This window comes from Malaclemys terrapin, chromosome 23 (genome assembly GCF_027887155.1).
Source record: "Malaclemys terrapin pileata isolate rMalTer1 chromosome 23, rMalTer1.hap1, whole genome shotgun sequence".
Taxonomy (NCBI): Eukaryota; Metazoa; Chordata; order Testudines; family Emydidae; genus Malaclemys; species Malaclemys terrapin.
Window position 1 is genome coordinate 11742174 of NC_071527.1, and position 68523 is coordinate 11810696.

Consider the following 68523-nt stretch of genomic DNA (forward strand, 5'->3'; position numbering starts at 1 on the left):
ACATACCCCGTACACGCCCCTTTATCCCCATCTCCCTGCCCTTGTACCTACCCCTCTAACCAACCATCCCTACCTACCCCTGTACACGCCCCTTTATCCCCATCTCCCTGTCCCTGTACCTACCCCTCTAACCAACCATCCCTACCTACCCCGTACACGCCCCTTTATCCCCATCTCCCTGCCCTTGTACCTACCCCTCTAACCAACCATCCCTACATACCCCTGTACACGCCCCTTTATCCCCATCTCCCTGCCCCTGTACCTACCCCTCTAACCAACCATCCCTACATACCCCGTACACGCCCCTTTATCCCCATCTCCCTGCCCTTGTACCTACCCCTCTAACCAACCATCCCTGCATACCCCGTACACGCCCCTTTATCCCCATCTCCCTGCCCTTGTACCTACCCCTCTAACCAACCATCCCTACATACCCCGTACACGCCCCTTTATCCCCATCTCCCTGCCCCTGTACCTACCCCTCTAACCAACCATCCCTACATACCCCGTACACGCCCCTTTATCCCCATCTCCCTGCCCCTGTACCTACCCCTCTAACCAACCATCCCTACATACCCCGTACACGCCCCTTTATCCCCATCTCCCTGCCCCTGTACCTACCCCTCTAACCAACCATCCCTATATACCCCATACACGCCCCTTTATCCCCATCTCCCTGCCCCTGTACCTACCCCTCTAACCAACCATCCCTACATACCCCGTACACGCCCCTTTATCCCCATCTCCCTGCCCCTGTACCTACCCCTCTAACCAACCATCCCTACATACCCCGTACACGCCCCTTTATCCCCATCTCCCTGCCCCTGTACCTACCCCTCTAACCAACCATCCCTACATACCCCGTACACGCCCCTTTATCCCCATCTCCCTGCCCTTGTACCTACCCCTCTAACCAACCATCCCTACCTACACCTGTACACGCCCCTTTATCCCCATCTCCCTGCCCCTGTACCCACCCCTCTAACCAACCATCCCTACCTACCCCTGTACACGCCCCTTTATCCCCATCTCCCTGCCCTTGTACCTACCCCTCTAACCAACCATCCCTACCTACCCCGTACACGCCCCTTTATCCCCATATCCCTGCCCCTGTACCTACCCCTCTAACCAACCATCCCTACCTACCCCTGTACCTACCCCTCTAACCAACCATCCCTACCTACCCCTGTACACGCCCCTTTATCCCCATCTCCCTGCCCCTGTACCTACCCCTCTAACCAACCATCCCTACCTACCCCGTACACGCCCCTTTATCCCCATCTCCCTGCCCCTGTACCTACCCCTCTAACCAACCATCCCTACCTACCCCTGTACACGCCCCTTTATCCCCATCTCCCTGCCCCTGTACCTACCCCTCTAACCAACCATCCCTACCTACCCCGTACACGCCCCTTTATCCCCATCTCCCTGCTACCTACCCCTCTAACCAACCATTCCTACCTACCCCTGTACACGCCCCTTTATCCCCATCTCCCTGCCCTTGTACCTACCCCTCTAACCAACCATCGCTACATACCCCGTACACGCCCCTTTATCCCCATCTCCCTGCCCCTGTACCTACCCCTCTAACCAACCATCCCTACCTACCCCGTACACGCCCCTTTATCCCCATCTCCCTGCTACCTACCCCTCTAACCAACCATTCCTACCTACCCCTGTACACGCCCCTTTATCCCCATCTCCCTGCCCTTGTACCCACCCCTCTAACCAACCATCCCTACCTACCCCTGTACACGCCCCTTTATCCCCATCTCCCTGCCCTTGTACCTACCCCTCTAACCAACCATCCCTACATACCCCGTACACGCCCCTTTATCCCCATATCCCTGTCCCTGTACCCACCCCTCTAACCAACCATCCCTACATACCCCTGTACACGCCCCTTTATCCCCATCTCCCTGCCCCTGTACCTACCCCTCTAACCAACCATCCCTATATACCCCATACACGCCCCTTTATCCCCATCTCCCTGCCCTTGTACCTACCCCTCTAACCAACCATCCCTGCATACCCCGTACACGCCCCTTTATCCCCATCTCCCTGCCCTTGTACCTACCCCTCTAACCAACCATCCCTACATACCCCGTACACGCCCCTTTATCCCCATCTCCCTGCCCCTGTACCTACCCCTCTAACCAACCATCCCTACATACCCCTGTACACGCCCCTTTATCCCCATCTCCCTGCCCCTGTACCTACCCCTCTAACCAACCATCCCTACATACCCCGTACACGCCCCTTTATCCCCATCTCCCTGCCCTTGTACCTACCCCTCTAACCAACCATCCCTACCTACCCCTGTACACGCCCCTTTATCCCCATCTCCCTGCCCCTGTACCTACCCCTCTAACCAACCATCCCTACCTACCCCTGTACCTACCCCTCTAACCAACCATTCCTACCCGCCCCTGTACACGCCCCTTTATCCCCATATCCCTGCCCTTGTACCCACCCCTCTAACCAACCATCCCTACCTGCCCCTGTACACGCCCCTTTATCCCCATCTCCCTGCCCTTGTACCTACCCCTCTAACCAACCATCCCTACCTACCCCCGTACACGCCCCTTTATCCCCATCTCCCTGCCCTTGTACCTACCCCTCTAACCAACCATCCCTACCTATCCCTGTACACGCCCCTTTATCCCCATCTCCCTGCCCCTGTACCTACCCCTCTAAGCAACCATCCCTACCTACCCCTGTACCTACCCCTCTAACCAACCATCCCTACCTACCCCTGTACACGCCCCTTTATCCCCATCTCCCTGCCCCTGTACCTACCCCTCTAACCAACCATCCCTACCTACCCCGTACACGCCCCTTTATCCCCATCTCCCTGCCCCTGTACCTACCCCTCTAACCAACCATCCCTACCTACCCCTGTACACGCCCCTTTATCCCCATCTCCCTGCCCCTGTACCTACCCCTCTAACCAACCATCCCTACCTACCCCGTACACGCCCCTTTATCCCCATCTCCCTGCTACCTACCCCTCTAACCAACCATTCCTACCTACCCCTGTACACGCCCCTTTATCCCCATCTCCCTGCCCTTGTACCTACCCCTCTAACCAACCATCGCTACATACCCCGTACACGCCCCTTTATCCCCATCTCCCTGCCCCTGTACCTACCCCTCTAACCAACCATCCCTACCTACCCCGTACACGCCCCTTTATCCCCATCTCCCTGCTACCTACCCCTCTAACCAACCATTCCTACCTACCCCTGTACACGCCCCTTTATCCCCATCTCCCTGCCCTTGTACCCACCCCTCTAACCAACCATCCCTACCTACCCCTGTACACGCCCCTTTATCCCCATCTCCCTGCCCTTGTACCTACCCCTCTAACCAACCATCCCTACATACCCCTGTACACGCCCCTTTATCCCCATCTCCCTGCCCCTGTACCTACCCCTCTAACCAACCATCCCTATATACCCCATACACGCCCCTTTATCCCCATCTCCCTGCCCTTGTACCTACCCCTCTAACCAACCATCCCTGCATACCCCGTACACGCCCCTTTATCCCCATCTCCCTGCCCTTGTACCTACCCCTCTAACCAACCATCCCTACATACCCCGTACACGCCCCTTTATCCCCATCTCCCTGCCCCTGTACCTACCCCTCTAACCAACCATCCCTACCTACCCCGTACACGCCCCTTTATCCCCATCTCCCTGCTACCTACCCCTCTAACCAACCATTCCTACCTACCCCTGTACACGCCCCTTTATCCCCATCTCCCTGCCCTTGTACCCACCCCTCTAACCAACCATCCCTACCTACCCCTGTACACGCCCCTTTATCCCCATCTCCCTGCCCTTGTACCTACCCCTCTAACCAACCATCCCTACATACCCCTGTACACGCCCCTTTATCCCCATCTCCCTGCCCCTGTACCTACCCCTCTAACCAACCATCCCTATATACCCCATACACGCCCCTTTATCCCCATCTCCCTGCCCTTGTACCTACCCCTCTAACCAACCATCCCTGCATACCCCGTACACGCCCCTTTATCCCCATCTCCCTGCCCTTGTACCTACCCCTCTAACCAACCATCCCTACATACCCCGTACACGCCCCTTTATCCCCATCTCCCTGCCCCTGTACCTACCCCTCTAACCAACCATCCCTACATACCCCTGTACACGCCCCTTTATCCCCATCTCCCTGCCCCTGTACCTACCCCTCTAACCAACCATCCCTACATACCCCGTACACGCCCCTTTATCCCCATCTCCCTGCCCTTGTACCTACCCCTCTAACCAACCATCCCTACCTACCCCTGTACACGCCCCTTTATCCCCATCTCCCTGCCCCTGTACCTACCCCTCTAACCAACCATCCCTACCTACCCCTGTACCTACCCCTCTAACCAACCATTCCTACCTGCCCCTGTACACGCCCCTTTATCCCCATATCCCTGCCCTTGTACCCACCCCTCTAACCAACCATCCCTACCTGCCCCTGTACACGCCCCTTTATCCCCATCTCCCTGCCCTTGTACCTACCCCTCTAACCAACCATCCCTACCTACCCCCGTACACGCCCCTTTATCCCCATCTCCCTGCCCTTGTACCTACCCCTCTAACCAACCATCCCTACCTATCCCTGTACACGCCCCTTTATCCCCATCTCCCTGCCCCTGTACCTACCCCTCTAACCAACCATCCCTACCTACCCCTGTACCTACCCCTCTAACCAACCATCCCTACCTACCCCTGTACACGCCCCTTTATCCCCATCTCCCTGCCCCTGTACCTACCCCTCTAACCAACCATCCCTACCTACCCCGTACACGCCCCTTTATCCCCATCTCCCTGCCCCTGTACCTACCCCTCTAACCAACCATCCCTACCTACCCCTGTACACGCCCCTTTATCCCCATCTCCCTGCCCCTGTACCTACCCCTCTAACCAACCATCCCTACCTACCCCGTACACGCCCCTTTATCCCCATCTCCCTGCTACCTACCCCTCTAACCAACCATTCCTACCTACCCCTGTACACGCCCCTTTATCCCCATCTCCCTGCCCTTGTACCCACCCCTCTAACCAACCATCCCTACCTACCCCTGTACACGCCCCTTTATCCCCATCTCCCTGCCCTTGTACCTACCCCTCTAACCAACCATCCCTACATACCCCGTACACGCCCCTTTATCCCCATATCCCTGTCCCTGTACCCACCCCTCTAACCAACCATCCCTACATACCCCTGTACACGCCCCTTTATCCCCATCTCCCTGCCCTTGTACCTACCCCTCTAACCAACCATCCCTACATACCCCTGTACACGCCCCTTTATCCCCATCTCCCTGCCCCTGTACCTACCCCTCTAACCAACCATCCCTATATACCCCATACACGCCCCTTTATCCCCATCTCCCTGCCCTTGTACCTACCCCTCTAACCAACCATCCCTGCATACCCCGTACACGCCCCTTTATCCCCATCTCCCTGCCCTTGTACCTACCCCTCTAACCAACCATCCCTACATACCCCGTACACGCCCCTTTATCCCCATCTCCCTGCCCCTGTACCTACCCCTCTAACCAACCATCCCTACATACCCCTGTACACGCCCCTTTATCCCCATCTCCCTGCCCCTGTACCTACCCCTCTAACCAACCATCCCTACATACCCCGTACACGCCCCTTTATCCCCATCTCCCTGCCCTTGTACCTACCCCTCTAACCAACCATCCCTACCTACCCCTGTACACGCCCCTTTATCCCCATCTCCCTGTCCCTGTACCTACCCCTCTAACCAACCATCCCTACCTACCCCGTACACGCCCCTTTATCCCCATCTCCCTGCCCTTGTACCTACCCCTCTAACCAACCATCCCTGCATACCCCGTACACGCCCCTTTATCCCCATCTCCCTGCCCTTGTACCTACCCCTCTAACCAACCATCCCTACATACCCCGCACACGCCCCTTTATCCCCATCTCCCTGCCCCTGTACCTACCCCTCTAACCAACCATCCCTACATACCCCGTACACGCCCCTTTATCCCCATCTCCCTGCCCTTGTACCTACCCCTCTAACCAACCATCCCTACATACCCCGTACACGCCCCTTTATCCCCATCTCCCTGCCCTTGTACCTACCCCTCTAACCAACCATCCCTACCTGCCCCTGTACACGCCCCTTTATCCCCATCTCCCTGCTACCTACCCCTCTAACCAACCATCCCTACCTACCCCTGTACCTACCCCTCTAACCAACCATCCCTACCTACCCCTGTACACGCCCCTTTATCCCCATCTCCCTGCCCCTGTACCTACCCCTCTAACCAACCATCCCTACCTACCCCGTACACGCCCCTTTATCCCCATCTCCCTGCCCCTGTACCTACCCCTCTAACCAACCATCCCTACCTACCCCTGTACACGCCCCTTTATCCCCATCTCCCTGCCCCTGTACCTACCCCTCTAACCAACCATCCCTACCTACCCCGTACACGCCCCTTTATCCCCATCTCCCTGCTACCTACCCCTCTAACCAACCATTCCTACCTACCCCTGTACACGCCCCTTTATCCCCATCTCCCTGCCCTTGTACCTACCCCTCTAACCAACCATCGCTACATACCCCGTACACGCCCCTTTATCCCCATCTCCCTGCCCCTGTACCTACCCCTCTAACCAACCATCCCTACCTACCCCGTACACGCCCCTTTATCCCCATCTCCCTGCTACCTACCCCTCTAACCAACCATTCCTACCTACCCCTGTACACGCCCCTTTATCCCCATCTCCCTGCCCTTGTACCCACCCCTCTAACCAACCATCCCTACCTACCCCTGTACACGCCCCTTTATCCCCATCTCCCTGCCCTTGTACCTACCCCTCTAACCAACCATCCCTACATACCCCGTACACGCCCCTTTATCCCCATATCCCTGTCCCTGTACCCACCCCTCTAACCAACCATCCCTACATACCCCTGTACACGCCCCTTTATCCCCATCTCCCTGCCCTTGTACCTACCCCTCTAACCAACCATCCCTACATACCCCTGTACACGCCCCTTTATCCCCATCTCCCTGCCCCTGTACCTACCCCTCTAACCAACCATCCCTATATACCCCATACACGCCCCTTTATCCCCATCTCCCTGCCCTTGTACCTACCCCTCTAACCAACCATCCCTGCATACCCCGTACACGCCCCTTTATCCCCATCTCCCTGCCCTTGTACCTACCCCTCTAACCAACCATCCCTACATACCCCGTACACGCCCCTTTATCCCCATCTCCCTGCCCCTGTACCTACCCCTCTAACCAACCATCCCTACCTATCCCTGTACACGCCCCTTTATCCCCATCTCCCTGCCCCTGTACCTACCCCTCTAACCAACCATCCCTACCTACCCCTGTACACGCCCCTTTATCGCCATGTCCCTGCCCCTGTACCTACCCCTCTAACCAACCATCCCTATATACCCCGTACACGCCCCTTTATCCCCATCTCCCTGCCCCTGTACCTACCCCTCTAACCAACCATCCCTACATATCCCGTACACGCCCCTTTATCCCCATCTCCCTGCCCCTGTACCTACCCCTCTAACCAACCATCCCTATATACCCCGTACACGCCCCTTTATCCCCATCTCCCTGCCCCTGTACCTACCCCTCTAACCAACCATCCCTACATACCCCGTACACGCCCCTTTATCCCCATCTCCCTGCCCTTGTACCTACCCCTCTAACCAACCATCCCTACATATCCCGTACACGCCCCTTTATCCCCATCTCCCTGCCCCTGTACCTACCCCTCTAACCAACCATCCCTACCTATCCCTGTACACGCCCCTTTATCCCCATCTCCCTGCCCCTGTACCTACCCCTCTAACCAACCATCCCTACCTACCCCTGTACACGCCCCTTTATCCCCATCTCCCTGTCCCTGTACCTACCCCTCTAACCAACCATCCCTACCTACCCCGTACACGCCCCTTTATCCCCATCTCCCTGCCCTTGTACCTACCCCTCTAACCAACCATCCCTGCATACCCCGTACACGCCCCTTTATCCCCATCTCCCTGCCCTTGTACCTACCCCTCTAACCAACCATCCCTACATACCCCGTACACGCCCCTTTATCCCCATCTCCCTGCCCTTGTACCTACCCCTCTAACCAACCATCCCTACATACCCCGTACACGCCCCTTTATCCCCATCTCCCTGCCCTTGTACCTACCCCTCTAACCAACCATCCCTACATACCCCGTACACGCCCCTTTATCCCCATCTCCCTGCCCCTGTACCCACCCCTCTAACCAACCATCCCTACATACCCCTGTACACGCCCCTTTATCCCCATCTCCCTGCCCTTGTACCTACCCCTCTAACCAACCATCCCTATATACCCCTGTACACGCCCCTTTATCCCCATCTCCCTGCCCCTGTACCTACCCCTCTAACCAACCATCCCTACCTACCCCTGTACCTACCCCTCTAACCAACCATCCCTACATACCCCCGTACACGCCCCTTTATCCCCATCTCCCTGCCCCTGTACCTACCCCTCTAACCAACCATCCCTACATACCCCTGTACACGCCCCTTTATCCCCATCTCCCTGCTACCTACCCCTCTAACCAACCATCCCTACATACCCCGTACACGCCCCTTTATCCCCATCTCCCTGCCCTTGTACCTACCCCTCTAACCAACCATCGCTACATACCCCGTACACGCCCCTTTATCCCCATCTCCCTGCCCCTGTACCTACCCCTCTAACCAACCATCCCTACCTACCCCGTACACGCCCCTTTATCCCCATCTCCCTGCTACCTACCCCTCTAACCAACCATTCCTACCTACCCCTGTACACGCCCCTTTATCCCCATCTCCCTGCCCTTGTACCCACCCCTCTAACCAACCATCCCTACCTACCCCTGTACACGCCCCTTTATCCCCATCTCCCTGCCCCTGTACCTACCCCTCTAACCAACCATCCCTACATACCCCGTACACGCCCCTTTATCCCCATCTCCCTGCCCTTGTACCTACCCCTCTAACCAACCATCCCTACATACCCCGTACACGCCCCTTTATCCCCATCTCCCTGCCCTTGTACCTACCCCTCTAACCAACCATCCCTACCTGCCCCTGTACACGCCCCTTTATCCCCATCTCCCTGCTACCTACCCCTCTAACCAACCATCCCTACCTACCCCTGTACCTACCCCTCTAACCAACCATCCCTACCTACCCCGTACACGCCCCTTTATCCCCATCTCCCTGCCCCTGTACCTACCCCTCTAACCAACCATCCCTACCTACCCCTGTACACGCCCCTTTATCCCCATCTCCCTGCCCCTGTACCTACCCCTCTAACCAACCATCCCTACCTACCCCGTACACGCCCCTTTATCCCCATCTCCCTGCTACCTACCCCTCTAACCAACCATTCCTACCTACCCCTGTACACGCCCCTTTATCCCCATCTCCCTGCCCTTGTACCTACCCCTCTAACCAACCATCGCTACATACCCCGTACACGCCCCTTTATCCCCATCTCCCTGCCCCTGTACCTACCCCTCTAACCAACCATCCCTACCTACCCCGTACACGCCCCTTTATCCCCATCTCCCTGCTACCTACCCCTCTAACCAACCATTCCTACCTACCCCTGTACACGCCCCTTTATCCCCATCTCCCTGCCCTTGTACCCACCCCTCTAACCAACCATCCCTACCTACCCCTGTACACGCCCCTTTATCCCCATCTCCCTGCCCTTGTACCTACCCCTCTAACCAACCATCCCTACATACCCCGTACACGCCCCTTTATCCCCATATCCCTGTCCCTGTACCCACCCCTCTAACCAACCATCCCTACATACCCCTGTACACGCCCCTTTATCCCCATCTCCCTGCCCTTGTACCTACCCCTCTAACCAACCATCCCTACATACCCCTGTACACGCCCCTTTATCCCCATCTCCCTGCCCCTGTACCTACCCCTCTAACCAACCATCCCTATATACCCCATACACGCCCCTTTATCCCCATCTCCCTGCCCTTGTACCTACCCCTCTAACCAACCATCCCTGCATACCCCGTACACGCCCCTTTATCCCCATCTCCCTGCCCTTGTACCTACCCCTCTAACCAACCATCCCTACATACCCCGTACACGCCCCTTTATCCCCATCTCCCTGCCCCTGTACCTACCCCTCTAACCAACCATCCCTACATACCCCTGTACACGCCCCTTTATCCCCATCTCCCTGCCCCTGTACCTACCCCTCTAACCAACCATCCCTACCTACCCCTGTACACGCCCCTTTATCGCCATGTCCCTGCCCCTGTACCTACCCCTCTAACCAACCATCCCTATATACCCCGTACACGCCCCTTTATCCCCATCTCCCTGCCCCTGTACCTACCCCTCTAACCAACCATCCCTACATATCCCGTACACGCCCCTTTATCCCCATCTCCCTGCCCCTGTACCTACCCCTCTAACCAACCATCCCTATATACCCCGTACACGCCCCTTTATCCCCATCTCCCTGCCCCTGTACCTACCCCTCTAACCAACCATCCCTACATACCCCGTACACGCCCCTTTATCCCCATCTCCCTGCCCTTGTACCTACCCCTCTAACCAACCATCCCTACATATCCCGTACACGCCCCTTTATCCCCATCTCCCTGCCCCTGTACCTACCCCTCTAACCAACCATCCCTACCTATCCCTGTACACGCCCCTTTATCCCCATCTCCCTGCCCCTGTACCTACCCCTCTAACCAACCATCCCTACCTACCCCTGTACACGCCCCTTTATCCCCATCTCCCTGTCCCTGTACCTACCCCTCTAACCAACCATCCCTACCTACCCCGTACACGCCCCTTTATCCCCATCTCCCTGCCCTTGTACCTACCCCTCTAACCAACCATCCCTGCATACCCCGTACACGCCCCTTTATCCCCATCTCCCTGCCCTTGTACCTACCCCTCTAACCAACCATCCCTACATACCCCGTACACGCCCCTTTATCCCCATCTCCCTGCCCTTGTACCTACCCCTCTAACCAACCATCCCTACATACCCCGTACACGCCCCTTTATCCCCATCTCCCTGCCCTTGTACCTACCCCTCTAACCAACCATCCCTACATACCCCGTACACGCCCCTTTATCCCCATCTCCCTGCCCCTGTACCCACCCCTCTAACCAACCATCCCTACATACCCCTGTACACGCCCCTTTATCCCCATCTCCCTGCCCTTGTACCTACCCCTCTAACCAACCATCCCTATATACCCCTGTACACGCCCTTTTATCCCCATCTCCCTGCCCCTGTACCTACCCCTCTAACCAACCATCCCTACCTACCCCTGTACCTACCCCTCTAACCAACCATCCCTACATACCCCCGTACACGCCCCTTTATCCCCATCTCCCTGCCCCTGTACCTACCCCTCTAACCAACCATCCCTACATACCCCTGTACACGCCCCTTTATCCCCATCTCCCTGCTACCTACCCCTCTAACCAACCATCCCTACATACCCCGTACACGCCCCTTTATCCCCATCTCCCTGCCCTTGTACCTACCCCTCTAACCAACCATCGCTACATACCCCGTACACGCCCCTTTATCCCCATCTCCCTGCCCCTGTACCTACCCCTCTAACCAACCATCCCTACCTACCCCGTACACGCCCCTTTATCCCCATCTCCCTGCTACCTACCCCTCTAACCAACCATTCCTACCTACCCCTGTACACGCCCCTTTATCCCCATCTCCCTGCCCTTGTACCCACCCCTCTAACCAACCATCCCTACCTACCCCTGTACACGCCCCTTTATCCCCATCTCCCTGCCCTTGTACCTACCCCTCTAACCAACCATCCCTACATACCCCGTACACGCCCCTTTATCCCCATATCCCTGTCCCTGTACCCACCCCTCTAACCAACCATCCCTACATACCCCTGTACACGCCCCTTTATCCCCATCTCCCTGCCCTTGTACCTACCCCTCTAACCAACCATCCCTACATACCCCTGTACACGCCCCTTTATCCCCATCTCCCTGCCCCTGTACCTACCCCTCTAACCAACCATCCCTATATACCCCATACACGCCCCTTTATCCCCATCTCCCTGCCCTTGTACCTACCCCTCTAACCAACCATCCCTGCATACCCCGTACACGCCCCTTTATCCCCATCTCCCTGCCCTTGTACCTACCCCTCTAACCAACCATCCCTACATACCCCGTACACGCCCCTTTATCCCCATCTCCCTGCCCCTGTACCTACCCCTCTAACCAACCATCCCTACATACCCCTGTACACGCCCCTTTATCCCCATCTCCCTGCCCCTGTACCTACCCCTCTAACCAACCATCCCTACCTACCCCTGTACACGGCCCTTTATCGCCATGTCCCTGCCCCTGTACCTACCCCTCTAACCAACCATCCCTATATACCCCGTACACGCCCCTTTATCCCCATCTCCCTGCCCCTGTACCTACCCCTCTAACCAACCATCCCTACATATCCCGTACACGCCCCTTTATCCCCATCTCCCTGCCCCTGTACCTACCCCTCTAACCAACCATCCCTATATACCCCGTACACGCCCCTTTATCCCCATCTCCCTGCCCCTGTACCTACCCCTCTAACCAACCATCCCTACATACCCCGTACACGCCCCTTTATCCCCATCTCCCTGCCCTTGTACCTACCCCTCTAACCAACCATCCCTACATATCCCGTACACGCCCCTTTATCCCCATCTCCCTGCCCCTGTACCTACCCCTCTAACCAACCATCCCTACCTATCCCTGTACACGCCCCTTTATCCCCATCTCCCTGCCCCTGTACCTACCCCTCTAACCAACCATCCCTACCTACCCCTGTACACGCCCCTTTATCCCCATCTCCCTGTCCCTGTACCTACCCCTCTAACCAACCATCCCTACATACCCCGTACACGCCCCTTTATCCCCATCTCCCTGCCCCTGTACCTACCCCTCTAACCAACCATCCCTACATACCCCGTACACGCCCCTTTATCCCCATCTCCCTGCCCCTGTACCTACCCCTCTAACCAACCATCCCTACATACCCCGTACACGCCCCTTTATCCCCATCTCCCTGCCCCTGTACCTACCCCTCTAACCAACCATCCCTACATACCCCGTACACGCCCCTTTATCCCCATCTCCCTGCCCTTGTACCTACCCCTCTAACCAACCATCCCTGCATACCCCGTACACGCCCCTTTATCCCCATCTCCCTGCCCTTGTACCTACCCCTCTAACCAACCATCCCTACATACCCCGTACACGCCCCTTTATCCCCATCTCCCTGCCCTTGTACCTACCCCTCTAACCAACCATCCCTACATACCCCGTACACGCCCCTTTATCCCCATCTCCCTGCCCTTGTACCTACCCCTCTAACCAACCATCCCTACATACCCCGTACACGCCCCTTTATCCCCATCTCCCTGCCCCTGTACCCACCCCTCTAACCAACCATCCCTACATACCCCTGTACACGCCCCTTTATCCCCATCTCCCTGCCCCTGTACCTACCCCTCTAACCAACCATCCCTGCATACCCCGTACACGCCCCTTTATCCCCATCTCCCTGCCCCTGTACCTACCCCTCTAACCAACCATCCCTGCATACCCCGTACACGCCCCTTTATCCCCATCTCCCTGCCCTTGTACCTACCCCTCTAACCAACCATCCCTACATACCCCGTACACGCCCCTTTATCCCCATCTCCCTGCCCTTGTACCTACCCCTCTAACCAACCATCCCTACATACCCCTGTACACGCCCCTTTATCCCCATATCCCTGCCCCTGTACCTACCCCTCTAACCAACCATCCCTACATACCCCGTACACGCCCCTTTATCCCCATCTCCCTGCCCCTGTACCTACCCCTCTAACCAACCATCCCTACATACCCCTGTACCTACCCCTCTAACCAACCATCCCTACATACCCCGTACACGCCCCTTTATCCCCATCTCCCTGCCCCTGTACCCACCCCTCTAACCAACCATCCCTACATACCCCTGTACACGCCCCTTTATCCCCATCTCCCTGCCCCTGTACCCACCCCTCTAACCAACCATCCCTACATACCCCCGTACACGCCCCTTTATCCCCATCTCCCTGCCCTTGTACCTACCCCTCTAACCAACCATCCCTACCTGCCCCTGTACACGCCCCTTTATCCCCATCTCCCTGCCCCTGTACCTACCCCTCTAACCAACCATTCCTACCTACCCCTGTACACGCCCCTTTATCCCCATCTCCCTGCCCCTGTACCTACCCCTCTAACCAACCATCCCTACCTACCCCGTACACGCCCCTTTATCCCCATATCCCTGCCCCTGTACCTACCCCTCTAACCAACCATCCCTACCTACCCCGTACACGCCCCTTTATCCCCATCTCCCTGCCCCTGTACCTACCCCTCTAACCAACCATCCCTACATACCCCTGTACACGCCCCTTTATCCCCATCTCCCTGCCCCTGTACCTACCCCTCTAACCAACCATCCCTACCTACCCCTGTACACGCCCCTTTATCCCCATCTCCCTGCCCCTGTACCTACCCCTCTAACCAACCATCCCTACCTGCCCCTGTACACGCCCCTTTATCCCCATCTCCCTGCCCCTGTACCTACCCCTCTAACCAACCATCCCTACCTACCCCTGTACCTACCCCTCTAACCAACCATCCCTACCTGCCCCTGTACACGCCCCTTTATCCCCATCTCCCTGCCCCTGTACCTACCCCTCTAACCAACCATCCCTACCTACCCCGTACACGCCCCTTTATCCCCATCTCCCTGCCCCTGTACCCACCCCTCTAACCAACCATCCCTACCTACCCCTGTACACGCCCCTTTATCCCCATCTCCCTGCCCTTGTACCTACCCCTCTAACCAACCATCCCTACCTACCCCTGTACACGCCCCTTTATCCCCATCTCCCTGCCCCTGTACCTACCCCTCTAACCAACCATCCCTACATACCCCTGTACCTACCCCTCTAACCAACCATCCCTACCTACCCCTGTACACGCCCCTTTATCCCCATCTCCCTGCCCCTGCACCTACCCCTCTAACCAACCATCCCTACATACCCCTGTACACGCCCCTTTATCCCCATCTCCCTGCCCCTGTACCTACCTCTCTAACCAACCATCCCTACATACCCCTGTACACGCCCCTTTATCCCCATCTCCCTGCCCTTGTACCTACCCCTCTAACCAACCATCCCTACATACCCCGTACACGCCCCTTTATCCCCATCTCCCTGCCCCTGTACCTACCCCTCTAACCAACCATCCCTACCTACCCCTGTACCTACCCCTCTAACCAACCATCCCTACATACCCCGTACACGCCCCTTTATCCCCATCTCCCTGCCCCTGTACCTACCCCTCTAACCAACCATCCCTACATACCCCTGTACACGCCCCTTTATCCCCATCTCCCTGCCCTTGTACCTACCCCTCTAACCAACCATCCCTACCTACCCCCGTACACGCCCCTTTATCCCCATCTCCCTGCCCCTGTACCTACCCCTCTAACCAACCATCCCTACATACCCCTGTACACGCCCCTTTATCCCCATCTCCCTGCCCCTGTACCTACCCCTCTAACCAACCATCCCTACCTACCCCCGTACACGCCCCTTTATCCCCATCTCCCTGCCCCTGTACCTACCCCTCTAACCAACCATCCCTACATACCCCGTACACGCCCCTTTATCCCCATCTCCCTGCTACCTACCCCTCTAACCAACCATCCCTACCTACCCCTGTACCTACCCCTCTAACCAACCATCCCTACATACCCCGTACACGCCCCTTTATCCCCATCTCCCTGCCCCTGTACCCACCCCTCTAACCAACCATCCCTACCTACCCCGTACACGCCCCTTTATCCCCATCTCCCTGCCCCTGTACCTACCCCTCTAACCAACCATCCCTACATACCCCGTACACGCCCCTTTATCCCCATCTCCCTGCTACCTACCCCTCTAACCAACCATCCCTACCTACCCCTGTACCTACCCCTCTAACCAACCATCCCTACATACCCCGTACACGCCCCTTTATCCCCATCTCCCTGCCCCTGTACCCACCCCTCTAACCAACCATCCCTACCTACCCCTGTACCTACCCCTCTAACCAACCATTCCTACCTGCCCCTGTACACGCCCCTTTATCCCCATCTCCCTGCCCTTGTACCTACCCCTCTAACCAACCATCCCTACATACCCCGTACACGCCCCTTTATCCCCATCTCCCTGCCCTTGTACCTACCCCTCTAACCAACCATTCCTACCTGCCCCTGTACACGCCCCTTTATCCCCATCTCCCTGCCCCTGCACCTACCCCTCTAACCAACCATCCCTACCTACCCCGTACACGCCCCTTTATCCCCATCTCCCTGCCCCTGTACCTACCCCTCTAACCAACCATCCCTATATACCCCATACACGCCCCTTTATCCCCATCTCCCTGCCCTTGTACCTACCCCTCTAACCAACCATCCCTACATACCCCGTACACGCCCCTTTATCCCCATCTCCCTGCCCCTGTACCTACCCCTCTAACCAACCATCCCTACATACCCCGTACACGCCCCTTTATCCCCATATCCCTGTCCCTGTACCCACCCCTCTAACCAACCATCCCTACATACCCCGTACACGCCCCTTTATCCCCATCTCCCTGCCCTTGTACCTACCCCTCTAACCAACCATCCCTACCTACCCCGTACACGCCTCTTTATCCCCATCTCCCTGCCCCTGTACCTACCCCTCTAACCAACCATCCCTACATACCCCGTACACGCCCCTTTATCCCCATCTCCCTGCCCCTGTACCTACCCCTCTAACCAACCATCCCTACATACCCCTGTACACGCCCCTTTATCCCCATCTCCCTGCCCCTGTACCTACCCCTCTAACCAACCATCCCTACCTATCCCTGTACACGCCCCTTTATCCCCATCTCCCTGCCCCTGTACCTACCCCTCTAACCAACCATCCCTACATACCCCGTACACGCCCCTTTATCCCCATCTCCCTGCCCTTGTACCTACCCCTCTAACCAACCATCCCTGCATACCCCGTACACGCCCCTTTATCCCCATCTCCCTGCCCTTGTACCTACCCCCCTAACCAACCATCCCTACCTACCCCTGTACACGCCCCTTTATCCCCATCTCCCTGCCCCTGTACCTACCCCTCTAACCAACCATCCCTACATACCCCGTACACGCCCCTTTATCCCCATCTCCCTGCCCTTGTACCTACCCCTCTAACCAACCATCCCTGCATACCCCGTACACGCCCCTTTATCCCCATCTCCCTGCCCTTGTACCTACCCCTCTAACCAACCATTCCTACCTGCCCCTGTACACGCCCCTTTATCCCCATCTCCCTGCCCCTGTACCTACCCCTCTAACCAACCATCCCTACATACCCCGTACACGCCCCTTTATCCCCATCTCCCTGCCCCTGTACCTACCCCTCTAACCAACCATCCCTACCTACCCCTGTACACGCCCCTTTATCCCCATCTCCCTGCCCCTGTACCTACCCCTCTAACCAACCATCCCTACATACCCCGTACACGCCCCTTTATCCCCATCTCCCTGCCCTTGTACCTACCCCTCTAACCAACCATCCCTACATACCCCGTACACGCCCCTTTATCCCCATCTCCCTGCCCCTGTACCTACCCCTCTAACCAACCATCCCTACATACCCCGTACACGCCCCTTTATCCCCATCTCCCTGCCCCTGCACCTACCCCTCTAACCAACCATCCCTACCTACCCCGTACACGCCCCTTTATCCCCATCTCCCTGCCCCTGTACCTACCCCTCTAACCAACCATCCCTATATACCCCATACACGCCCCTTTATCCCCATCTCCCTGCCCTTGTACCTACCCCTCTAACCAACCATCCCTACATACCCCGTACACGCCCCTTTATCCCCATCTCCCTGCCCCTGTACCTACCCCTCTAACCAACCATCCCTACATACCCCGTACACGCCCCTTTATCCCCATATCCCTGTCCCTGTACCCACCCCTCTAACCAACCATCCCTACATACCCCGTACACGCCCCTTTATCCCCATCTCCCTGCCCTTGTACCTACCCCTCTAACCAACCATCCCTACCTACCCCGTACACGCCTCTTTATCCCCATCTCCCTGCCCCTGTACCTACCCCTCTAACCAACCATCCCTACATACCCCGTACACGCCCCTTTATCCCCATCTCCCTGCCCCTGTACCTACCCCTCTAACCAACCATCCCTACCTACCCCTGTTCACGCCCCTTTATCCCCATCTCCCTGCCCCTGTACCTACCCCTCTAACCAACCATCCCTACATACCCCTGTACACGCCCCTTTATCCCCATCTCCCTGCCCCTGTACCTACCCCTCTAACCAACCATCCCTACCTATCCCTGTACACGCCCCTTTATCCCCATCTCCCTGCCCCTGTACCTACCCCTCTAACCAACCATCCCTACATACCCCGTACACGCCCCTTTATCCCCATCTCCCTGCCCTTGTACCTACCCCTCTAACCAACCATCCCTGCATACCCCGTACACGCCCCTTTATCCCCATCTCCCTGCCCTTGTACCTACCCCTCTAACCAACCATCCCTACCTACCCCTGTACACGCCCCTTTATCCCCATCTCCCTGCCCCTGTACCTACCCCTCTAACCAACCATCCCTACATACCCCGTACACGCCCCTTTATCCCCATCTCCCTGCCCCTGTACCTACCCCTCTAACCAACCATCCCTACATACCCCTGTACACGCCCCTTTATCCCCATCTCCCTGCCCCTGTACCTACCCCTCTAACCAACCATCCCTACCTATCCCTGTACACGCCCCTTTATCCCCATCTCCCTGCCCCTGTACCTACCCCTCTAACCAACCATCCCTACATACCCCGTACACGCCCCTTTATCCCCATCTCCCTGCCCTTGTACCTACCCCTCTAACCAACCATCCCTGCATACCCCGTACACGCCCCTTTATCCCCATCTCCCTGCCCTTGTACCTACCCCCCTAACCAACCATCCCTACCTACCCCTGTACACGCCCCTTTATCCCCATCTCCCTGCCCCTGTACCTACCCCTCTAACCAACCATCCCTACATACCCCGTACACGCCCCTTTATCCCCATCTCCCTGCCCTTGTACCTACCCCTCTAACCAACCATCCCTGCATACCCCGTACACGCCCCTTTATCCCCATCTCCCTGCCCTTGTACCTACCCCTCTAACCAACCATTCCTACCTGCCCCTGTACACGCCCCTTTATCCCCATCTCCCTGCCCCTGTACCTACCCCTCTAACCAACCATCCCTACATACCCCGTACACGCCCCTTTATCCCCATCTCCCTGCCCCTGTACCTACCCCTCTAACCAACCATCCCTACCTACCCCTGTACACGCCCCTTTATCCCCATCTCCCTGCCCCTGTACCTACCCCTCTAACCAACCATCCCTACATACCCCGTACACGCCCCTTTATCCCCATCTCCCTGCCCTTGTACCTACCCCTCTAACCAACCATCCCTACATACCCCGTACACGCCCCTTTATCCCCATCTCCCTGCCCTTGTACCTACCCCTCTAACCAACCATCCCTACCTACCCCTGTACACGCCCCTTTATCCCCATCTCCCTGCCCTTGTACCTACCCCTCTAACCAGCCATCCCTACATACCCCGTACACGCCCCTTTATCCCCATCTCCCTGCCCCTGCACCTACCCCTCTAACCAACCATCCCTACATACCCCGTACACGCCCCTTTATCCCCATCTCCCTGCCCTTGTACCTACCCCTCTAACCAACCATCCCTACCTACCCCGTACACGCCTCTTTATCCCCATCTCCCTGCCCCTGTACCTACCCCTCTAACCAACCATCCCTACATACCCCGTACACGCCCCTTTATCCCCATCTCCCTGCCCCTGTACCTACCCCTCTAACCAACCATCCCTACCTACCCCTGTACACGCCCCTTTATCCCCATCTCCCTGCCCCTGTACCTACCCCTCTAACCAACCATCCCTACCTACCCCTGTTCACGCCCCTTTATCCCCATCTCCCTGCCCCTGTACCTACCCCTCTAACCAACCATCCCTACATACCCCGTACACGCCCCTTTATCCCCATCTCCCTGCCCTTGTACCTACCCCTCTAACCAACCATCCCTGCATACCGCGTACACGCCCCTTTATCCCCATCTCCCTGCCCCTGTACCTACCCCTCTAACCAACCATCCCTATATACCCCTGTACACGCCCCTTTATCCCCATCTCCCTGCCCCTGTACCTACCCCTCTAACCAACCATCCCTACATACCCCGTACACGCCCCTTTATCCCCATCTCCCTGCCCTTGTACCTACCCCTCTAACCAACCATCCCTACATACCCCGTACACGCCCCTTTATCCCCATCTCCCTGCCCTTGTACCTACCCCTCTAACCAACCATCCCTACCTACCCCTGTACACGCCCCTTTATCCCCATCTCCCTGCCCTTGTACCTACCCCTCTAACCAGCCATCCCTACATACCCCGTACACGCCCCTTTATCCCCATCTCCCTGCCCCTGCACCTACCCCTCTAACCAACCATCCCTACATACCCCGTACACGCCCCTTTATCCCCATCTCCCTGCCCTTGTACCTACCCCTCTAACCAACCATCCCTACCTACCCCGTACACGCCTCTTTATCCCCATCTCCCTGCCCCTGTACCTACCCCTCTAACCAACCATCCCTACATACCCCGTACACGCCCCTTTATCCCCATCTCCCTGCCCCTGTACCTACCCCTCTAACCAACCATCCCTACCTACCCCTGTACACGCCCCTTTATCCCCATCTCCCTGCCCCTGTACCTACCCCTCTAACCAACCATCCCTACCTACCCCTGTTCACGCCCCTTTATCCCCATCTCCCTGCCCCTGTACCTACCCCTCTAACCAACCATCCCTACATACCCCGTACACGCCCCTTTATCCCCATCTCCCTGCCCTTGTACCTACCCCTCTAACCAACCATCCCTGCATACCGCGTACACGCCCCTTTATCCCCATCTCCCTGCCCCTGTACCTACCCCTCTAACCAACCATTCCTACCTGCCCCTGTACACGCCCCTTTATCCCCATCTCCCTGCCCCTGTACCTACCCCTCTAACCAACCATTCCTACCTGCCCCTGTACACGCCCCTTTATCCCCATCTCCCTGCCCCTGTACCTACCCCTCTAACCAACCATTCCTACCTGCCCCTGTACACACCCCCATGCACCTATCCTCATATACCCCCAGCGATCCCAGTGCACGCTCCTCGAGCCACCTATCCCAATACACCCCGTACCTATCTCTGTACACGCCCCTCTATTCATCCATCCACAGACAGCCCCTATCACTGTATGTGCCCCTGTATCCAACCGTGCCCATATACCCCTATCCCTATCCCTATTCATCCATCCCCAGACTTCCCGCCTACCTATCTCTACCCCTGTACACTCCCCTCTGTGTACCTATCCCGATACAGCCCACCTCTCTATCCAGCCATCCCCACACGTCACCCCTCTACCTATGCTCTGTCGCCCCATTCACATAGTATCTGAGCACCGCACAACCATTACTAGATCGATCCTCCCACTACACCTGGGAGAGGCAAGTGCTGTTATTTCTTAGGTTCTGTTGTGGGTTTGTACAGGGCCTGGCATGATGGGGCCCTGGGCTGTGATTGGGGCACCTGGGGGCTATCACAACACAAACCAGAGACTCACACAGGGAGTCTGGCGGGAGCTGACCCCGGATCTCGAGCCTCTAACCACTGGGCCCCATTTCCTCCCTGGTGCCCTTCTCCCCATGTGCTATGAGCAACTCACCACTGGCCCTTCTCTGTGTTCCAGGCCAATGCTCTGAGAGTCAAGGGAGAGCTGCAATCAGAGAGTGTGTGCATGGGTACATATATGTGCTCCCGTGTATGTGGGCATGTTTGCATGCATGTTCCTGTGTGTGTGCATGGCCATGCATGGGGCTGGGTGCATCTGTGTTCACCTGTTGGTGTGTGCATGCGTGTTCCCACGTTCATGCATGTTTACATACGTGTGCAGGGTCTCCTGCATTCTGCGCATGCACGTCTGAATATGTGTGTGCAGTTGTGTGCATTGCCCTCTTGTGGCACAGGCCACAGACAGATAAAGTATCAACAGCTAGTGCAAAGCAGCAGAGTTGCTCTTTGGCGCGGGTGCTGGGGCGGGGGTTGGGCCATGCTGCTACTCAAAGATGGGGGCTCTAGCCCCAGCTGTGTGATCTGACCCCGTTCCTGTCCCACTCTGGCTGATCACACACTCCCCTCTGAGACTCACAGGTTCAGTCGGGAGCCACGGCCCAGGCTGGGGGTGATGAGGTGGGATGAATGGAGGCTCCTGGCGGGAGGAGGAGAAACACATTGTTAAAGATGGGGTGAAGGTGGGTTAGCTGGTTTCTATCCCTCCTGGGCGCACAGGGGATGGGAGTGGGCTGTCCACAGTCTGAGGCAGTCGGGCCGAAATGGAGAAGGAGGCAATCAGCTTAAAACAAACAAAAAAAGCCACATCAGGAAGGTTTTTAAGGCCCCAGAACCACGGGATCCTTGCTGGACCTGTGAGGAAAAAAGCATGTTTAGCCTCCCAGCAAAAATAAATATAGATCTGCCCCCGCCCTCCCCACCCCAGTGCATTTGGAAATACAACATAACCCGAGAGAAAGAGAGAAAAACATGGATTGGAAAGAATCAAGCCTGGCTTTTTTGTTGTTGTTGCTGTTGTCTCTTGAGCAATTATCAATTTGTTAATTTACTGGCTTCCTACTGCTGCCGCTGACAGCCCCAATGCTCGTTAGAAAAATCTCGTTTTCTCCCTGCCGTTCCTGGTACTTACGTTAAACTAGAAACCTCCACAAAGGGCCAAGATGGTCAAATTAAAAATATATATATATATAATCAGTTGCATCCCTGCCCCTTCTGGCAATAACAGATCGAGTTAAAGACCATGAGTGCAGCTTTTGCTTAATTTAATATATTTTAACAGGCAGGAAAAAAATACAAATAATCCCAAACCCTGGATTTATCGGAAAAAAAGAAATAAAGGGAAAAAAAAAGAATAAAAAGATAAAATATAAAATTCCCTATTAAAGTGGTTAGTAAAAACAAACAAAAACCGAACAAATGTACCCAACAGATTACTATTGCTAGTTTATAAATATATATATGTGTGTGTGTGTAGACAGAAATAGGGTTACCATATTTCAACAAGCAAAAAAGAGGACGGGAGGAGCCCCGCCCCTGCCCCTCCCACTTCCCGCCCCCCCAGAACCCTCAACCCTCCCCCCGTTCCTTGTCCCCTGACTGCCCCCTCCTGGGACCCCTGCCCCTAACTGCCCCCCGGGACTCCACTCCCTATCTAAGCCTCCTTGCCTCTTGTCCCCTGACTGCCCCAACCCTTATCCACACCCCCACCCCCAGACAGACCCCTGGGACTCCCACGCCCCATCCAACCACTCCCCACCCCCTGACAGCCCCCCCCAGAACTCCCAACCCATCTAAACCCCTCTGCTCCCTGTCCCCTGACTGCTCCGATCCCTCTCCACACTCCTGCCCCCTGACAGCCCCCCCAGAACTCCCAACCCATCTAAACCCCTCTGCTCCCTGTCCCCTGACTGCTCCGATCCCTCTCCCCACTCCTGCCCCCTGACAGCTCCCCCCCAGAACTCCCAGCCCCCTACCCCCCGCTCCTTGTCCCCTGACTGCCCCCTCCTGGGACCCCTGCTCCTAACTGCCCTCCAGAACCCCACCCCCTACCTAAGGGTATGTCTACACTACGGGATTAATCCAAATTTAGATAATTCGGATTTGAGAAACAGGTTGTATAAAGTCGAAATGAGTGCGGCCACACTAGCACAGTAATTCGGTGGTGTGCGTCCAAGTACCGGGGCTAGCGTCGATTTCTGCACTGTTGCACTGTGGGTAGCAATTCCATAGCTATCCCATAGTTCCCGCAGTCTCCCGCGCCCATTGGGATTGTGGGTTAAGATCCCAGTGCCTGATGGGACAAAAAACATCGTCACAGGTGGTTCTGGGTACAGCCTCACTTCCTCCCTCCCTCCCTCCCTGCATGAAAGCAACGGACGGCAGACAACCATTTTCGCGCCTTTTTTCCTGGGTGGGTGAACACTGCAGACTCCATACCACGGCAAGCATGGAGCCCGCTGAGGTCAAGACAGCACTCATGAATATTGCAAACACCTCGCGCGTTCTCGTGGAGTTTATGCTCAGCCAGGACCAGAAAAACGAGGCGAGGAGGCAGTGGCGGCGGCAGCGCAGCGACAAGCATGATGAGGACATGGACACGGACACGGACACAGAATTCAGTGAAACCACAGGCCCCGGTGCTTTGGAGATCATGTTGTTAATGGGGCAGATTCTATCCATGGAACGCCGATTCTGGGCAAGGGAAACAAGCACAGACTGGTGGGACCGCATAGTGTTGCAGGTCTGGGACGATTCCCAGTGGCTGCGGAACTTCCGCATGCGTAAGGGCACTTTCATGGAACTTTGTGACTTGCTGTCTCCTGCCCTGAAACGCCAGAATACCAAGATGAGAGCAGCCCTCACAGTTGAGAAGCGCGTGGCGATAGCCCTGTGGAAGCTTGCAACGCCAGACAGCTACCGGTCAGTCGGGAATCAATTTGGAGTGGGCAAATCTACTGTGGGGGCTGCTGTGATGCAAGTAGCCAAAGCAATCACTCAGGTGCTGCTACGAAAGTTAGTGACTCTGGGAAATGTGCAGGCTATAGTGGATGGTTTTGCTGCAATGGGATTCCCTAACTGTGGTGGGGCAATAGACGGAACCCATATCCCTATCTTGGCACCGGAGCACCAAGCCACCGAGTACATAAACCGCAAGGGGTACTTTTCAATGGTGCTGCAAGCACTTGTGGATCACAAGGGACGTTTCACCAACATCAACGCGGGCTGGGCGGGAAGGGTTCATGACGCTCGCGTCTTCAGGAACACTACTCTGTTTAAAGGGCTGCAGCAAGGGACTTACTTTCCGGACCAGAAAATAACCGTTGGGGATGTTGAAATGCCCATAGTTATTCTTGGGGACCCAGCCTACCCCTTAATGCCATGGCTTATGAAGCCATACACAGGCAGCCTGGACAGGAGTCAGGAGCTGTTTAACTACAGGCTAAGCAAGTGCAGAATGGTGGTAGAATGTGCATTTGGCCGTTTAAAAGGTCGCTGGCGTTCATTATTGACTCGCTCTGACCTCAGCCAAAGAAATCTCCCCATTGTTATTTCTGCTTGCTGTGTGCTCCACAATCTCTGTGAAAGTAAGGGGGAGACCTTTATGGCGGGGTGGGAGGCTGAGGCAAATCGCCTGGCTGCTGATTACGCGCAGCCAGACACCAGGGCGATTAGAAGATCACACCATGAAGCGCTGTGCATCAGAGAAGCTTTGAAAACCAGTTTCATGGCTGGCCAGGCTACCGTGTGAAATATCTGTTTGTTTCTCCTTCATGAAAACCCTCCCCCTTTACTGACTGATTTTCTGTAAGGAACCCACCCTGCCCCTTCCCCCAGCTTTCTTTCAAACCAAATAAAGTCACTATCATTTAAAAATCATTTATTCTTTATTAATAGATTAGAAAAAGAGGGAGGGAACCCGGGTGGTATTTGGGAGGAGGATTGCTGGGAAGGAAAAAGCCACAAAGAAAAGGTTAAAAAAATGACAGCCTTTTGCTTGGGCTGTCTACTGGGGTGGAATGGGAAGGTGTACGGAGCCTCCCCCCCCCGCGTTCTTACACGTCTGGGTGAGGAGGATACGGAACATGGGGAGGGGGGAGGGTGGAACAGGGGCTGAAGCGGCAGTCTGTTTTCCAGCAGCCGTTCCTGAACCTCCACCAGACGCCGGAGCAGCCCCAGCGTTGCATCCTTCATCCTCTGGTCTTCCTGCCGCCATCTCTCATCTCGATCGTCTCTCCTCTCCTCACGTTGGTCCCTCCTTTCCTCACGTTGGTCCCTCCTCTCCTCACGTTCACTGACTTCTTTCCTATACTTTGAAACTGTTTCCTTCCACTCATTCAGATGAGCTCTGTCACTCCTGCTGGATTGCATAATTTCAGAAAACATGTCCTCCCGCGTCTTCTTCTTACGACGCCTTATCTGTGATAACCTTCGGGATGGAGGAGGGAGGCTTGAGGAATTTGCAGCTGCTGTAGGGAGGGGAAAAAAGAGAGAATTGTTTTAAAAGCTACATTTTGCAGAACAATGCTTATACTCTTTCACGGTGACCAACACTGTTCACATTACATAGCACATGTGATTTCTGTGCAAGGTCGCATTTTGCCTCTTAATGCTGAGTGCTTGTGGCTTTGCTGCTAGAGATCACAGGTCTGGGCAACAGAATTCGGCTTGCATGCGGCCATGGTAAGCCATTGTTTTACAGCTTCTGCACCCTCCTTTCCCACATACCAAGCATAGCCTGTAGAGTGCTGCAGAAGCCTGGCCAATCTCAGCCAGTTGGGGGGGGGCAGTGTGGGGGGGCTTGTCTGGGCCCCTTCAGGCAAGTAGAGTGCTGCGGTTTTTCTGTTAACATTCAGCAGCACCAGAGAACAAACTAACCCCCCCCCCCGCCATGAATTCTCTGGGATGATCACGGTACCCCTCCCCCCACCGCGTGGCTGGTATCAGGGAAGATCCCTGCAGGCACCAAACTACCCCCCCCCGCCGCCGACCCCCCCCCTCGCCATGAATTCTCTGGGATGATCACGGTACCCTCCCCCCACCGCGTGGCTGGTAACAGGGAAGATCCCTGCTAGCCAAACGCGAAAAACTCAGGGCCAATTTCCCATCTGCGCTTGGCTAACTGCAGGGAAGGATTTATTTTCCGCCACAGGCAAACAGCCCAGTAGGAACGGCCACCTCTGTCCCCTTAATTAAGTTCCCGTATTTCAACCAGGTTACCATGAGCGATATCACTCTCCTGAGGATTACACAGCGAGATAAAGAACGGATGTTGCTTGAATGCCAGCAAACACCGGGACCATACGCTGCCAGGCTTTGTCAGGCAATGATACCAGATTACTTGCTGCAAGCATGGCGTGGTCAAGTGTCCTACCATGGAGGAGGGAATAAGGATGCACTGCCCAGAAACCTTCTGGCAAGGCTTTCGGAGTACCTCCAGGAGAGCTTCATGGAGATGTCCCTGGAGGATTTCCGCTCCATCCCCATACACGTTAACAGACTTTTCCAGTAGCTACAGACTTTTCCAGTAGCTGAACTGACCGCGAATGCAAAGTCAGGCAAAGTAATCATTAAAAACCGTTTGCTTTTAAAACAAGTTTTATATTTTAAAAGGTAAACTCACCTGAGGTCCCTTCCATGGGGTCAGAGTCTTGGGTACTGGCTTGGGAGGCTTGGGAGGGTACTTCAGTCAGGGTGATAAAAAGATCCTGGCTGTTGGGGAGAATGGAGTGCTGTGTGCTCTCTGCAAGCTCGTCCTCCTCCTCCTCCTCCTCCTCTACCCCATCGGCAGAATCCTCAGGCGTCGAGACTATCCCCGACCCAGAATCCACGAACAAAGGTGGGGTAGTGGTGGCAGCCCCCCCTAGAATTGCATGCAGCTCGGCGTAGTAGCGGCATGTCCGCGGCTCTGACCCGGAGCGACCGTTTGCCTCCTTTGTTTTTTGATAGGCTTGTCTGAGCTCCTTGACCTTCACGCGGCACTGCTCAGAGTCCCTATTGTGGCCTCTCTCCATCATGCCCTTGGAAATTTTTTCAAAAGTTTTTGCATTTCGTCTTTTAGAACGAAGTTCTGCAAGCACTGAATCCTCTCCCCATACAGCGATCAGATCCAGTACCTCCCTCACGGTCCATGCTGGTGCTCTTTTTCGATTATCAGCCTGCATGGTTACCTGTGCTGATGAGGTATCTGTGGTCACCTGTGCTCTCCACGCTGGGCAAACAGGAAATGAAGTTCAAATGTTCGCGGGGCTTTTCCTGTCTACCTGGCCAGTGCATCCGAGTTCGGATTGCTGTCCAGAGCGGTCACAATGATGCACTGTGGGATAGCTCCCGGAGGCCAATACCATCGAATTGCGGCCACACTAACCCTAATTCGAATTGCTAAAATCGATTTTGGCGCTACTCCGCTCGTTGGGGTGGAGTACAGAAATCGATTTAAAGGGCCCTTTACATCGAATTAAATGGCGTCGTTGTGTGGACGGTTACAGGGTTAATTCGAATTAAAGCTGATAAATCCGAATTAAAGTCGTAGTGTAGACCAGGCCTGAGATTCCCTGTTCCTTGTCCCCTAACTGCCCCCTCCTAAGACCCCCCCCCAACTGCCCCCCAGGACCCTACCCCCTACCTGTACCCTGACTGCCCAAAACTTTCTCCACTCCCCTCCAAAAGCCCCCCCCCGTTTCTTGACTGCCCCCTCCAGAACCTCCCTGTCCCTTCTCCTGCCCCCCCTTATCCTGCTGCTCAGAACAGGGTGTTGGGCTCTGTGCCAGCCGGACACATGGCTGAGCTCCCCTGCACAACACAAAACCCGGTCCCTGGCCCTGCACAGGGTTGCCGGAGCGGGCTGCAGGAGGAGGAGCTGCCGGCCGGCTCAGAATGCAGGGAGGGGGGGGTGGGAGGAGGAAGCTGCTCCGGAGTCCAGCCCGGGACTTTCCTGCAGCCCTCCCAGCCGCTCGCTCTGCTCTGCCAGGGGAGGGGGAAATCCCGGACATTGTGAGTGCTTTACAAATTCCCCCCGGACGCTATTTTTAGCACACAAAAGGAGGACATGTCCGGGTAAATCCGGACGAATGGTAACCCTAACAGAAATATATATATAAACAAATCGGGGTTGTTTTTTTTAGTTGTGTGTCGTCTCGTTAGCAGAGCGTTCCAGGGGTTAACAGAGAGGACAAGCCGGGAGGAATGAGACAAAGTCAAAGAAAATGAAAGTGGGCACTTTAAACCGGGCTTTTACTAAAAGAACCCAAGAGGTTTAGGAGCTCCTGCCTGGGGTGTGGGAAAGAATTCTGAATCGGCACCATGGTAAAGCAGGTGCTTAACTTTAATGTTTGAAGTCTCCTTGTGTACTAATGATCCGTAATAATAACTAACACTACTATTAATGAAATAACTTTCAGTGGATGCATGAAGAGGGGACGCTCAGGTAAGAGGAGGGAGGTTATTTTACTCTGTATCTGGCACTGCTCTGAGTGCCACTTAACTAGTGTCCAGCTCTGGTGTCCCCACTTCCAGCCAGATGCTGATGAATTGGAGAGAGGCCAGAAGGCCTGTGAGGATTCGCAAACCTGCCCTGTAGTGACAGACTCCAGGAGCTCAGTTGGATTAGCAGAGACAGGGAAGGGGTGACTGTCAGTCTATAGGGACTGTGATCATGGGCTCTTCAGTCTCGCAGCCAAAGGGCTGGAAGCGAGACCGTCACACTGGAAATCGGCAAGGAGGGTAAATGAACCCTGGGACAGCTTCCCCGGGGGTGTGGTGGATTCTCAGCACTGGCCCTTTCCCAATGGAGCCGGGACGTTCTGCTCTCAATGGAGCAGGAGTTAATCCAGGGAGCGCGGGGACCTGTTCTGCAGCTGGTTGGACTTTGAGGGTCACTGTGGGCCCAGCTGCCCTTAGAATGTGTCATGTAGTGGGTTAGAGCAGCGGGGGCTGGGACTCAGGACTCCTGGGTTCTCTCTCCAGCCACCACACACGTGGCTCCTCGAAGTAGCTGTTTTTGTCACAAAACTTAATATTTTAATAATTTTTAAAAGATCATTTAAAAAAAACAGTGCCCCAGTGAGACACGGACAGCCGAGCCCTGGGGGCCGCCGCAGGCTGGGGCCGCTTGCCTCCTTCAGCTCTGGCCATGTCGTACCGTCATCGAAGGCAAGGGCGGTGGCTGATGCTGCAGTCCCTGGGGGGAGGAGCGGGGTCCTCAGGGGTGGGGGGGGTTCATCACTGCTGGCTGGATTCATCTCCACTGCCCGTGCTCAGCCCGGCCCAGCGTCGTACCGCAGGCGGGGCCGGGGACCCGGTCGTACCAAAGGGAAAGGCGCCCCCTGTGGCCAGAGGACGTCGCGTCGGAGCTGAGTGGCTGCCCTGCTGGCCGTTGCTATTGCTGGCGATGCTGGCAGCGCGCAGGTCTGGGGCTGGTGAGTGCCTCGCAGGTGGGGGCAGCTGGGCAGTGTAACGGTGCCCCCCCCCCGGCAGGTTCCACCGGGCAACCGTTGAAGCATCTGCATGCGGCGAGTCCAGGTGCGTGGTGGGTCTCTGCTCACAGGCAGGGCCAGGCTGGGGGCAGGGGGACGGGTTTTCTCATGTGCAAAGCTGCAGTGTCCAGAAATGGGCTGAGCACAAGAGTGCTACAACCCTGACTCCTGTGACGGCTGGAGCCCCTGCTGGGAAGGGGGGGGGGAGCTAGAGCAGGACTCGACCCCCCACTGTCCCCTCCCCCCAGGCTGCCTCATGGCGAGTCAAAATGACAAATGGGGTCCTGACTCTCAGCCCCACCCAGAGATGGGGATAGACCCCAGGGGTTCTGGCTCCTAGATCCCCGCCCCTCCCCTCCCAGAGCTGGGGACAGACCCCACGGGTCCTGGCACCTAGATCCCCGCCCCTCCCCTCCCAGAGCTGGGGACAGACCCCAGGGGTCCTGGCTCCTAGATCCCCGCCCCTCCCCTCCCAGAGCTGGGGACAGACCCCAGGGGTCCTGGCTCCTAGATCCCCGCCCCTCCCCTCCCAGAGCTGGGGACAGACCCCAGGGCTCCCAGCCCCTCTCTCTGGCTTCTAATTCCTTTCCAGCCCAGCTCTGCCTCATTTCTCTTCTAAACCCCGCCCCCCCCCCCAAAAATAACATGGGAAGGAGGCAGTGAGCACTTGCTGGGTGGGGTTTGGCTGTGGGGGCTGGAGCAGGAGGGGAGTGGGGGCGACGGGGAAGGGCTGCAGGGCAGAAGGCTCCTGGGCTGTTGTGGAGCCTGGCCCAGGCCCCCCCCCCCTTACCTGTGTGGCGGTCGAGGTGGAGAACTCAGAATACTTGGGGCCCGAGGCTGGCTGTGGGGGGAGCTCCCAGCAGGGGGCGCTGCGGGGATTGGGGCCCGAGGCTGGCTGTGGGGGGAGCTCCCAGCAGGGGGCGCTGCGGGGATTGGGGCCCGAGGCTGGCTGTGGGGGGAGCTCCCAGCAGGGGGCGCTGCGGGGATTGGGGCCCGAGGCTGGCTGTGGGGGGAGCTCCCAGCAGGGGGCGCTGTGGGGATTGGGGCCCGAGGCTGGCTGTGGGGGGAGCTCCCAGCAGGGGGCGCTGTGGGGATTGGGGCCCGAGGCTGGCTGTGGGGGGAGCTCCCAGCAGGGGGCGCTGTGGGGATTGGGGCCTGAGGCTGGCGGGAGGACCGAGTACCCTGTTGCCGGTGCTGGAGGTGCCGGTGAGGAAGACGGTGTAGGCGATGAAAAGCGCCAGGCAGAGGTGCAGGTGGATGGTGGTGCGGGGGCCCTTGAGGGCGCGGCAGAAGAGGAAGGTGACGATGGAGAGCAGCAGGCACAGCAGTGAGATCACCAGCCCCACCTTGGTGATGACGTCCAGGGTCCAGTCCTGTGCCGGGGGTGGGGTGGGGTGAGGGGGTTAGTCAGGGTCCCCCCCCCCCAAGGCAGCAGCCAGGCCGGGCTTTAGGGTACAGCCGGACTAGCCTGTCGGCCTCGCTCTCTGCCACGGCTGGGAGAGCCCCCTAGTGGTGACACCGGGCAGCCTGCGGGAACCAGTGTCTGGCTGGGTCCAGCAGCCCAGGTGGATTCGATGCTGCCCAGACTGCCCCCCCCCCCACGAGGGGCTGACCCACATCCCCAGGGCCATGGGAAGCCGAGGGGGCTCTAGGGTCACCACCACCCAAGGGGGAATCCCTGACACCGACTGCTGCAGGACGGGGGCGCCAGAAAGTGCGAGGGGCCGGGGCTGTTCCCCTGTAGCAGAGAGCACAGCGCCCCCGCCTGGCGGGAGGGAGCCCCTGCCCGGGAGGGAGCTGCTTTTACACCAGACAGATGCGCTTGTGGCTAAGGTGCTGCAGCTCAGGACTCCTGGGTTCTACCAGCTCTGGGAGGGGAGCAGGGTCTAGGGTCAGAGCAAGGGGCTGGGGGTCAGGACTCCTGGGTTCAATTCCCAGCTGTGATGTCACCTCCCCATGTCCCCTTGAGAGAGCCATTTAACCCCTCCCTGCCTCTGTGCGATGGGGATGGGGACGCTCCCTGCCCTGAAATGCAATGAGGTGAGCCCCCTGCCCCTGCTGCCTGGCCAGGTGGGCAGACACGTCAGTCGCTGCTACCTGGGGAGTCTCCCTGCGCCCTTTGGGGGGTGGCTGCTTGTGCCGCTGATCAGATCCAGGGCCCCGCCCGCCGGTGGGGAATGGGTTTACTCCGGGAGGAATCTGGAGTGACTCCTGCTCTGCTGGGGAGGATTGAGGGGAAGGGCAGAACCAGCCCAGCCCTGAGGCCCCAGCGGGGGCCGCGCCTACCTCCAGCTCGTAGAAGGCCATGAGCACGGCGAAGCTGGTCAGGTGGTTGCACTGGCAGCAGGTGATGGTGGCATTCAGCTTCTGCAGGGTGCAGCTGTGGGTGGCCCAGCGCCTGCTGTCAGGCTTCCAGTAGGCACAGAGGAGGCGCAGGTCAGTCTTATTCTCCTGGGGACAGAGAGACACTTGGTGCATGGGGGGCAGGAGGCAGGTGGGGGGCTGGCTGGGGCCGCACAGAGGGGCAGGACTCCCCAGGCCCCAAGAGGGCAGGTTGGGGGGCTAAGAGGGGCTGGGCTGGGGGCACAGAGCATCAGTTTGTCCCTGTGTGAGAGGCGGATTTGCCTGCTGCCCGGGGTGGGGGGTGTTACTAGAGATGGGCCCAGGCTCTGCCCCCCATTGTCCCAGGCTCTCCTCCCCCCATGCCCAGCCCAGGGGCTCACCGGCACCAGGTGGCTGAAGCAGATGCTGACAGAGAGGCCAAGCGCCTGGGTGCCTGGGTCACTGATGAAGGCCGACAGCACACGGTAGCTGGGCCGCCCCGGCTCCTGCGCCCATTTCCCTGTCTGGCCGATCTTGTCAAACTCGGGCGCCTCCACCCGCCCAGCACCTTCCAGGATGGGGCTCATCCCCTGGTATGTCAGCAGCCCGGCCAGCGTGAAGCCTGCGAGAGACAGAGGAGATGGATGCAATGGGGGACAGGAGGGGCCCTGGGGCTGCTCGGGGTGCTACCCCCAATGCCCTGGCCATGCCCCATCCCCCTGCATACCCCAGCCTGGTGCTAGGAGGCGCTCTGTGCTGCTGATCCCAATGCCCTGGCCGTGCCCATTGCTATACAGACCCCAGCACAGGGGATGATCACATACCTTCATTTTTCTGCCCTGGGTCTCCGGCCCACTTTAATTCCATCTGCCTCTTGCTCTGCCGCAGCGTCACGGTCTCCTGGCTCTGGTTCCCAGCCTGCCTGACCACCAGCCCCAACTCTGCAACCACAATGCCGGCCATGGCTCACAACAGAGAACATGGGAGGAAGCCTGTAGCTAGGCAAGGTGCTTTCCTGGCTGTGGGGGGAGCTCCCAGCTACTCCAGTCCCAGCCTCTCCCAGCAGGGGGTGCTGTGGTGGGGGGGAGCATAGGCTGCGGGTAATGAAAGCCCGATAGGAAATGCTGGGGCCGCGTGGCCAGGTGCTGACCTGTGCCGTTAGTGGATGCGATGCTGATCATGCTGTCATGCAGGGTCAGGGCCAGCGTTCTCAGCAGCATCTCCACTGTGGCCATCAGCTCCGTCGCGATCCGGTGTCTCCGCTCCACGCTCTCACTCTGCAGCCCCACCAGATTTATCTGCTTCTTCAGAATATCCAAGAAGCCCTGGCCAAGCAAACATGGGGGGTGTTGGTGTCACAGTGCCTGAGCCCCTGCCACGCCCTCCATTCCCAGATTGCTAGTCCTCCACTGCCTTCCCACAATCCCCCTGAAAAGAAAGACAAGTTCTCCTGCAATTCACATTGCTGCCTGGGAGGTCAGACTAGATGATCACAATGGTCCCGTCTAGCCTAGGAACCTAGGAGAGCAGCTTCTTGGGCAGAGATCCACTGGAGAGGCAGGCATGGGAATTTCTGGGCAGTGCTGCTGTTTATTTATCTCCTGTTCTCAGCGCTGCATCCCTATAGATCGCCCTGAGACTAGATCCGAGTAGGAGCAGCGATTCCTCCCCCTAACGGGAACAAACCCAGCAAGGCCCCGAATTTTGACTTGGCACCTGCAGCTGCCCCTTCACAGGCTCAGCGCTCTGAGTCTCCATCTGCTTCAGTTGCTTCAGCGCCGCCTTGCAGAGACGTCCCACCTGTGCCTGGAAGCTGCCCAGGAGGTTCTGCAAAACAAGGCCCAGGCCTGCCTCAGGAAAAGAGATCACAGAATCGCAGCCCACCTCCCCCCGTCCCGAGAGGCTCCCTCGGCTCAGAAGCCAGGCGCCAGAGGGAGTGCGGGCAATGCCCCGTCTGGCCCCTAGGGGGTGCCCGGCGTTTGCAAGGGAGGGTGGGGGATGGCGGTTGCAAGCTGAAGCGAGTTGTAGCAGCCTGATGTTGCTGATCCTCAGGGTGAGAATCACCCCGGGGGCAAAGGCCTAGGCCGTGGCTGGACTGCAGGGGCTCCAGGGACTGGCCACTGGCTCTTTGCCCAGGGGTGAGTTTGGCCTCAGAATCCTCGTTGAGTGAGATCAGTGAAAAGCAACGTGGCACTAAAGGGGAATCGGGGTTTATGTCCCACTCACCTTGGCTTCGGCAGAGTTGTCATCATCCAGCAGGGGGGGCAGGTGAGCTCTGGGGATGGAAAGGGAGGAGAAATGAGAGATGGGGGGTGGGTGGGAAATGTGGGGTCTGGCTGGGTAGGTGCATGCACCAGAGAGCAGGACTCATTCCCTCCAGCAGGAGGCAGCAGGGACACACCCAGCCCATGTCAGTGATATGGGTGTAATAGATCCTCTCCCAGCAGGGGGAGCAGTGACCCCCCCACACACACACTCAGCCCCACACATGTGCGCAGCCCCTTCTCCCCATCCTCCACCTGCCCACAAGCTGATCTCTGTGAAAGGAACCGTCCCCCCTCCCCGTCCTAGAGGGACTGAGCCGCAGTGGGGTGGGGCGGGGGCTGTGGAATCATCCCAGACGTATCTCCCCTCAACCCTCTCCCCCCAGCTGTGCGAGGTTCTGGTGTGTGTTGGGGATGCGGGGGGAAAAGACTCCAGCAGGGAGCCCCAGGCTGGTCCCACAGTGGCCTCTAGGTACAGACTGCACCCCCTGCTGCCATCTTCCCAGGGCAGAGAATCCAGCCATGCAGCAGGAATGCAGGCACTGCTGGGGGGGGAGGGGGGAGAGACACCCAGCCCTGGCTGCCCTGCTCACCCCCTCCCCGGCCTGGCCCCTGCTCCGCTCCCAGAACCAGACCTGGGCACACTGGTGGCTGTGGCTCTGAGATAACCGGAAACACCCCAGTGGATGGACAGGCTGGTCTGGGGGGAGGTGAGAGCCTGGAAGCTGAGCCCCCCCCACCGAGGGCTGAGACCCAGAGGGACCCTGTCCATGGAGGGCAGCGGGGCTGGCGCACCATCCCAGACCAGTACCCAGCTCGCTGCCCCCTCGGGCAGGACCTCTGCCTGTGTAACCCCAGGCCCTGCCAAGACCCCCCCAGGGTCGTGTTCCCACTGGAGGGGACGTAGCCGGCCCGGCACTTACACCGGTAGCTTCCGTAGGTGTTGATACACGTGGCGTTGGGGTTGCAGATATCTGGGGTCTTGCGGCACTCGTCAATGTCTGAGAGGGGAAAACGAGGGGGGGGGTCACACACAGAACAGCTGGGAGCGCACGGGGAGTGAATGATCATGGACGCACCCCCCACCGATTGCAGGGGTTGTGGTCTGTTGGTCGGTCTGTCTGCTCCATCTAACCCCCCATTCTATTCTAGGGTGACCAGATGTCCCGATTTTATAGGGACAGTCCCTATTTTTGGGTCTTTTTCTTATATAGGCTCCTATTACCCCCCAACCCCTGTCCCGATTTTTCACATTTGCTATCTGGTCACCCTATTCTATTCTCCTTTCTTCCCTGCTATTTGCAGTGCCCCAATCCCTGCGGCACAACCCCTCCCCCACCCCCGAGATCGGCGGGCCCAAACTTTTCCAGACCAGGACCCTGCGATCCCCTCCCTGCACCAGCCCTGACAGAGCGGGGTTAAGGGGGGGCCCGATCAGCCAGTTAAGCTGCAAAGGGGAAGTGACTTAGGCTGCGTGCAGGGCGCTAGCTAGAAGGAAGCTCGCCTGGGAGGGGACTGGTGGGGCTTCTATAGAGCCCGAGGGCTGGGCCCAGTGGTGGGGGCCTGAGGCAAGGGGGACTAGGAAGCCCCAAGCGGGGGCTAGGAGCCCCGGAGAAAGGGTTTCGCTAGCAGGCATAGGAGAGAGGGGTCTGACTTTGAAAGGCTCCCCCAGAATGGGGATCACAGCGTGACCTGGCCGGACGGCTGAGACATGGGGCAGCCGCGACTCCGGGAACTGCAATGGTGGAAGAGAAGAAAGGGGGCGCTGAACTGGAGCTAGTCACCAGAAGGGGGCGCCATGCTCAGTGTTACAGACCCCAGCCCGATGGGTCCCCTCCCCGTTCGGGATACACCCAGCACCACCCCTCCCGTGGAGCACTAGGAGAAGGGTGGGTGGGCTGTGCCCATGGGAGTGCAGGGGAATTGGGTGCTGTCTCTTTAATCTAGTTTCTTTGCTCTCTGGTGGTGCTCACGGGGGTCTATGGCGGAAGCCCGCAGACCCCCACATGCAGCCAGGCCCTGCACGGCTGGTAAATGGGTTGTTTGGAAGCCAGCTGGATCCAGGGGATCCCCCATTCCTAACACTGCGCAATGAGCAGTGGCCCAATGTCCATTCCTGGATCCTGCTGTGACCCCCAGGCCCAGGGCCCCGTGGGGCGAATCCACCGAGCCCTTGGATGGATGACGCCAGTTCGACACTCGCTGCCGATCTGGCCTGTGGAAGCCAAAGCCGGAAGAGACCCGCCCAGCCTGACCCCCAGCCGGAGTCGCCAGCCAGTGGTTCACCAATCTGGCCTGAAACGGAGGGGACTTTACTGCCCTCGCTGGACCCTGGGGCCTTTCACCACTGTGGAGAGTCTGATCTGACAGACGGGCCCCGCCCTGCCCGGGCACAGAGAGCCCTGCCGTGATCTAGTCAAACGCTGGAGGGCCGTGCACCCTCCAGGCTGCCAACACAGGTAGCATCAGCTGTCGGGCAAAGGGGGATACACGGGGGATGTCGGGGCTCCATGGTGCAGCACGGTCACTCACCCTGTGCAGGGAGTGGGGTTTTCTACCTAGGGACCCGGCCTGTACGTGCAGAGACGCACTCATTCCGGCCAGCCAGTCCGCCCCTGAGGAGACTGCAGTCCTGTCTGGGGCAATGAGAGATGGAAAAGCAGAGCTGGGACGAAAACCCCTTGAAGTCAGTGGTGCTACAGCAATTGACATCACTGGGGCTCTGGCCCCGCTTTGTGACCATTTCAGATACAGAAGCACTGAGTTTGTGGTGATGAATGGGGGACAGGCGCATCGTTAGTCATTCCTGCGGGTTCGGGGAAGCGGTTGAGCTGCTGCGGAAACGGTCATGACCAATTCTCCCAGAAATCCTAGCCAGGAACGAGTGCTGGAATTGAACATTCACCTGCTTATTAACCCAACATTTCAGCCGTCCAATCAGGAAGCAGAGAAAGACCACGGGAATCAGGCATCCAATTGTATGACATCAGTGACAAGTTTTCGGAGCAAACAGTTTGCCAATAAAATCACAGACATTTATCCACCCAAACAGTCGAAGGGTCGGCTGGTTAATGAGCAAGATTGGATCAGCATGCAGAGCTGTTCTGCTGACTCCCTCTGGCGTTCAAGTCAGCAGTGGCCTATCAGTCACCATCCCTGGGGACAGATGGGTGATGATCCTTCCTGAGGACGTAGGGGCAGGGCCACAGAAGAAAGCTAAGCTCTCCCCGATATTTATCCATAACGCTTCTGCTTCTCACAGAAATCCTTGTGGCTAAAATCCCCTTTGCCTGGACATCAGCAAACAAGTCAATCAGCGGGGAGAGTCAAGAGCGCTCATGGATCCTTCCCTTGAGCTGTGTTCCAGCAGCTTTTTCTCAGACTCCCCTTTTCTCTCTTTTCCGTGACAGCATTTTGCTATTTCCTGCTATGCCCCTTCCTCTTGGTTGTTATTTGCATAAAGGCAGCACCCAGAGCGCTGCACACACACTGCCATAAAGAGCTTCTAGTCTAAATAAACAAGAGGTGGGAGAGAGAGGTATGGAATTGCCCAAGGACACCCAGCAGTAACAGAGCTGGGACTAGAACCCAAGTTTCCTGAGTCCGAGTCTCATACCGGACCTGCTAGATCTGTCGCTTTCAGCTTGCTTCTGCCATAGAAGGCCAAGAATGTGTCTCCCCTGCCTCACCAGGCAGCTTTTACCCTCTGCTCCCCCTCACTGAGAGGAGCTTTGTGTCTCCTCGCTCACGGCTGGGAGTGCATCAGGGCTGGAAAAAATCCCTTGTTCCTTTGGCAGGAAACTCAACTTTTGCTCCATTGTTAAACCTCTTGGAAGGCAACGGGCCTACGCCATGCGTGTGAGGGGGCTTGTATGTGCCAGCTGCTAGCAAACGTTGCTGAGCAATGGACCAAGGAGAGAGCAAGTTTGTCCTGGTCTAGTGGCTGCTTCCCATAAGTAGATAACAGCCTGCTACAATGACAAGCTAATGGAGTTACTCCCTTAGCTCCAGCAGCGGAGATGTGTGCTTTCAGCAGAGAGATCCTGGGTTTGATTCCTGCTGATGACCCAAGCTAGTTCCTTTGTGATGCTGGCTTCTTAGCAGCGGCTGAGGGTTCGGTTAATGGGATTCCAGAAATGAATGGGCTTTTTGAGCCCAAGCTGTATTAAAGGTTGTCCAATACAGAGTCTTCGGCTCCATCTCAGCCCAGTTTGCTTTGCAAAGACCTGACCTTCCCCCACCAGGCCCTAATTTTGATTTTAGCCAAAAGCAGAATCACATGACTCTGGGAGGTGAGGCTTTAAGGCAACACCACGCGTTAGCAAGACTGCAGACAAACCAGAAACATCATGCCTTTGCCACGACTGTTTCCAGCTCCCGTTGTACCTGTGCAGATCTTAGACGTATCCTTCTGACTCTTCCCAAATCCCACACTGCATTTACACATGTAACTCCCTGGCATGTTGATGCAGTTCCCGTGGGACTCACAGATTGTGGTGTTTCGCTGGCACTTATCAATGTTTGCAAGGAGAAAGCGCTAGGTCAGGCTGATCTAGGAGCTGTACCTTGGGCACTGGGGTGACGCTGCTGGGGGATAATCCAGGCGTCCGACATGCCCCGTGCTCTGGGGAGACGGGGCTGGTTAGAGCCAGGAGTTCAGTTACTGGGTCAGCGACCGGGAGCGAGTTGGCTATTGTCCGGAATGAGCCGCTCCAGCTGGGAAGGGAAAAGCAGCCCTGCCAGGACATGCGCCTGCTGCTTGCTAAAGCTACCAAGCGGATCTGGCGCTGCCCAGTGCCGCAATACCAGTGCAGACGGCAATGCCTGAATGAGCCGTCTGCCCCGGAAGGGACAAATGGGGAGCTGCTTTGGTGGAAGGGGATAGAAAATAACATGAGAGCTAGTCTAATGCCTAGATATCAGTCAATGGGGTGACCTCCTCTGCAACCCATGAGCTGCCCTGGGCACCCCTTTGCACAGAGGACAGTGCAGAACCAGAGGGGTTCAGAGACAGGCAATGAGAATGATCAGGGGCCTGGAAAAACCCTCTACGGAGAGAGATTGAAAAGACTGGGACTGGCACCTTAGAGTGAACGTAAGAGGGGACGTGTTAAGAGTCTATAAATGACTGACCGGGATAGAGAAGGGAGATGGGGAGCTTCTGTTCTCCCCATCTCATAGCACGAGAGCAAGGGCCAGTCAGGGAAGTTAGAAGAGGGAAATTCGAAACTGAGCCAAGGAAAGGCTGTTTCGCGCAATGTGTGATTAGCCTGTGGAACTCCCCTCCACAGGAGTCACTGAGGCCACGAATTTAGTAAGATTCCAGGAGCGACTGGACATTCCTACGGATGATGAGAACAGCCAGAGTGATCATAGTTAAAGGGCACAAACGTTTGGGAAGAGAGAGAAAACCTCCTGCTGTGGGGCTTCAGCCCAGCTGAGTACTAGAGACCAGGAAGTGAAGGCAGATTATCCCCCAGCTGCCTCTGCAGGGCTCTTCCACCGTCCTCTGCAGTCTCTGGCTCTGGCCCGTGGGAGCCGGGATACCAGGCTAGATGGGCCTCAGCTCTGATCCCGTCTGTGCTGTGCAAGTGCCAGCGTTACTTGTGTCTCAGCCTGGCCGGCGCCACGGTTTTGCCTCTTCAGAGGCTGAGCTGGTCCCGGGGCCGACTGACCCTGTAAGAACTGACCGGCTGCATCCTGCCAAGTGCTGCATCCTCCGCCCTTGACCCTGCAACACTCGCGGGTTCTCCTGACAGCACCGAGGCGGCTCTGCGTTTCCAGAACCTGCTTTATTCCGGAAACGACGTACAATCGGGTTCCGCCCCCGAAGGCTTCCAAGAGTCCATGGGGGATGGGAACGGAGCTTCCAGTGTCCTTATCCACCCGTGCCGGTTCCATTGGGATGTTTATAGCGGGTAGCGCCGCAGCCGGGGCCCCGTGGTGCCAGGTGCTGTACACACATCCAGCCAGAGCACAGCCGCTGCTCCAAAGCGCTTTCCCAGCTCCGACGCTCTGTCTGCTGGAGAAGGGGCGCCATGCGCTGGGTTCTTAGTGGTGCAGCCAGAGCGCTCCCCTCCCTCGGGCGTCCCACGGCTTCCAAACTCGCTCTGAGTTGCAGGGAGCTCTGAGATTGGGTGAGAATCATAGAATATCAGGGTTGGAAGGGACCTCAAGAGGTCATCAAGTCCAACCCCCTGTTCAAAGCACGACCAATCCCCAGACAGACGTTTGCCTTAGATCCCTAAATGGCCCCCTCGAGGATGGAACTCACAACCCTGGGTTTAGCAGGCCAATGCTCAAACCACTGAGCTATCCCTCCCACCATGGGGAAATTAAGTACATGGGGAAATTGACAGTAACAGCTCCTGTGGAATCGCTCCCCATCTGGACACTCTGGTCTGGAATAATCAGTGCGCTTCCAAAGAGAACTGCGATCTCAATCAATTCCCCCCGGGGGCAAGCCCTAGGGATTCTCCGCACGGCTCCCGATACCAGCTAACCCCGGACAATCCCTGGGGCGCTGGCTGAGATACCTGCGGTGCTGATTTCTTCTTGTGCCTAGACCCGGCCCAGGACACTGGCTGGGGTTATCCCACGCGGCCGGGGGCTGGGCGCAGGAACGGCTGGGCGAGGTCTCTGCCAGGGGAAGCGTTTGAACGAATGAGCTCCTGAGTTCTCCCAGTTCAACGGGCCCGATGCTCTGCGCCCCCCCCAACGGGGGTGTAAAGGGCGGTTTCCATGGGAACGGCCAGCTAGGACTTGATACAAACTCTAACTACCGGCTGAACGTCGCCAACAAGGGCTTGGCACGCCCTGGCCCCTTCTCTGGTCAGGCCGCCCTGGCTGCCTAAGGGGGCATAATGGCCCCCTGGGGAAACACCCTCCCATCCCGGGGGCTCCCTGTCAGTGTGGGGCTGGAAAAGGCTCTGCTCCCAGCCCTGAGGGAGGGGGCAGATTGGGGGCGTGTCCGGGGTGCCCTGCGCTGGGGCTATTCCCTGCTCCTCACGGCCCATAGGGGGCAGAGCGCACTGTGCTGTATGTGGACCATCCACGAGGCCCCTTCCCAGGCTCGGGGCACTAGCAGCCTGGATTCTGTGTGCTGGGGACAGCGAGGGCCCCACCCGTCTCCCCGGCTCCTCCCTGCGAACGTAGGGGTTTATTCCCAATCCAAACACCGAGGCAGGGGAGATCCTGGCCCCACGCGCTGGGGCAGCAGTTCAGGGTCACAGCGCATCACAGCCATGATGAGTGGATCCGGTGCCTTTGCTGCAGCCTCTGGTGCAGCACCAGGCCTGGAATGAGCACAGGGGTGTGTGTATGGGGGTGGGGGTGGGGAGGACTAAGCAGGGAGCAGTGCAGGCCAGGGGAGAGCTCACCCTGGCGGTGTCCCCACTCACATGAAGTTGGCTTTCCCAGAGCTGGGCTCGTAGCCATCGATGCAGGTGCAGTAGTAACTCCCAGCCACGTTGACGCAGTTTGCGTGGCCCTGACAGTCATCAATATCTGCAGCACCAGAGGGGATGTTCTGTACAGTCCTGGCAGGGAGACACTCCTGTATCACCCACCTGTGCTGAGCTGGGTGATGGGACCCAGGCGACCGGGCCCCTGGGAGCTTAACAATCACAGGCCTGATTCTCAGCTACGCTCAGGCGGCACTAGGTTGCTCCGGCAGCGGAACGGCCACTCGAGAATATGGTGTATTGAAAACTGTGTTAGCATCACAAGCTCTTACTATATATCTGCAAGGGGCTTTCCTGGACCTGCTTGCTGGCTCAAGGGCTCGGGTGACAAACGTGATCTGGGGTTTTCAGCAGTGTGTCTGCCAAAGAGCCCAGCCTAGAGCAAAGTGGGGTTAGTTATCCCTGTCTGCCTTCAGGAGCAGCCTGTTTTGTCTCTCTCTGTTTCAGGTCCTCGTGTGCTAGGGCTCTGGATTCTAAGAAATAACCCTGTGTTGAACTGCAGCCTGCCCCCGAGAGGATGTGACACTTTGTTTCTAACAGTGTGTGTGTGCCGTGAATATAACAGAGGGAAGGGGACCTTCAGACCCAGAACAGCCACTGTGGCCGCTATTGGCCAAGCCGCAATGGGGCCAAGATTCGGGGAGATTTAGGAGTCCATGTGTGAAGCTGAGTTGCCCCAGGGGTGGGAACAGTGGGACTTGGCAGAAATCCCCCTCAGGTTCCAATCACAGAGGAACACACAGGCATTGCCAGCCTGGGTCAGCCCCAGGGCCCATCTACCCCGGTATCCCCTCTGCAACGGGTGATACATAGGAAGGTGTAAGAGTCCCACAGCAGCAGCCAGGGGATAATCTGCCCCCATGAAGGTCTCCTCCTGGTCTCTAATAGTCGGAGGGCAGCTGAAGCCCTGAAGTGGGAGCTTTGCCCTCCCTGCCGGAATTACTGTCCATTAACTAGCATAGCTCCAGGCATTGTCGTTCCCCATAGAAACAGCCAGTCCCTCTTTAAAACTCGACACATTCACAGCCTCCAGGCCGCGGTAGCAGTGAGTTCCACAGGCTACTGCTGCTCCAGGTGGAGGAGTATTTCCTTGTATCTGCTTTGAATTTGCCCCTTTTCAATTCACTCCACACACTGCCCCTTGCTCATTGGTCTTTCTAAAGCTCGTGATTTTCTAAGCTAATCTGACTTTTTTTTGTAATGCCTGGGATTGTCGTCACAAGCTCAGCCATGCACTTGAGACCCACTGGAGCCGAGTTAAGTGAGTAGCATATGCTTTGCTGACTCGGGGGCCTCAGGGGGCACAGACAGGGACCAGCACAAAGCGATTTAGCAGCTGGTATTGCCGGCATTGCTAAAACCCAGTGACTGTGTAACCACATCCCAGCACGAGATTCCCCTGCCTAGCGCACGATAAGATGGTTTGACGGGTGGGGAATGTTTTGTCTGAAGCAGCAGGAGAAATGCACAAGGGGGGTAACAAGCATGTTGTGAAACACACAAGCTGGGACGTCGGTTGTTTATCCCGGATGGTTTGTCTCAGTCTGTAACTGTCGGGTCCATTGTCAGAGGCAGACGTGTGGCCGTGTCCTTGTGGCATCTATGGGCGCTGGCACCCGGGCTGCACTGGTGATAAACCTGGCCTTGTGCCTTCGCCAATGATCCAACTCTGTGGGCTGTCTGGGCACTTCGATGGAGGTCTGCCGGACCGGCGACCCGCCCAGAGCCGGGACAGCACACGGAGCCGACGAACGCCAACCCCATGTCCCCGCCCCTAGGGTCACCAGATGTCCCGATTTTATAGGGACAGTCCCGATTTTTGGGTCTTTTTCTTAGATAGGCGCCTATTACCCCCCACCCGTCCCGATTTTTCGCACTTGCTGTCTGGTCACCCTACCGGCCCCAGACTGCTGGAACTCGGGGTGCCTCAGGGAAGCCTGGGGCTGGGCTGGCAATGCCAGTCACAGCACATGCCCCCTCACAGCACTGCCTACACAGGGAGCTTGGGGCAGTGGGAGGGTCCCTCAAACTAGCAGCTGCGCCCCCTAGAGGCTAGAGCACAGCATGGCTGCTTGCCCCCAGCAGAAGCTCAAGCAATAGGGGACGGGGTGCCCAGCTTCCCCCCCTCTCGTCGGCCCTGTTTAGCCGGTCCGCCCTTGCTGGAGGGCCCGAAAAAATTTTTTTCCACCGGAACCCAAACCCGCTCTAGGCTGCCCTGTGCGAGGGGGGGTTTCAGCAGGTGGGGGCAGGGGAGAGCTCACCCGGACAGGTGTTCTCACTCACGTTCATGAAGTTGGCTTTCCCAGAACTGGGCTCATAGCCATCGATGCAGGTGCAGTAGTAACTCCCAACCATGTTGATGCAATTTGTGTTGTGTCCGCAGTCTGGCAGGCTCGGCCCCAAACACTTGTTAATATCTGTAATGTAAGAGGGGACGCTCTGTGCAGTCCTGGCAGGGAGACGTTCCCCGTATCACGCCCCCATCCTCCCCGCACTGAGCTGGATGACAGGACCCAGGCAACCGGGGCCCTGAGCAGTTAGTGATTAAGGCCCTGATTCTCAGTTACCCATTTCTGCTGCTGGAATGTCGGAAACAGCCCTCCCAAGCCTTCTGTCCCAGGTACGGGGGGTTCGGCCCCACAAACACCCAGATCCCCCATGTGGGGGGGAGGGAGACTCCCCCAGGGGCTCCAGGCTCCCTGTGTGTTGGGGGGGGTGACAAGTTGCCTCTCCTCTGCCCCCTCCCTCCTTGGATCCCTGCATGGCGGGGGGGGGGAGGGGGGAGTATAGCCAGGGCTGCCCCATTCTGCTCCCGTGGGGCCCCTCTGCCCCTGGACACCCAGGGGCTGATTAGGGCCCTGGCTGGGATTCAGATGGGTCAGTGTGATGGGCCCCCCACCCTGTGCCCCATTCACAGAGCCCAAGACTCCTGGCCAGGGGCGGCTCCAGGCAGGAGACTTGGGGCGGCAAAATACATAGAGCCACCCCTGCTCCTGTCTCCTGCTGCAGCTGCTCCTGTCACTCACTCTGGAGGCCCCCGGTTCGATCCCCAGGAGGACGGCCCTCACCTGTACTGCCGCCCCCCCCCCCCCATTCCCCAGCCGGGCTGAGCACCCCTGACAGGCCCTGGAGTCAGTGGAGTTGGCTGCTCCGGCCCTTAATGCCCTGCTCTGTCCCAGCTCCCCCAGGGCAACATGGGAGCCCCGTTACCGTCACAGATCTCCATTGTATCGGTGAAGAGGATGGGGTGATTTTCTCTTGGCCAGTATCCATCCAGGCAGGTGCAGTGGGTGTTGTTCACACACTTGGTGTTTGCTGGGCATAGCATATGGTTGTCGCAGTCCTCAGTGGTACCTGCAGGGGTGGGAACAGCTGGGCAGGGTCAGCTAGTGCAGAGCGCTCCCCCTCCCCCCCCGCAGCCCCCCCCACACAGTGGGATCGACTCCTTTGGCTTTCACACGCCCCATTCGCTGATTTTCGTCCCTGGGCGCCTGGCAAACAGCTCCGATGCCATCCACCGCCTGGCAACAAGCTGCCCTCAGCTGCACAGGAGGCCTTGGCTCCCCGGGGAGCCCCCGGCACAGACAGGCAGAGCCGCCGGAGCCGGGCGTCGCTTCAAGTGAAACGTTTTCGATCTCACCCAATTTTTCTCCTTTTTGTTGCTGTCGTCGTTACTCTCATTAGCGTCAATTTCTAACCGAAACCTTGCTCCAAACCAGAAAACGGGAATTGTTCATTTTGAAAATTATTCCCCCCCCCCCCCCCCCAGCCCCGCGCAATTTTTTCCCATGTTAAACCAAACATTCCTCTGAACCAAATCAGCATCTTCTGGCAAAAAAACGGTTCCTTGGGAAATTCCTGCCCGGCTCTGCTCTGGATTGACTGAGAGCGGAGTCGGGCGCGAGGCTAGTTTGGATCCTGAGCTGCCTCCCATGACCCAGATTGTGACCTGCCTACGGGGGCTCCTGGATCCTTTAGCTGCCCAGTGTCTGGGGCTCCGCTGGGATCCGTCCCTCTGGCCAGCGTGAGGGGAAGGATCCCAGCGCAGCTTAGCCGGCTGCAGGGCTTGGGACGGGAGCAGACGGAGCACGGTGGGTGCAGCACTGGGGGACCCCAGTGGGTCAATGGAAATTTGCCCGAATCCCATCTTGGGATTCGCAGCGGAGCTGGGCTCGGGGCGCAGAGTCCGGATCCCGAGCTGGGCACGTGAGTCCCAGGTTTCAGTTCAGTCCGATTTTAGAGGGGGGCACCTACAAATGCCACTTCTAACATCTGAGCCATCAGGGGTTTGATTCGGGCTGGTCAATAATAGGGCCCTTGGCTACAAAGGGGATCTGCCCCTCCCTCCAGCCCCCAGTGTAGAGCCCTGGTCCCAGTGTCTATTCTCTGCTGGCCACGGGGCTGGGAAGGGAAGGGGAGGGCTACACAGGGGCCTTCTCCTCTCCCCTACATGCACCCACCGTGCTCTATAAACCCACCCCAAGATGCCCATGCCCAGGGGCTGCTCCCGGATTGCCAGACCCCTGACTCTGCTCTCCTCCCACAAGGGAAAGGGACCGGAGGCCGGAGACCCCGGGCAGCCGGGAGCACTGGGGAAGGTTAGCCAGGAGGAGTCAGTCTTATCTTGTGTGCCGTTATTCTGGGCCACGGTGCCCCCCAGGCACAGGGCGATGCAGAGCCCTGGAAGGCAGAGACAGGGTAAGGCACCATGGGCAGATGGTAACCGCCACTCAGCTGCACACACCCCCAGTCACCCCAGTCCTGCCAATCCTGGGCCAATGGCCAGTCAGTGCCTTGCTGATGGTGGAATTAAATATGCAGAAACCTGGTGCTCTGGGAAATCAGCCCCAGCTGGGATCCCTGTTAATATTTTTAACTGGTTCCAGTTGGGAAGTGGACTTTTGGCCAGGGCAACTGGGTCTTTTATTGTGTGTATTAGCAACAAAGACCAGGAACCCCCATTATCAGGGGCATATTTATACTTAGGTTGCCCCTAGACATAGGGGCTCGGGGGTCTCCCCCCTCCCCGGCTTGGAGCTCTGGGGGTCCTGCCACCTGGAGACGGCCAGAAGCTGCAGGGTACCCCTGCTGCCTGGAAGCTCTTAACCGCCACGGGTGCCAGGAGACACCCACCACTTTTAACTTTTAGATGCTGCCCAGCACCCCTCCGCCCACTGCCCAGTGCCCCCACACCCCTTCTGCCCAGAGCTGCCCCATGAACTACCCAGAGACCCACTCCCAAGCCCTGCCCCCGGCCCACACTCACTGGCCCTCCGGGAGGTGATGCTGTCTGCCGGGCGCAGCGAGGAGCTCTCCAGCAGCAGGGCTGTGTGGGGCTGTCGCCCTCTCAGCCGGCCCTGCCTCCTGCTGGGACTTGAGTGGCAAAATTTGAATTTTTAGATGCCCATAGAATGCCGGCATCCCTAGCCCCGTGCCTACGGTGCCTAATCAGAAATCCAGCTCTGCCCATTGTGCTGCCTGGTGCCCAGAGCCCACTGAGATCAGGGCCCCCATCATGCCAGGTGCTGCCCAGAGGTGACTGAGATCAGGGCCACATCATGCTCGGTGCTGCACAGACACACAGTGAGCAAGTCTGTGACCCAAAAGGCTCACGGCAACAGGCAAAGGGAGGAGCATTCTCTCCACTTTACAGATGGGGAAACTGAGGCACCGCAAGGGGTAATGACTTACCCAAGGTCACCCAGTGCGCCCATGCAATGGACAAACCCACTTGGAAAGGGGAAGCACTGAGGGGGGATGGGGCGTTTGACATGGTCTAGATGGTATTTGGTCCTGCCATGCGGGCAGGGGACTGGACTCGATGACCTCTAGTCCCTTCCAGTCCTAGAATCTATGAATCTATGAAAAGACAGGCTGCTGTCGATCTGCTTTTCACTCAGGTATCGCCCCAGATCCGCCCCCTCCTGCTGGTGTTTATTTATAGCCTGTTGCTCCGACTCTTTAACCACGAATGGGTCCGAAGAACCAGATGATAAAGGACCCGTGGCTGAGTGCCTGAGGTGATGTGAAAAGGGGAAGCACAGCGGGCTGTGGAACGCCATTGTGCTTTCCTAGGAGGGGAGGTAGAAAGGGGGCACGGCTTTGAAATTCAGCTCCGGTCGATCTCCCCCAGGGAGACTCCATGGAGGACGAGGGAGCTGGGGAGGTGACGGCATCACAGTTCCCGGGGAGCGAAGGCAGAGCCATTAATGTAGAGAGTCTAAGGCCAGGAAGGGAGCAGGCTGATCCGGCCTCTCGCACTGCATGGGCCAGAGAATGACCCAGGGATTCCTGCATCCAGCCCGTAGCTGGGGATGGAGCTAGCGCAGAGCTTGAGAGAGGACAGTCCGTCTGTTCGACTCCACGTGATGGAGACGCTGCCGCTTCCTGGGGCAGTCGGTCCTGTAGGTGACCTCCCCTCCCCGTTAAAACACGAGCCTTAGTCTTGCTCTGCAGGGCCGGCTCTGGCTTTTCTGCCGCCCCAGGCAAAAAAGCCTCCCGCCGCCTCCCGCCGGGGAGCATGGCAAGGGAGGGCGCCAAGGCCGGCCGCGGCCCCGCTCTCCCTGGCTGGCTGGAGCACTGCGGGGAGGGCGGTGAGCCCGGCCGGGGCCCCCCTCTCCCCGACCGGCCGGAGCGCCGGGAGGAGGGCGGCGAGCCGGGCTGCGGGCCCGCTCTCCCCGGCCGGCCGGAGCGCCGGGAGGAGGGCGGCAAGCCGGGCTGCGGGCCCGCTCTCCCCGGCCGGCCGGAGCGCCGGGAGGAGGGCGGAGAGCCCAGCCGCGGCCCCGCTCTCCCCGGCCAGCCAGAGCGCCAGGGGAGGGCGACAAGCCCGGTCGTGGCCCCGCTCTCGGGCCGGAGCACCGCCCCCCTCCAGGTGCCACCCCAAGCACATGCTTGGTAGGCTGGTGCCTGGAGCCGGCCCTGCTGCCCTGAGAGGGGACATGTTGGCTATTCGGGGTCTTTAGAACAGGGGCAGCAACAGGGCCTGTTCCCAGGCAGCCCCAGCCTTGCTGGGACACACCCCACCCCACCCGGGGCGAAGGGCTTTGGCCCCTTGGAGGCCTTTCTTCTGAGATGGTCCGTTGGTGTGGGAGCAGAGCTAGGTATAGAACCCAGGAGTCCTGGCTCCCAGCACCCACTCTAACCACTAGACCCTACTTCCCTCCCCTCCAAGTTGGGGATAGAACCCAGGAGTCCTGGGCCCCAGTCCCCGCTCTGACCTCTAGAGCCCACTCCCCTCATCCCAGAGCTGGGACAGAACCCAGGAGTCCTGATGCCCAGCTTGGAAGCAGGGCCAAACTCATTTCATACAAAAAGAAGAACAGGAGTACTTGTGGCACCTTAGAGACTAACAAATTTATTAGAGCATAAGCTTTCATGGACTACAGCCCACTTCTTCGGATGCATCCGAAGAAGTGGGCTGTAGTCCATGAAAGCTTATGCTCTAATAAATTTGTTAGTCTCTAAGGTGCCACAAGTACTCCTGTTCTTCTTTTTGCGGATACAGACTAACACGGCTGTTACTCTGAAACTTGTCATTTCATACAATGCCTGACAGCCATTTTTAGTCTCCACCATCGTGCACTAGACTGGAGCACAGGGGACCTGAGCCCCAAGGCCAGTCCAGCCCCCCAACACCTTCCCCCACCCCCAGCAAACCTTTGTGCCCACAGAGCGGCACTGCACAGCCTCAGCCACTAGGGGGCGCCACAGCCCCATGCCAAGGCCACAGCCCCAGCGGCCATGCTGGACTGGGTGTGGCCCCTCAATTGTCCCCCGAGTTCCCATAGTGCCTTAGCAGGACAATTACCCACACGCCAGGCACACACACCACACACCCTAGTGTTCACATGCACACACACTCCAGCATGCACACAAATGTGCAGATGTGTGCTCACGTCTGTGAACCAATACAGATGTACATACCGGTGCACGCACACCCAGGCACACACGTGTGCCGCACACTCATGCACGGGCACCGAGGTACAGACACGTACGTTCACACATACCGGCAGCCTGCTGCAGCATCAGATGCAGGGACAAGGAGCCCCCAAGACCCTCCCTGCTGCTCAAACACCAGCCAGGCCGGAATGGAGGGAGAATCCTTCAAACCCTCCCGCCGGCGAAGAGCTGCCGTGACTCTGCCCAGAGAGACGTAATCGTGGGGCCCGGCCCCCCCTTCCCCCCCAGGGACGTGGCCAGAATCCCCCAGGCAGACCCCCAAGTCCCAGTTCAACCCTCTTAGCAGGGAATCCGTCCTCCCTGAGTATCCCACAGCCAGAGCTCCCGCCCCACTCCCCACAGCGCCCCCTGCTGGGTCAGCCCAGGACTGTAATAATAACACTCCAGCACTTTAACCAGGGCTTGCTGGAGTCCCGTGTAGCCGGCAGGAGCCGGGGTATCGCGCCACCCCCAGGTAGGGTGACCAGATAGCAAGTGTGAAAAATCAGGACAGAGGGTGGGGGGTAATAGGCACCTATGTAAGAGAAAGCCCCAAATATCTGGATTGTACCTATAAAATTGGGACATCTGGTCACCCTACCCCCAGGCTGCCCCCTCCGACGGCAACAGCCGGGCGGTGACCACTACCAGTGAGCGCCGTCCCCTCCCACCGCGCCGGAAGCCGGGAATCATGGAACAACCTCGGCCAAGAGCTGACGCAGGCACTCGAGAGACCCGAACTCCCCCCACCCCCTGGATTCCCACCTGGCCCCCCTTGACCCCTGCATCCAACCTGCCCCCTTGGCCCTGGATTCCCACCTGGCCCCCCTTGACCCCTGTATCCAACCTGCCCCCTTGGCCCTGGATTCCCACCTGGCCCCCCTTGACCCCTGTATCCAACCTGCCCCCTTGGCCCCGGATTCCCACCTGAACCCCCAAACTGCCCCCCCTGCTCTCTGGGTCCGGAATGGCTCCCCAGACCTCCGGATTCCCACCTACCCCCGGGTCCAACCTGTCTCCCCTGCTCTCTAGGTCCAAACTGCCCCCTCCTGGGTCCGAACCCCCAACCAGCTCCCTGGAGCCAATACACCTACCCTGGATGTAGCACACACACACCCCCGACCCGATGGGGACTCACCCCATCTCCTGTGCTCCCAGGTACGATCCAGCGCCGCCCTTCCAGGTCTGCCACCACCACAGACACACCCCGGCTCCCCTGGCGTTTTAAGGCCCCATTGGGGGAAGGGGGGCGATGAGCCATGTCACAGACAGACGTGCGCTCGCGCTGGGGCGCCGGATCAGAGCCACTGCAGAGCCTGGCTGCTGGCGGGAGGGAGGGATCCAGGCTGGCGTCAGCCTGGGTCCAAACTCTGGGGCAGGAGCACATCCCAAAGGGGGAGGGGCTGAGCTGACGGGAGTGGGGGGTTGCTCTGGGAATGTCTGACTCCCTCACAGGCACACACACACGTGTGTCAGGCAGCTCCACCAACTGGAGTGACGGGCACACAACGCTCTCAGCGCTGACACAAACACACCCCAACCCGGCAAAGCCAGCCCGGCTACCGGCGGACGAGCCAAACTCTCATCCGGATCCAGCATCCTCAGACTGAATCGTTAGCCCCAGCTCAGTTGGCTGCACCTGCGCAGACCTGGGAAGGTCAACGGGGCCATTAGGGGCACGGAGAGCACCACAGGGGGCGGGGAGGGGGGAGCAGGGCCATGTAGGGGGCACCAAGGGCAGGATTTCCCTCGTAGACCCTTGTCACAATGCATCAGGCTCGCTCAGGGGTGACTGACCCCCCCTATCTGTTTACTGAGTGCCTGTCTGCAGGATAACAGCCTACTCCTCTGCATGCCGACGGCGCTCCCCCCTTAGCCCACCCCGCTGGGCTGCTCTGCTCTGTGCTGGAGCTGGACTCTAAGAAACAACAGAGGCTCTGGCCTCAGGAGAACGGTGCCTCCTGGGGCCACAAGGGGTTAAGATGACAGAGCCTTGCGGGGGTGGGATGGGGGCTAAGCCCCCCCCCTTCCATTTCCTGGCCTGCAGCCCCGCAGAGGCAGCCTGCACAGCTGGGTTGATTTAGCTCCGCGCAGTCTGGGCTGCGTTTCTCAGGCAGGCTCAGCTGCGGTTTCCTCTGAAATCTGCTGCCCCCCGGGGTGTCCCCCTTCCCCTGACGCACACGGGGTCCCGGCAGTGGGCGCCGCTTCCCAGCTGGGGCCGGAAACGCCAGCCAAGGACCCCCAGCACTGGGGGCTGGTGGCCGGCGGCCATGGCTGGTCAATCTCTCTCTAGGCTTTCTGCGGGTCCATGAACCCCAATCCCAGGTGTGCAGGCAGGAGCCAGGACCAGCTGCTGCTCAAATTCCAACCCAGGAGCTGCTGGCTGGGACCAGCTGGGGGCCGTCTGCAAAAGGCCCCATGGCGTTCCCACCCCCGGCCGAGCAGCCACGGCCCCAGGAACCCGCAGGCCCCCAGCAGCACCCCCGCTCTCGTGCAATCAGCCATGCAGGGCTGGGCTGGCCCCTGTGCTGAGGCAGGACCAGTTCATTCCTAGCCCATCCCTGTAGGGGTTTGTCCAACCTGTTCTTAACCACAGCTGCCTCTTCCACCAACAGAAGTTTGTCCAATAAAAGAAATTACCCCTCCCGCCATCTCTGAAATCCTAGTGCCGACAGGGCTACACCACCACGGCAAACGTACAGGTAGGAAGGCCCTTCCCTGAACATCTCCGGCCTCTTTGTAACAGTCCCTTTAACCTTTCCGCACAGGTCTGTTTTCTAAAGCTTTGATCATTTTTGGTGCTCTCCTCTGGCCTCTCTCTAACGTGTCCACGTCTTCCCAAAAGCGCAGCGCCCAGAACTGGACATGGGACTGTTGCCTGCCCTAAAGGGCTCGAGGGGACAACAATGGTCCGTCGCCCGGTGTGCTTGGCACCAATAAAGACACCGAGGGGAGAAAGCAAGCCAAGTTTATTTCAGAGCTCTGAAATGGCACTAGGAGACCAGCATGTCTCAAATCCAGTGCAACAAATACAAACAACTTTTACCTTTTATACTTCAAACTGTTTGCATACATCTCTTTGTCTGGCTGTTCCCCTTACCCCTCCCTTCCAGACAACTGTTACAATAAGCTCTACAGAAGCTTGTGAGAAAACTTTCTCAGTCTTTGCGACCTTGAGTTAGATGCCTGCAAACTAACTACCCCGCTTCTTATCTCTATTATTTCTGCTAGTGTGAGTGAAACTGCAGCCATCTGCTAAAAAGCTGACATTACATTTCTGCTTCAACCTACTTCAGAGCATGTCAGCAGTTAGCACAGAAGTAGGTGAGAGTTCCCAAGATGGAGTCACTGTGGTTCACAGACCCAGAGCAGAAGAGCTTCATCGGCACTTGTGGCCTTCCACTCTCCCGAGTTACCTGGTAGCTATGCCTAGTGGACCCCAACAATCCCTCCTTTGAGAACACTCAACAAACCTTTGTCAGAGTTTTCTCATACTCTAAAGACAAAATGCGATTAAGCTCCATGCAATCAGGATTATCAATGAGAGGGTATAAGGGAACTTCTGGGGTATGGGAGGTACAAATCTTACGTATGAGCACTTTACAGCAAATGAGCAAAAGAACAAGAACAAAACATACCACAACACCTGTGAGCAAGATGCGAACAATGCTTCCCCCTATATCCCTAGTTCTCCTAAACCAGGTATCCAACCCCAAAGGGAATCCAAAATAGTGGGTTCTCCTTCCTGGGCCTTCCACTGGTTAAAGGCCCGTTCAGCTGACAAGATGTGCTTGTTAATGTCCTGTGAAAACTCTGGGACATAGGTACAACACTCTTCTCCAATAAGGGCACAGACAATTACAACAACCCAAATGCCCAGAAGATAAGAAGAATTGTTGACACTAAACAAGTCAAAACAATAACAAGACCAAATACATAGGCCAGGTCGGCCTTCTGTGAGAAAATAAAACCAATGCTCAGGGTTCTCGCGGGTATGCTGTGACTGTTCAGAAAGATCACAATGCATTCCCAGTGACCCTTACTGTCTTTTGAATAACAGCTTAAGTCCCAAATCGTCGTTAGCAGTCTTCTCCGCAGGCTGGACAGTCCACTGTTTAGGAGCGGGCACTGCTTTCAGTCGAGAGTGATGAATCCAGTTCTTGTGTCCTTTGACCTTTGCCGCTGTATGGGTGACAAGCAGGACGGTGTGGGGTCCCTTCCACTTCTCTTGGAGAGGCTCGTCCTTCCAGGTTCGCAGGAGAACGGAGTCACCAGGCTGCAGGGAGTGGACCGGAGTATCCAGCAGAAGAGGCTGTGAATCTTTGGTATACCTGTGAAGAGAAGAAAGAACAGCAGACAGAGAGCACATGTACTGAGACAAGAAACCACACCCCATCTCCCACTCCCCTGCCAGAACTGGGGTACCATTCATAGGCCATGCTCTTCCAAACATAATCTCGAAGGGACTAAGCCCTATCCTACCCTTAGGGAGAGCACGAATACGAAGTAACACAAGGGGCAAGGCATCAGGCCACTTAAGAGAGGCCTCCTGACAGACCTTTGAGAGGTGTCGCTTGAGTGTCTGATTTGTGCGTTCCACTACTCCACTGGCTTGTGGTCGCCAGGGTGTGTGGAGCTTCCAGGGGATTTGCAGAGCACTTGATATATTTTGAACAATTTGAGATGTGAAGTGTGTTCCATTATCAGATTCCATCCACTGAGGAAGGCCGAAGCGAGGAATGATTTCCTTGACAAACTTAAGAGCCACTGTCTTGGCAGTGTTGTTGCGACATGGGAAGGCCTCAGGCCATCCGCTGAATCGATCCACTAAGACGAGAAGGTACCTGTACCCTTGGGTCCTGGGAAACTCAGTAAAGTCTATTTGCCACACCAATCCTGGGCCTGGGGTAGGTTCCAGGGTGGCTGGTGGCACTGCTACTCCTGGTCGAGGGTTATTCTTTTGGCAGATTAAACATTCAGCTTGTACCTGTGATGCTAGGGGTTTAAGTCCGGAGGTTAGAAAATATTTATTCATGAGCTGGGTAAGAGCCTCTCTGCCTGCGTGTGTGGTCTGATGCAGTTTCTGCAACACTGGTCGAATCAAGCCCTTGGGCAGGAGGATTTTTCCCTCTGTGGAATAAAGCCATCCCTCCTTTTCCTGGAGACCGAGACTGTCAGCCAGGTTTCTGTCCTCTTGGGAGTACTGAGGGGCTGCGAGCTCACCTACTGATGGGATGAGGGCATGCATTTGGGCATTCTCCTCAGTTGCTGATTTCAGGGTAGCAGCTCGCTTAGCTTCCCTGTCTGCTCTGGCATTACCCTTGGTTACATCTTGATCTTCCCTTTGATGGGCTTTGCAATGCACCACTGCTACTGCTGAGGGGAGTTGTACTGCTTCTAACAGCCGGAGAATTTGAGACCCATGCTTGACCGGAGAGCCTTGGGCTGTTAGCATTCTCCTTTGCTTCCACAAACCAGCGTGAGCATGCAATACCCCAAAAGCATACTTTGAGTCAGTAAAGATATTAACCCGTTTGTCTTTTGCCAGCTCGAGGGCACGAGTCAGGGCCACTAGTTCAGCAAGCTGGGCAGATGTTCCTGCCGGTAAACCCTCAGCTTCCACGGTATCATGAAGAGACACAATAGCATAACCAGCCCTCCTTTGCCCATCCATAACAGTACTACTGCCATCCGTATACCATTCCAAGTCAGCATTTGGGAGTGGCTGATCTTTTAGATCTGGGCGGCTAGAATACTGAACATCTATGATTTCTAAACAGTCATGTTCCTGCTTTTCTGTCTCTGGTAGCAGTGTAGCTGGATTAAGGGAGGGACAGGTCTGCAGGGTGACTTCAGGATTCTCTAACAGCTTCGCCTGGTACCGAGCAACCCGAGCCTGTGTGAGCCAAAGACCACCCTTAGTGTCCAGCAAGGCTCGGACCATATGGGGAACATACACTTGCACAGTTCCTCCCAGTGTCAGTTTTTCAGCTTCCCCAAGCACTAGAGCAGTAGCTGCGACCGCCCTCAAACAGGCTGGCCATCCCTTTGAAACTTGATCCAGTTGTTTAGAGAAGTATGCCACAGGACGTTTCCAGGCACCTAATAGCTGGGTAAGCATTCCCAAAGCTACCCCTTTTCGTTCATGCACATACAGTTGGAACGGCTTAGATATATCGGGCAAACCCAGGGCTGGAGCTTCCATAAGCTTCCTTTTCAAGATTTTAAATGCCCTGTCCGCTTCTGGGGACCAGTGAAAGGGGTCATGTTCCGCTCCCTTAACACATTCATACAGAGGTTTAGCCCACAGTCCAAACTCTGGAATCCATATTCTGCAAAAACCTGCCATGCCCAGGAATGCCCTAAGCCGTTTACGGTTGCTGGGGATGGGAACTTGGCAGATAGCCTCCTTCCTTTCGTTTGAGAGCTGTCTTTCTCCCTGCCTGATGTGAAATCCCAGATATTGAACCTCTAAAAGAGCAATTTGGGCTTTGCTTTGAGATACCCTGTATCCTCGCAGTCCAATAAAATTTAGGAGACTCACAGTAGCTCTAAGACAAGGGATTAGACCCACAGCAGCAATCAACAAGTCATCTACATATTGCAGCAGGAGGGCTCTGTCTGAATTATCCCACTCCTCCAAGTCTTTGGCCAAAGCCTGTCCAAACAGAGTGGGGGAATTTTTAAATCCTTGAGCCAATACTGTCCAACAAAGCTGCTTTTTAACCCTTTGTCCTCATTATACCTTGCAGTATTTTGCAGATCTCACAGTTGCTTGGGCACATTCAGGCCCCCCTTTCTCTTGGTTGTCAGCCAAGTCTTGGCTGTGAACAATGTCCTTGGATGAGCCAGCATGACTGAGCTGCTAGCTATATTTTCCTCTCAGTTAACTCATTCTGTTCTCTTTCCTTCTCCCTTTCTCAGCTTCTTCTAACTTCCAAAGGAACCTTCCACTCTTCACTCATACACCTCTTCTCCAACCATTAACACATACTCATTGCCATCATACACCTTTCCAGTAACATAACTTCTGTACAGAGCTTTGAAGCAACAAACCAGGACGAGCACACTCACTTCTGAGGATTCCACTCTGTACAACTTCTGGTGTCCAATAGCTTTCCCTTTAAACCTTAAATGCCTTCTGTCTTCATCCTTAGCCTTGGCTATAACCTGATTCCGCTCCACTTCAGACAACAGGGTTCTCATAAGTATATTACAATCATCCCAGTCAGGCTTATGGCTAGCTAGACACCCTTCAAAGATAGAAATGAACTTGCTTGGATTTGTTGAAAATTCTCCTGCCTCTGCCTTAAAAGCAGCCAGATGTACAGGGTTAAAAGGTACATGCGAGTAGACAGATACTATCTGAGCTGGCCGTTCCTGAGTTCCCGGACGAGCTACCACACTCTCCGTAATCAACGGATACAATCCTACGGGGGGGGGGGGGGTACTCTCTGAAGCCTGTGGGGGTGGAGGAGCCGAAGGGGACACCGATTCTGGCATTACAACAGTGGGAGGGTTCTGGGGTTTAGCAGCCGTTACTATCGAGCCTGTCGGAGTCAAATGGCACTTGAGCAAAATATCAGTCCTATTTCTTAACACCATAAACGTATACGCATAGAGATGTTCATTCCATTTACCTGTTCTCTGACAAAACAAAAGCAATTGAAGGATCGTGTTGTAATTAAGTGATCCTTCCAGTGGCCACCTTTCTTGGCACTCCAGCTGGTACTGAGGCCAATCAACTGTACAGAACCTTTTCAATTTACTTTTAATCAACTGATCAGATCCAAACACCTTCCAGTTCACCAGAATGCATTCTAAGGGTGTACACTGTACCCTGCCGACTGTACTCTGTCCCTGCCCCATATTCTAGGGAGACTCTGGGCGTCCCCAGGTCACAACAGGCAGACTCTGGGCGTCCCCAGGTCACAACAGATAAGTCCCCACTGGACTGTTCCTACCTTATCCAAGGGTCCGGTTCTGCACCGTCACCGTTGCCCTATCAACGGGACCGGTTCCTCACCGTCGCCCGCAGCTGCTTCTCCACTGTCTGTGTGCGTTGCACCGTTGTGCCCTCCGGGGTCGAGCAAACCACGTCTCCACCGAGGCCCCCGATGAAGTCACCGGTGCGCGCTGGGCGTCGGTCGTCGTCGTAATCCGTCGGCCACCAGGAGGGATCCGGGCAAGGCTAAATTTCAGCCTCGAGCCCACCCAGGGACGCCAAAACTGTTGCCTGCCCTAAAGGGCTCGAGGGGACAACAATGGTCCGTCGCCCGGTGTGCTTGGCACCAATAAAGACACCGAGGGGAGAAAGCAAGCCAAGTTTATTTCAGAGCTCTGAAATGGCACTAGGAGACCAGCATGTCTCAAATCCAGTGCAACAAATACAAACAACTTTTACCTTTTATACTCCAAACTGTTTACATACATCTCTTTGTCTGGCTGTTCCCCCTTACCCCTCCCTTCCAGACAACTGTTACAATAAGCTCTACAGAAGCTTGTGAGAAAACTTTCTCAGTCTTTGCGACCTTGAGTTAGATGCCTGCAAACTAACTACCCCGCTTCTTATCTCTATTATTTCTGCTAGTGTGAGTGAAACTGCAGCCATCTGCTAGAAAGCTGACATTACATTTCTGCTTCAACCTACTTCAGAGCATGTCAGCAGTTAGCACAGAAGTAGGTGAGAGTTCCCAAGATGGAGTCACTGTGGTTCACAGACCCAGAGCAAAAGAGCTTCATCGGCACTTGTGGCCTTCCACTCTCCCGAGTTACCTGGTAGCTATGCCTAGTGGACCCCAACAGGACTCCAGCTGAGGCCTCCCCAGTGCCGAGCAGGGCGGGACAGTCACCTCCCATGTCTTACAGAGCAGTGGTTCTCAGCCAGGGGTACGTGTACCCTCGGGGGGATGCACAGGTCTTCCCAAGGGTACGTCAACTCATCTAGATATTTGCCTAGTTTTACAACAGGCGACTCAAAAAGCTTTAGCGAAGTCAGTACAAACTAAAATTTTATACAGACAATGACTTGTTGGTACTGCTCTATGTACTCTACACTGAACTGGAAGGACAATATTTATATTCCAATTGATTTATTTTAGAAAGCTATGGTAAAAATGAGACACTCAGCAATTTGTCCGGAGTAGTGTGGCTGTGATGCTTTTCTGTCTGATTTTGTAAGCAAGCAGTTTTTAAGTGAAGTGAAACAGGGTACGCAAGACAACTCAGCTTCCTGGAAGGGGCACAGGGGTCGGGAAAGGTTGAGAGCCCCGATTCAGAGGACGCTGTTATCCGTTTTGCACAAGGGGAAAGACACAGAGCAGCAGGGTGGTTTGGGGATTAAGGCGCTGGGCTGGGGCTCTGGAGATCAGCCCTCAGTTCTCTGATTCTTCCGCAGAATCTCTGGACAGGTCACTGCCACCTGCTGTGCCTCAGTTTCCCCATTTGTAAAACAGGGATAAGGCTCTGCTTTGTAAAGATAGTGAGGTGTCTAACTCCCATTGATTTAACAAAAGAAAATCTGCCCCAAGGGCCTTCCTTTGTCTAGCTCTTGGGGGCAAGGGCTGTCTGTATCGCGCCCGGCACAGCAGGGCCCCAAGCGCGGGCAGGGTCTGTGCAGCACCCAGTGCAGGGGCCCCCACAATTTAGTCGGGGGTCTATAGCTGCTATCACAACACACCTAATGCACGAGAGGAAGTGACCTGACCCAGTCTCAGTAGAAAGGCCAAAGACGGACGGCACCTAGAGACCCAACACCCAGGGCTGAAGCAGACTGACAGGGGGGGGGAGGGAGAAGTGGGGAGGAGAAAGGGGGGGGCAGTAGTTTGCTATGCCAATGGAGCGAGGCTGTCACCCCAGCTGGGGGGCTGGCCCCACGGACTCTCACCGAGCGAGACCGTGGGATCTGGGGGAAGCGCCATAGCCGGCTCTGTTGTGAAAACATCCGGGTGGTAACTAGGGGTTTTATCGGTTCCCTTTTCACGAGGCCACTTATGTCCTGGCTAGTCCCCCCACTGAAGGGCAGGACTCAAGTGGTGCCGAAAGCCCTGAGCCGTTAGGGGCTGCAGTGGGGCAGGTTGCTAACAAGGCTCGCTGAGGTCATCCCAGATACAAGTGCTGAGCACAAAGCCTGTCCCACTAGGGAGCCTGGCCCTGCGGCACCTGTTGTGAGGGACCCTGGTGCTAGTGCCTAGGTGTGCAAGGACACCCAGAGGCCGGGGATTGGTGTGAAGGACTCTGGTGCCAGTGCCCGGGTGTGCGAGGACACCCAGGGGCTGGGGATTGGCACAAGGGACCCGGGTGCTAGTGCCCAGATGTGCGAGGACACCCAGAGGCCGGGGATTGGCATGAGGGACCCGGGTGCTAGTGCCCAGATGTGCGAGGACACCCAGAGGCCGGGGATTGGCACGAGGGACCCGGGTGCTAGTGCCCAGATGTGCGAGGACACCCAGGGGCTGGAGATTGGCACAAGAGACCTGGGTGCTAGTGCCCAGATGTGCGAGGACACCCAGAGGCCAGGCAAGGGGTCAGACTGGTTCAGACTTTGCCCAGGGCTCCAGCGAGTGACAGGATCTGGGTCCAGCCACGACATGGTGCCACTTTGCCTGTGGTTCAGCCAGAGCCCCCCTCGCTCATAGCCCCCCCAATGGACAGCCAGGGCCTTTCCAGAGCCTGCTGCAGGCCTCTAACCCTCATGAATTCCTCTCTTAGCCCTGCACTTTGGCCCCATGTGTCACAGGGAGCTGGGGGAGGAGGGGGACTGGGCTCTCTGGAGCCATCACCATTGATTTTGTTAGCAATCACTTTAGGAGCTGGGCTAGGTCAGGAAATTCCTATACAGCTCTACACTGGAGGGGTGGGGGGGGGAGGGGGTCAGCCTGACAGGGCACTGGGAATAACGCAGCTAGCAGGGCAGTGTTGGGTGACCTTGGGCAAGTCATGTCCCCTCTCTGTGCCTCAGTTTCCCTTTCTGCCCCATGTCTAATTAGACTGTGAACTCTTTAGGGCAGGCATATTTTTAAAGGGACTCAGAGGCCACTGCATGTCTGCACAGCGCCCGGCACAACAGGGGACCCCAATTTCAGGCCAGGTCTGTGCAGTGCCCAGCCTAACAGGGGTGGGGGGCCCTATACTGGGCGGGGCCTCTAGCCCAGGGGTTCTCACCTCAGAGTGCGGCCACCAACTCCTGCTGGTGGCCGTTCTGACAAACCGGTCTCTGGCCCCACCCCGGGGAAGGTGGGTCGGGAACTCCCCAGCTGCCTGTGGAGTCCCGGCTGGCTGGGGGGAGCTGCCCAGGGGAGCGCCCCGCTGACCGGACGCAGCTGCCAGGGCGGCTCTAGGCACCAGCAAAGCAAGCATCTGCGTGGGGCAGCCCATTTGCAGGGGCTGCAGGAATCCAGCCTGGGAGCTGAGAACCAACAGGGGGCCCTGGGAGCTGTAGTTCCTTGGTTAGCTCCCTGCCTATAAATAAATAAATAAATTAATGGAGATATCCCATCTCCTAGAACTGGAAGGGACCTTGAAAGGTCATCGAGTCCAGCCCCCTGCCTTCACTAGCAGGACCAAGTACTGATTTTGCCCCAGATCCCCAAGTGGCCCCCTCAAGGATTGAACTCACAACCCTGGGTTTAGCAGGCCAATGCTCAAACCACTGAGCTATCCCTCCCCCCCACTTTGGAGGCTGCCGTGGCCGTAAAAAAATCCACTGGTGGCAGCATCCAGCCACGGCAGCCGCATTTGAGAAACGCTGGTCTAGCTGCTACACAGGAGAGGTTAGACAGACAGACGGATGGACCAGAGCTGCAAGACAGACAGGTGAGCCAAGCAGGCGGCCTGGTTTCCCAGTGGACAGAGCTGGGGATTCCCCTTCCCCCCATCCTGGGTGCCCCTGCCAGACATTTTCAGGTCTCCAGCCATTCTCCAGGGAGCCTTGCCCGTGTCTCCACTCAAGGAGCAACAAAATCATTATCCCCATTTCACAAGTGGGGAAACTGAGGCCCAGATGAGCAGACAGGTCACTCAGCGGGAGTGTCAGAGCTGGGCTTACAACCCAGGAGTCCAGACTCCTGCCCCACCCTGTGCTAACCTTCTAGACTCCACTCCCCTCCAGAGCTGGGGACAGAACCTAGGAGTCCTGACTCCCAGCCCCCTCTGCTCTAACCACTAGGTGTTAGTGTGTGGACAGGGGTTGAGTTAGGGGGAGCTGTGCTTCCTCTTAACTCACTAGGGAAGACAAGCCCTTAGAGCTGGATTGTCCAATGAGATCCAAGCACGGGGGAGGGGGGGAGGGAGCGGTGTTTGGGCCACTGGGGAATTTGGCCCCGAAACCTTTTAAAAATCTGCCTCTTGGTGCCAGCACTTTGCATCCTGCCCGTTTCACGGCCCCTCCCCGCCCTCCAGCCCCAGCCTGTTCCTTATTCTGAGGTCTTGTCAAAAATCCAGCCCGCCTGTCAGTGGGATTGGGCCAAAAGTAACCTGATGAGGTTCAACAAGGACAAGTGCAGAGTCCTGCACTTAGGAAGGAAGAATCCCATGCACTGCTACAGACTAGGGACCGAGTGGCTAGGCAGCAGTTCTGCAGAAAAGGACCTAGGGGTTACAGTGGACGAGAAGCTGGATATGAGGCGACAGCGTGCCCTTGTTGCCAAGATGACTAACGGCATTTTGGGCTGTATAAGTCGGGTGTAGTGAGGCTGAGTGGCCTCCCTCTGAGCGAGGGACCATTACACATGGTACAAGAAGTGGGGATTTCATCCCCTCCCCTGAGATAAGGGAACGAGCAAACTTTATAGGGCGCCGCCTCCCTCCACGAGTATACGGAGGATGGAGGTGGAAAAGTTAATCAAGTAGCTAGCCGAGAGCCCGCAGCAGCAGCAGCAACAGCTGCTGCAACAATTTGTCAGCCAGCAACAGCAGCGGATCTGGGAGTTGGGGGCCCAAAACCGCGAGCAACAACAGCAATGCCTGCAGCAGCTCGCGGCCCTTTGGCCGACCCCAGTGGGCCTACAGGACCCCCGGATCCAGTTGTGCCCGTACGCCTGACTAAGATGGGGCCGGACGGTGACCCCGAGACATTAATTACTTTTGAGAGGGTAGCCTCTGGGCTAAGTGGGCCACTTTGTTAGGGTTACCATATTTTGTGCCTCCCAAAGGAGGACACGCCATGGGCCCCCGGCCCCGCCCCCGCCCCAACTCCGCCCCCTCCCCAAAGTCTCCGCCCCCTCCCCTGCTTCCCACGAACATTTGAGTCGCGGGAAGCCTGAAGCAGGTAAGGGGGAGTGTGGGGGGAGGAGGCGCGGCCCAGGCTGGGCCCGGCCCCCGGCCGACCACCCCCGGCCCACCCAGCACTGCGGTCCCCGGCCCGGCCCCCAGGCCCCCGGCACCGCACCGCCGGTCCCCAGCCCGTCCCCCGGCACTGCCGGCCCGTCCCCCGAGCCTCCGGCCCGGCCTGGCACCGCCGGCCCAGCCCCCGAGCCGCCGGTGCCGGCCCCGCTGGAGCCCCCGAGCCCCCAGCCGAGCCCCCGGCCCGGCCCCGCCCGAGCCCCCGCCGGAGCCCCCGAGCCCCCGGCCCGGCCCCGCCGGAGCCCCCGCCAGAGCCCCCGAGCCCCCGGCCCGGCCCCGCCCCGCCGGAGCCCCCGGCCGAGCCCTCGAGCCCCCGGCCCGGCACTGCCGGAGCCCCCGGCCCGGCCCTGGAGCCCCCGGCCAGGCACCGCACCACCGGCCCGGCCCCGGAGCCCCCGGCCCGTCCCGTCCCCCGTCCCAGTCCCCCCCGATTTTCCTGGACATGTCCAGCTTTTTGGGCTTTCCCCCCGGACGGGGATTTGGAGCCCAAAAAGCCGGACATGTCCGGGAAAATCCGGACATATGGTAACCCTAACTTTGTTGGCGCCGTACCTAACAGGCCCGGCCCAAGCCAGGGCACTTCCTGTGGCCGCAGCCCATGAATATGCGCGACTGAAGGCTGCAATTCTCGATGCCCTGGAAATGACCCCTGAGACGTTCTGGAGGCGACTCCGCGAGAAGACGTGCCCGCCGGGAGCCCACCCAGAGTGGTCGCCCAGCAGGTGAGGAAGGCGTGCGGTGGCTACAGCCAGAACAGCGTACGGTGGCTGAGGTAGCAGAACAAGTGGCGCTCGAGCAGTTTGTGCAAATCCTTCCGGCATGCAGCAGGACTTGGGTTCTGCACCACCGACCGACTACGCTGAGCCAGGCCGTGGCTTTGATGGAGGACTTTCCGGTGGCTGAGACCCCTGTAGGACCAGGACCCCGTCCTACAACCATCGCGCCGGTCCAGTCTCGTGAAGAGAAGGCCCGGGGTCAGAGGAGCAAGCCCCAACCTGTCCTAAGACTCTCGGATGGCCGGGACGTCGGCCTGGCCCGATGAAGGCCCCAGAGAGAACGGGGCCGGCCGCTAGATGCCCCCATCGGAAGGAGATTCCAGGCTGCCGAGGCGCCGGCCCCAGCACCTACTGTGCCGGACCAGCGCCGACACCCTGAACTCGGCCCGTTTCGCCTGTGGCCGCCTCAGACACCTCCGTCGAGAGTGCCTGATGATGGACTGCAGCTTCGGGCAGCTCTGCTCGGGGGGGGGGGGGGGGGGGGGCCCGTAAACAACCCTCGGGTAAACTGGCTGTCCCCGTTACAGTGAATAGAGCCCCCGCCTCTGCCCTCATTGATTCGGGCAGACGCTTGTCCGCCAGGGCCTCGTCCCTCAGCCTAAACCATCACTAGGGTTCATTCAACTCCAGGGTATCCACGGGGATGTGTGATCTTACCCCAAGACCACGGTGACCCTGACTGTAAAGGGAGAAACCCAGACCCTGATGGCTGGGCTAGCCCTGAAGTTGGCGTACCCAGTCATCCGGGGCTCCTGCAGACGACGACTGACAGGATCTCCCATGCAGGTGCCTGCGCTTGAAGGGGAACCTGTGGAAGAAGTGAACCAAGGCCTGACGGGGAGGACCAGTCTGCTGGCCCCCCCAAAGCCAGACTGGCCGGAGGGTGGTGAAGCACTGGAATGGGTTCCCTAGGGAGGTGGTGGAATCTCCTTCCTTAGAGGTTTTTAAGGTCAGGCTGGCAGAAGACGAGGGGGTTTTTGGCGGGAGGAGAGGTTATGGGACCCGTCTTTTTCCCAGACCTCTCCCCATTTCCTCACAACTCATCACCTGCCTTTCGGTTTTGCTCTTGATTTCGAAATCAGCCGTGCAACGCCTCACCCGGCAAAACAGTGCCCGCCTTCCCCCCTCCCCCCGGCCAGGTTAATTCATCCACCAACTCCCCCCACCCCGCAAGATACGAGGTGCCCCTCCCCCAACACACAGCCCCCCCAACCCCTGGAGATATAACCAGTCCCCACCCCGACCCCCAGCCAGCTATTTCTCCCAAAGCTCCTGGTCCCGATACAGGAGACAAAGGGCGCCACGGCGCTGCCGACACTTGTGATTTTACCATTGGCCTTGTGATAGTTGTTGCTTTTCTTAAAGACCCAGCTTCTGGACTCCTGGGATTGTGAGGATCTGGGCTCTCATTAAAAGCAAGTTTCTAACCCTCTGGATGGCAGAGTGGAGCTCAGAATGGGACACCCCCCAGAGAGCTTCGAGACCGCAAGGAACCCAACGTTGCAATCTCACTATCTTCTTCAAGCCACTCATGATTATCGAGGGCCTGTCTCAATGCTTCAAGGTATGATTGGGGCAGCAAGGCTGGAGTTAGTATTACGTGTATTATGGTAGTGCTTAGCCTGGGACTGGGTCCCCATTGTACCAGAAAGGTGGCCCCCGGCAAACAGGAGACTATCCAAGGAGGAATCTGCCGACAGATCCCGGCAGCTCAGTTCCCACCCAGGACCGTAGCTCAGGACGTGGCGTGAGACGAGACACGTTCACTACGTCAGTTCTCTCATTACAGCTCTGCCAGCCAAGTGGCGATGGGGAGAGATGCTGACACGCCAAGGCTGACACCCGGACACGAGCGCTGCCGGCCCCTCTCAGACAGTGCGTTGGCGGCACTTCGGCCCCATCCAGCACTAAAGCGCTTCATGGGCATTCACAGCCCACATGGCTCCAGCTGCTGAGAAAGGAGCTGCCACCAGCCCCATTTTCCTGCTGTGGAAACTGAGGCACAGAGCGATTCAGTGCCAGAGCTGAGAATTGAACCTGGATTTTCCCTGTGCCAGTGTAGTCCCTGAACCACTCGGGCACCTGTGCCACAGAGCTGCTGCCAGCTGGGCTGTGCCACACAGATCTAAAGAGGCATCAAAGATAACAGCAGATACAGGAGCTCAAACTCCCCCTGGATCCAATCCAGAGCCCATTGCACCAGCAGGACAGCGCCTGCCACCAACGGGAGCTGAGTTGGAACATGCAGTGCAGGATCCAGCCCCCAGCTGGGGACCCACGTGCCAACTTGGGCACCTGAAATCTGGCCCCTAAATCCACATCAAGGCTCCTAAAATAGCTGGCCTGGCTGGCTGGTTCTGCCCAGATTCTGCAGGATCTGGGAATGCTCGTTATTAAGTGAATTACGGTAGCGACTATCAGCCCTGACTAAAATTGAGGCCCTATTGTGCCAGGGGCTGCACAGACCCACAGCGAGAGACGGCACCTGCCCCAAAGGGCTCCCAGTCTCAACTGACAAAACTCAAGTGGGGAAACTGATGCACGGAGCAGGGAAGCGACTTGCCAAATCAGTGGAAAGAACCCAGGTGTTCTGACTCCCACGCCAACACTCTGCTGACTAGACGGCGCTGCCTGCCTATGAATCACAGCCCCTTTGTAAGTCAGGCTTCTCATTTCAGGAGCCTAAGTCTGGTTTGAAAACCAGACCCCGCCAGAGCTCTGGGAAGGTGGGTGGGCACAGACCCAGGGCAGCACTGATGTCTCCCTCTCCCTCCCTCCTTCCCCAGAAATATTTCTGTCCATGTTGTGCCAAGTGATTAATAAAATGGAGCATTCCTTGCCCTGCAGGGCCAAGCAGGGCAAGGAATGCTCCATTTTATTAATCACTTGGCACAACATGGACAGAAATATTTCTGAAAACGAGGCTTCTCTGCTGGCGTCACAGGCGTGGCACCCTCCCCCCCCCCCCCCCCCCGGGGACATGGCACGCACAGAGGGGCGGGGCACTGAGCACCCAACAGGATCCAGCCCTTTGTACAGCCAGCCACTTAGACAAGAACTCACGACCAACACCCCTCCCCCAGCTGTGGGGATAGAACCCAGGAGTCCGGGTCCCCAGACTCCCCTGCTCTAGCCACTAGACCCCACTCCCTCCCACTGCTAGGATAGAACACAGGAGTCCTAGGTTTGCTTTTTGCCCTGAAGGCATCTAAAGCCAGACAAATGCTCCTTTAAGTGAAAGACGTAAGAACGGCCCTACTGGGTCAGACCAAAGGTCCATCTAGCCCAGTATTCTGTCTGCCGACAGTGGCCAATGCCAGGTGCCCCAGAGGGAATGAACAGAACAGGTAATCATCAAGTGATTCATCCCCTGTTGCCCATTCCAAGCTTCTGGCAAATAGAGGCTAGGGACACCATCCCTGCCCATCCTGGCTAATAGCCAATGATGGACCTGTCCTCCATGAATGTATCTTGTTCTCTTTTGAACTTTGTTATGGTCTTGGCCTTCACCACATCCTCTGGCAAAGAGTTCCACAGGTTGACTGTGCGTTGTGTGAAGAAATACTTCCTTTTGTTTGTTTTAAACCTGCTGCCTATTAATTTTATTTGGTGACCCCTAGTTCTTGTGTTATGAGAAGTAGTAAACAACACTTCCTTATCTACTTTCTCTACACCAGTCATGATTTTATAGACCTCAATCATATCTCCCCTTAGCCGTCTCTTTTCCAAGCTGAAAAGTCCCAGTCTTATTAATCTCTCCTTATACGGAAGCCGAAGACTTCGAAGACTCCAAAGCAAAGGACCCCGACCCACATTCCAAGCCGCCCCCTCCCCATCCAGCCTCCCCTGAACCCCGGGACACCAGGCACCCAGCTCCTGATGCTGCAGCTCCCAGCTCCGAGGTGGATCCCACGCTCCAGCACCACCCACAGCCCAAAGGGGATGCGACTGCGGATGCATCAGTGGCAGGTGGCGGTGGGGAAGGTCACCCTGGAACTTCCCCTGCTCCCAAGGATCAGATCAAGTCTGGATGAAGCTTGGAGGGGGG

General features: G+C 57.3%; 1 protein-coding gene across 1 annotated transcript; it reads right to left on the minus strand.

Annotated features, from left to right (window-relative positions):
• Nucleotides 1-30117: 30117 nt before the first annotated feature.
• Nucleotides 30118-60278, minus strand: LOC128828463 (adhesion G protein-coupled receptor E5-like). Its single transcript, XM_054013160.1, is given in 15 exon segments — nt 30118-30453; nt 31196-31744; nt 32658-32822; nt 33095-33315; nt 33518-33634; nt 33844-34018; nt 34410-34520; nt 34920-34968; nt 35769-35958; nt 39344-39504; nt 42358-42463; nt 44682-44837; nt 45631-45776; nt 47046-47100; nt 60245-60278. Coding segments are annotated over 15 exon segments (2571 nt in total).
• Between the last annotated feature and the right edge of the window lie 8245 nt (nt 60279-68523).